The sequence below is a fragment of the Pinus tabuliformis genome, chromosome 4_2, assembly GCF_031772625.1.
Source record: "Pinus tabuliformis cultivar Carrire ecotype Pingquan chromosome 4_2, CPIR1, whole genome shotgun sequence".
Classification (NCBI taxonomy): Eukaryota; Viridiplantae; Streptophyta; class Pinopsida; order Pinales; family Pinaceae; genus Pinus; species Pinus tabuliformis.
This window is the reverse complement of record NC_142304.1, coordinates 800174294-800246382: the sequence shown is the minus strand read 5'-3', so window position 1 is coordinate 800246382 and position 72089 is coordinate 800174294. Positions and strand designations below refer to the sequence as shown.

Below are 72089 nucleotides of genomic sequence, written 5' to 3'. Positions count from 1 at the left end.
CCAAATATTGGACCTAACTCATGCCAAAGGTGCATTTCTCCAAGTTGGCACATAGTTTGTGCTACTGTAGGGTTTGAATGACCTAACAAATGTGTTGCAAGTGCTCTTCCCAACTCTTGCTGAAGATTTGGATGTCGTCCAGATAAACAACCATGAACTAGTTGGTGAATGGCCACAAGATGTCATCCATCAACCTCATAAAAGTAGCAGGGTCATTTGTCAACCTGAAGGGCATGATCAATCATTTAAAAAGGCATCCCTTAGATTTGAAGGTGGTATTCCATACATATGTAGGTTCTATTGGAACCTCGTGATAGCCAAAATTCAAATTGATCTTGCTGAAATACTTGCCCCCCTTGAGTTGGTCCAAAAGGTCATCAATATGTGGGATTGGATACATGTTCTTGACAATTCTTTTGTTTAGTTATCGATAATCAATGTAGATCTTGTAGGTCCCATACTTCTTTTATAGAAGTACAATCAAGCTCCCACAGGGTGAGGAACTTGGTTAGATATTGTCCCTTTTTTGCAGCAACTCTTGGTTTTGCCACTTGATCTCTTCATTTTCCATAATGGAGTGGTGGTGTATTGGCCCATTAGGTAGAGGTGCTATGGGAGTTAGATCGATCGAATGCTTGACCTGATAGTGCAAGGGTGCCCCTATGGGTGAGGAGAAGATGTCCCTGTATTCTTCTATGAACTTATCCATCTGCTTCTACTACGTGGAGGAACCCTTCCCAGGCCATGGATGTGGCCAGGATCTTCCCCTTACTTTGAGAGTGAATTAGAAACAAAACGAATTTCCTGTTCTCGGAGATGATCTTACTACATTGCTTAGTAGAGATCAAAGAGATGGCGGTAGGCAGGGCTACCTTTGGTATCATGTATAATTTATTGCCCAAAGCAAAAATAAAAATGTAAGGCCTAGAATCATTGTTTCCGAGAAAACTAGTGTCTATTTGATCTGCTAGTCCCACTAAGGCAGGTAGCTATCTTAGAAACAAACAATTCAAAGTAACTTGTGTTTTCCTTTATGGATGACAAATAAGAGAGAAGCAGAGAGCACCAACCTTAATCTTTCGCTTGGCTCCTTTCTTGTTTCCTCTCTCCTTTGATAGAGCTTGCTGCTCCTTTTTCACTTGTCCCACTTCAAAGAACACCTATAGAGGCAAAGCAACAAAACACCATCAAAGCATAGAGATCTATAATACCATAAATAATGTAGAATCAGAAGTACATTAACCATACAATTGTATACACAAATACAAGATTCATAAACACACAAGTATATGGTGGAAAACACAGATAACTTTATTGATAGTAGAAGTAGAAGAGAGGATTACAACCCAGCTGTCTGATCCGGTATCATCCTCCCAGCATGAAAGCCCTCTTCACCTCATGAAAAGCAAGATCACCCAACAATACAATGTCTCAAAGAGAAACCAATAGCACTTCCTTACAAATTACAAAATTCCAGCCTCTGGATCTCTATGATGAAGGATCCATATATAGATATTTGCAAGGGGGTGAGTCAGCTTCTGGGTTTTTGATTAGTGTCATTTCATTGATAGTTCTTGGTTCCACTTAGAGATTTCATGATCTCTTACTCATCCCTGGGCGAATTCAGAGAGGCAAGTGTCATATGAGAAGTTTCTAGAAGATTCTCTGGGTTTCCACTTAGCAAACTATCTCTGCCATTTGTCTGCTCTCACCCATCGCACCCTACAGAAGGCCTTTTCAGTATGCATCGCACCCCCCGTGTGTAATAGGTGAGATGCATCGCACCTTGACCAAGGAGCAGTCTGTATGGGTCAGTTTTGACCAGTTCTGAGTAGTTTTTCAGGTGGAACTTCTGGGAAATGATGTAATCAGTTGACCTTGATCCTTTAGGGTGTGAAACAACACTTTTAGGGGTTTGAGAGCCCTTGGTTTATCGACATATGTGATTGGGGTTGTAGTGCCCAAATATGTCTATAACAATCATACACAACATGATGCTTCCATAAGTACGGTTGGCCTAATAATACATCACAAACTTCAAGACGAGCAACATCACATAGTACCTCATCTGTGAAAGGCTTGATGCTATCGGGAAGGCGACACTGTTGGCTGAAACGAAGATCTTGTCCTTAGTGAAGCCCACCCAATGGTGTATGTTACGGGTGTGGTGTGGTCGGTAGGCCCAACTGCTTCATGACCTCTGCTGAAATGAGGTTCTTTTGGATCTCGTTGTCAATAATGAACTACAATGGAGAACCCTTCACCCACATTTGTGAGTGGAAGAGACACTCCCCCTCCTCTAGATATTTTTGCTCAATCTTCTAGACCTTGGTGGTGGCAATGATGGCACTCAGATTTGTGTTAATTATCTGCTTCCCCTTGTTGGTTTCTGGCTCAAAACCAGAACATGCATCGGATTCTAAAGCTTTCAGCTCGACCACCAATGACTACTTGGCGCAACACTCATGTGTGTTGTGAGTGGGGCTCTTGTGGAACTCACACCACTTTCTTGTGTCCTTCTTCATCTTCATGGTGTCATTCCTTACTTGTGGCTTCGATGGTTTGTCATGGGTCGCTCCACCTTGGTTCTATCCTTTGTTCTGCAGTTTGGGTGCGCTCTTGCCCGGTTTTTGATTCGCAGATCCAAAGTTGCGGTACTTTTCTTAATTTTTTGTTCAATCTTGGCAACATATCGATATGTTGCACCAACCGAGGAGATGTCAAGGAACTCCATATCTTTCCGAATGTGTTTTTGCAGATAGTTTCAGTACTTGAGAACCAAATGTCACTCAAAGTATTTAATACCAAACTTTGTGTGTAGAGTATGAAAAATATTTGTGAGATCATGACATCTTGGTCCCTTTGTTGTCTTAGTGTGGTCCATTGTATGTACTTGTCCTCATAGCTCACCATGGCATTATAGACATATTTGGGCACTTCAACCCAAAACTTATATGTCGATAAACTAGGGTTCTTCAACCCCTAAAAGAATTTTTTTATACCCTAAAAGAACATGTCATCTGATTACATCATTCCCCAGAAGTTCCATCTAAAAAACCATCCAGAAATGGCCTAAACTAAACCATACTGACTGCTTCACTGGCAAGGTGCGATGCATACTGAGTATTACACTGGCCAGGTGCGATGCATACTGTTTGGGCCTTCTATAGGGTGCGATGGGCGAGGATGGACAAATGTCCGAGACAGTTTGCTAGGTGGTTGCTCATGGAATCTTCTAGAAACTTCTCCTATGACACTTGCCTCTTTGAATTCGCCCAGGGATGAGTAAGAGATCCAAGAAATCTCCAAGTGGAACCAATTGTAACAAGTGGAATGACACTAATCAAAACCCCAGAGATGACTCACACCCTTGCACACATCTATAAATGGATCCCTCATCTAAGAGATCCAGAGGCTGGAATATTGTGAATTGCAAGGAAGTGCTGATAGTTTGTATTTGAAGAAAAGAGCATTGTATTGTTGGTGTGATCTTGCTATTTCATGAGGTGAAGAGGGATTGATGTTGGGAGGATGATGTTGGATCAGACAACTGGGTTGTAATTCTCCCTTCTATTTAATAAAGTTCTTCAAGTTTTCTTCCATATGATTGTGCAATTGTGAATGTTATCATTTGTGAATGCTATTGTATGTTAATTATATATCTGATTCTGTAGTGTTTATGCACAATAGATAAGAGAAAGATGAGGGGACCAACCTGGAACTTCCGCTCGATCCCTTACTTGATCTCTCTCCCCCTTGACGGAACTTGCAACTCCTCTCCGTACTTATCCCACTTGGAGAGTACCTGTAGAAACACAGTAACAAAGAACCATTAAAGCATCTTGATCTATTATTGCACCCAATTTCATCGAAATCTAAAGGAGTTAATTCACCCATTTATCTGGTACCACCTCCAAGTAGTCTAGTCACTTCCTTTGATTGGAATCAACTAGCAGGATCTCGCCTTCCTTCTCATGTACCTTTCTGGATCATAGTACAAGTTTACAAAATGATCGTGTCTGGCACTATCATAGATGAGGGTGCATCAATGAGTATCCTTTCCTCAACTGCTTGGAAAGTGCTTGGTTCGCCATCGCTTATGCCTATTACGCAAAATCTGTTAGGCTTTAACAAAGGAACCAGTCGACCATTATGGATCCTTCCTAAGTTACCGATCACTTTAGGAAGGAAAATCATTCATCTGAACGTGACGGTAGTCCCAAGACCGTTAAATTACAATCTACTCCTTGGACGTGACTATGTTTATAACATGGAAGCTATTGTTTCGACACTCTTCTGAGTGATGTGTTTCCCACATGAAGGAAAAATTGTCACCATTGACCAGCTTTCATTTCCCAGTCCAAGCATAGCTCCAAGTCAATCATCATCCCTAAATGGTCCTTTTACATCAGCGATATCTCTTGAACCTTCATTCCATCCACCTAATTGCCATGAGTAGTCTGGTGAATGTAACGAAGCTTAGGGGGCATGCACCCTTGTCTATTCTGCGGACGAACCTAGTTGAAAAGATAAGTTTCCCTATAGGTTATGTGATTGGTCTAACACACCATTCACCTTTGTCTATTCTGTGGACGAAGCCAAGGAAGTGTTTTGTCTTCTGGATGAAACCATCCTACCTAACCTCAGTAGTTTCCATATGGTTACAGGAGACTCTCCTTTTCATCATGCTAGGGGCATGCAAACCTTTTTTTTTGTTTTTTATTTTCAATTTTTAGTTTTGTCGTTTCTAGATTTTTTGTTTTGTCTTTTCTAGCTTTTTAGTTTTGTCGTTTCTAGCTTACGTAAAAAAAAAAAAAAAAAAAAACCGAGCATAGTTCCCCCATGGTTCAAGCTCGTTAAAAAATGAACCCACCTTCAGTAAATAACCTTTGTGATTGCCATTCCATCAGCCTTTTGAGCCTTGGTTGTGTACCTCTCATCACCTCCATCTCTTGGCCGATCATATGCTTCCACTTGGTTGTTTACCCTTTTTGAGGAACAACTGCGACGAGTGGTCTTACTACCCAACCTCTTCACAGAAACCACCATGTTTTGCGAAGTTCCAAGCTTACCCTAAACCGGTTGCTACCCTAAACACTACTCGTTCCTCAAATCGAGCCTCCTTTAAACCCTTTTCAAACTCGTTAAATATGAAAATATTGTCGAGCACCGGCCTTTCCAGCTCGTTAAAGTGATTGGAAATGTCATCCCTCCTGTATATTTTAATTTTTTCAGACCTGAGGTATTATCTCACGAAAAATTTCGAGCGCTTGTATTTTTCGACTCGTTAAAATGATTGGAAAAGTCATCCCTTTTGTATTATTTTATCCTTTTTCAGACTTAAGAGATTATTCTACGAAAAAGAACTTCTAGAGTTTTCTTTTCGTCCCTTTTTAAACTCTTTAAACATGAAAAGGACTGAGTTATCCTTGTCATTAAACTCGTTAAAACAATAGTAACAAACTTGTCCATTCTAGACAAGACCGAGTTTCATTGTCTATAGACTCGTTAAAACATAGCAACAGGTTTGCCCGAAGGGTAAATTATAGAACAAGCATATGTTATCCTCCTCAAGCTTGACAAAAATAAAGAGGTACGGGTCAGCAATTATTGGGGAAAAAGGGAAGAAACTTGAAGAAATTTATGGTAGCAGGTCGCTCTTGAACATGACACTTTCACTCCATCACCATTATTGAGTCGGGTTGGGTTATTCCGTTCATCGGTCATCTCACCATTGGTCTTTTACACCATCCATATTTTGGGGTTAACGCTACCAATCCATCTCAATGTCGTCGACATGTTCAAGAGAAGTCATTCAGTTGAGAAACCACAATCCAGTTAATGCCTCATCCATTGCAATACCTTCAACCTTCATTTTTTCCATGACTGCCATTCCTGAACCTTGTGTCGTCGATCTTTTTCACCTCCAGAAATCATTTGCTTCGTTTCGTGTCGTAGATGTGGGATACATCAAGGCCCTCCTATGACGAGTCACTTCTTGTCAACATCAGCTCATTATCCAAGAAATTGACTTAGAAACACCCCTTTTAGTGCTTTGAAATTTGCATGCCTCAATGGCAAGTTTCTCACTTTTGGCGACAGGTTGACATCAATGGCCTTCGATCAAAAGATTTTGCGTGGTGTTCAACATCGGATCATATATTCACACCACGTGAATTGTACTGTAGTACCTTGAGGGTCATTATCATTATCGGTGATTCCTCTCGCGCCTGTTAACAGCTCACATTATTGGCTAGTAATCAGGCGATGTCTTTCCATGTTCGACTTCAGAACATCTCTTCACATGGATTGACTTGTACATCGGGTGAAGATTGAACGAGTTTGAAGACCCTGGATCTAGTTTCATCCATCCGGGCTGCGATATATTTAGGGATATAAAAACATCAAATGTACAAAGGCGCTACACAGATGGTCATCCGAACCAAGGATGATGACTCTACATCTGAAGAATCACCAGTCTACATCTACAGACGACCATTTGATCTATGTACATGAAATTAATTTATAAAGTTGAGCATGGGAATGCCCGCCTCAGCTAGATCATGAAAATTATATTATGATGATGTATTGTATTGTAACTTATGTAGGTCACCTTCCAGTTCGAAACCTTGGATCCTCATGATAAAGCATTTCACCCGACATTAAGATTTACGACTTCATGCTTTAGGGGGAAACTATTATAGACATATTTGGGCACTTCAACCCCAAACTTATATGTCAATAAACTAGGGCTCTTCAACCCCTAAAAGAGTTTTTTTTTATACCCTAAAGAACATGGTCATCTAATTACATCATTCCCCAGAAGTTCCACCTAAGAAACCATCCAGAAATGGCCTAAACTGAACCATACTGACTACTCCACTGGCAAGGTGCGATGCATACTGAGTATTACACTGGCCAGGTGTGATGCATACTGTTTGGGCCTTCTATAGGGTGCGATGGGCGAGGATGGACAAATGTCCGAGACAATTTGCTAGGTGGTTGCTCATGGAATCTTCTAGAAACTTCTCCTATGACACTTAACTCTCTGAATTCGCCCAAGGATGAGTAAGAGATCCAAGAAATATCCAAGTGGAACCAATTGTAAAAAGTGGAATGACACTAATCAAAACCCCAGAGATGACTCACACCCTTGCACACATTTATAAATGGATCCCTCATCTAAGAGATCCAGAGGCTAGAATATTGTGAATTGCAATGAAGTGTTGATTGTTTGAATTTGAAGAAAAGAGCATTGTATTGTTGGTGTGATCTTGCTATTTCATGAGGTGAAGAGGGATTGATGTTGGGAGGATGATGCTGGATCAGACAACTGGGTTGTAATTCTCCCTTCTATTTAAAAAAGTTCTTCAAGTTTTCTTCCATATGATTGTGCAATTGTGAATTTTATCATATATGAATGCTATTGTATGTTCATTATATATCTGATTCTGTAGTGTTTATGTTATAATATATCAAGATGCTTTGATGGTTCTTTGTTACTGTGTTTCTACAGGGACTCTCCAAGCGAGATAAGTACGGAGAGGAGTTGCAAGCTCTGTCAAGGGGGTGAGAGATCAAGTAAGGGATCAAGCAGAAGTTCCAGATTGGTCCCCTCATCTTTCTCTTATCTATTGTGCATAGAAGAAATCGTTGAATTACTTTAAACTGTTGTTTCTAGGGTAGTTGCCAAACCTAGAGGGTTATTCGATCGAAAAGACACTAGTTTTCCCAGAAACACATGGGGTAATATTGTTCCTTGAAAACATCTCGAAAAGAGTTCCAAGAGTGGGGGGCGGGGGGGGGACTGTAAACAGAGAGGGTTCCTCGACCCTTTTCTCATAGTTAGTTTCTCACCTATCCTTGACATGGGGGATAGCCTTGAGTAATGCAAAATTAATCTTCTCCCTATTAGAGAAACTATAGACATGAAAATAACCTTTCAATAGATTCAACCATTTATCTACAACATTTGCATCAATTTGACCTTTAAATATAGGGATATCGAAGTTCACTTGTAACTTGAAGGGGGCGGCGCCTCCGAAGATGCATCATCGGTGGGCATCCGTCGAAGGATCTAGGCAAAGTTGTCCATCATCTCATTCATTTACCACTTGAGGGCTTCTTCGAACAATAGTTTGATAGGATCTCGTGCTCCCTCATCCTTCTTTTCTTCTGCCATGGGAAGTTGTCGGTGTTGGCGGGGACGATCTTGCAAAGGTTCAACTAGTTCAAGTCCCAACTCCTTATACCCTGACCTCGTTGGGGACATGCACAGAAAAATAGAGAAAGAGCATACTACTTTTAAACCACTGATCTAGATTTATGAAGGAAGGAAATGAAATACAAATATAAACAAAAACAAAAACACAGAGATATAATGAAAACAAAACTTCAATTCACTAATAACAAAGTACTGAAAATAGTTTAAATGTAGAATGGAAATAAACTAGCTCAGGCGATGGTAGCTTATCTCTAAGAAGAGATGTGGCGGCTACATGCCTTTTGAACTGTGTTGAAATGAGGCTTGAAGGCCTATTTATTATTGAGAAACAATTAAAAACCCTAAACATCTGAAAAGCTAACTGTAGGAGATGAAGCGCCAAAAGTATACGGGCCCCTTTGGGGTAAATTGGTACATCAACTTCCCGGGGTTGTAACTTTGGCATACAATCTCCATTTGACGCATATTATACCTCATTGGAAAGATATATCTAAGGAAAATTAGAAATAAGATTTCCATAAATTAGAAAATTATTTTTTAATTTACAGAAAAAATATAAATATTCAACATTTTCCTGAAACTTTGGTTAAAGTTACTAAAAAATCACAAAAACTTGGCAAACTAATCAAGAGTCAAGGGACTTTGACCACAAGGCAAGTGTTATAGTCCCTAGCAAAAGCAGAGACTAAGAAGAATGAAAACAATAACACATAGAATTTACTCAACAATCATAGAAAATTCATATACAATGACACCATATTTACCTTAAAAGCCCAAGTAGAAAATCCAACTTCTAATAATAACTCAATTATACATTTCTACCATCTTTAATTAGAATATAACACATGGCTATTCCTTTATACATACTTTTTTTGTGTAATATTCGTCCCTTGATTTCTATTAATAGTCTAAATAAGGAAAAATTACATTCGTTGTTCTTTATAGTGCAATGTTGACTTGGTCAGAAGATCAATAACTTACTTACAAAAGAGCAACCACATATTTAAACAAGTTGACATGGTGGTTGACTTTACAACACAGGAAAAACCATAGATAATAGTAGACAACAAATTACACAATGAGAACGGAAACCTTACAAATGTTGGACAGTTGGCATTGCCTGGATGGCTAGTGGCCTAGTGAACGCATTTGCAAGTGTGTTTGCATTGATGTCAACAATCATGCTAGGGAAATGCGTTGGGTAGTTGGCATTGCCTATTGGTTGGATGGAGTGTTGGCATTGATGTCAGCCAGACTAGCTTGGATGCTTGTCACAGCAAATGTTGGCAGTGATGACCCAGGAGGAAACCCATGGTTGTTCATGGATCAGAAGGATTCCTATGATAACTACAAGCTTTAAGTAGACAATCATCGTAGTAGCAGACTTAGTGGAAAATCCATAAAATGATGATTATAGTGATGAGCCAAATAGAAGTCCATGGTAGCTGCATGCTTCTTGTAGAAAATCATCACAGTAGCAGGCTTATTGGAGAAGCCATATAATGATGATTACATTGATGGACCAGATGGAAATCCATGGTAGCTGCAAGCTTCATACAAAGGATCACCTTGGTGGTTGTGAGTTCAGTTGTCTGGAGACTCAAGGAGCAGAATAATGGTAGATAGTTTGGAGCCAACTTAGAGGTAGAAGATAGACTCAAAGCCTACATCGAACCCTCCCCATTGGATAGTGATCTGAACAGGCTTTCGAACGATATGTGGAAGTCCAATAACGGACTCTTGGATCAAAATACATGGTTTGCTGAAATTCAAGGATTAAAGCATTAGGAAGGAATATCAAAGGTTCGATTTATCGGAGATTGCATACCGAAGGTCCAAAGATATCGACAATCACAACATCATAGCATCAACCATATCGATGATCGCAACCGCGGAGATCATCCATATCGGCAATCGCATATCAAAGGTCGGGCATACTAGCGCATCGCAACATCTCAGATTAGTGTATCAGCAATCAGAGATCGGCACATTGGTGTATCAACAATCAGAGGTCTATAGACATCGGAGATTGGCGGATCAACTCATTGGAATGTCGGAGATCTGTGTATCGCAATATCGGAACTTTTCAAGTGAAGAACCTTTTAAAAGTTCCAACATGGTTAAAACGTCCAATGTTAAAAGCAGCGGGGAATGCTAAAAGAGAATTAACAAAGGATTTCATCGAAAAACGAAAGGTGTGAAAGCCCTTTTCTCTCTCCTTTAGCAGGACACATGATGATATATGATTGGTCCCGATAAGGACACATAGCAAAGACTGGTTGGCTCCGATAAGGACACATGGAAACATCTTATTGGCTCTGGTAAGGTACAGTGGTAGCTAACGTTAGCATGACTTGGCGGTATGACAAGTCACGTGGCAAGAAGTTTTAGCGTTTTGAGGGGGCCTAATGGGCCATATATGGGTGACATGTGTCACCACTCAGGAGTTGCCATGTGGTAGTGATGATGTCATATAAGAAGTTGGTGATTGAAGGATTGAGGATATTAGAACTTTATAACAGTTGGTTATTAAAAAGTTCTGACGAGAGGGGCTCTAATATGTGGCTAGCGCAGGGTCAAGAGGAGACTAAGAAAACCAAGGGAACAAAGTAATAACACGAGGAGAAAGGACCTCAGCAAGATGCTAAAGGACTTAGCACCTAAGTGTTATACCAACGGTCATAGACAATGGTCCTATGGTGGAGATTTGATAAGGAGCTAAGTAGAAGGAGCTAGGACAAAATTAGAACTTCGCGTTAAGTTACAATACAGAAGAGGCTCTGATGTGGTATTAAGTTGATAGTCACTGGCCCAGTCATATAATAAAATGAATGCCAAAGGATAAAAGCGCAAGGGACTAAGGAGTATCGGTGAAGCATGAGGTGGAATTTCTCCGATAAGCACGGTACAGGGAGTTAAAGGCGTATGGGTCGGCAAATGCAATATTGAATGAAGGCATAGAGGAGTTGGTCGCTGGAATAAATGGCGACTGTCATGGATCAACAAAAAAACTATGAGACAAGGCAACAAGGACAATGATCCACAAAAAAGCCATGCTGAAGTACTGTGAAACCATGAATAAGCATGGAAAAGCCTCGGTGATAGGAGATCTGTTCACAGAGAGGACTGTGTCTGGTGGAGTGTCTAGGTGGATTGATAATTCATTCTCAGTATGGATAAACAATTAGATACCCATTCTCATAGTGAATACAGTGGCAGAGACCAATACACACGCAACAACAACATGGAAGAGCCATGTCAAGGTACAATGCATAGTGTGAACACAGGACAATGTGGCAGCATTGATCGGGGGGCAGTAGAGGAACAAAACCCAGGAGCTCAGATCAACAATGTAGGGGAAGCAACATAGTTTCTAGTGAGATCTAAGTGGAAAAATCTATGTGTGAGTGCATTGTTGTGTAAGGATGAGAGAGAGTCTGTTCTGCAAAAAAAGGTTGAGAGTGCCTATGCAGAGGTAAGAGACCTTGAGAGTAGCGCTGTGTGAGAAAGGTCGATGATGCATGTGCTTTGTGTGTGAGGCTGAAATGCATGTGCGCTGTGAGAAAGGTCGAAGGTGCATGTGCTATGAGAAAGGTCGAAGGTGCATGTGCTGTGAGAAAGGTCGAAAGTGCCTGTGCAAAGAAAGGAGGCCGAGAGTTGTGTGTGCGTGTTGTGGAGAGCAAGAGGTCGAGAGTTGAGTGCATTCCAATGAAGAGCAGAGAATATAGAGTTGCCTGGATGGTGATGAGTGACTGTTGTTGAGTAGGTCAGTGGGTTGTTGCAGTGTGTAGAGTGAGAAAAGAATAAAGTGTTCGAAATAATACTGAGAGGGGGGCTGAATCAGTATTATCAAGTCAATTACTTTCTTTTCACACTCATATCATATACGCTACTTCAGTTAGTAAAAGTCGCGTATATACGCAACTACAGATAAGGCAACCAGTGTATACCATGCAGACTTATAATTTAATTTATTCTACAGATGTTGATCATTAATCTATGCATCAGAACCATATAAACAATAACCAGGAACAGTAAAACAGAGCAGAAGACAATCACACACAAGAACACAAGATATAAGGTGGAAACCCAATGTGGGTGAAAACCACCTGCTGCAATTCGTCTCTATCTTCTTTTAATTAGAAACTTCTTTTTACAATGTTTCTATACTGGTGCAGACTTATACCAGTACGCAGGCTTCTACCTGCAGAAGGCTACAACCTTCTCTCGTTCTCCAGCCTCTCCTGGAAGGGAGCTACAACCCCCTTAGCTCTTGTACTAGCTGAGGTACTAGTACGTAGGTGCTGACCTACAGAAGGCTACAACCTTCTCTTTCTTCCAGGGACCTCATTTCATAAATTTTCAGACTGGATCCATGAATAACATCAATCAAACATCAAGAATTTTTGCATCAAACAATCTCCTTTTCACCAATCAAAACTAAATCAAATAGACACTTCCCTGACAGCTGTACCCAGAACACAATAACAGTAACCATACACCAATTTTGATCCCAGAACATTGCAGCAATAAACAGAAGCGGCTAGAATATATTTCAAGAGATGTACGCTACTTCAATATTCGGAAACCTGTGTGCATACGCTTCTGTGTTAAGACCAACCTGCGTATATGCTGTTTTGATTCACAGAACCAGCGTGTAAACGCGCCTTTGCTTCACTGAACCTGCGTACATATCTATAAAAGATAATTCATCCTTTCAAATATTCAGACATCAGTTATACCCAGATTATCAGATTTATAGATCAAGTCATGCGCCTATTTTAACATATCAAAATCACATAAAGATACTATTATTCAAGCCTTAAGATTTTGACCCATTAATAGAACTTATCCTTCTCCTTGCACTTAAGTTCCTCCTTTATTCAGATCCAGCTCTGCCCCATAACCCAATATTCCAGATCTAACTCTTTATCAGATATTCAATCATTCAGATGGTGTCTTGCCTAATGATCTCCTTCCTCTTTTATAGTCTTAGGCCTTATTCAATACCATGATCCAAAACCATTGAGAACCAATACTAGGGACCCAATACTTGGGTTCAACACTTCGGATGCAATACCAAGGACCAAAACCATAAGTTCAAATACCAAGGACTAAATACCATGGACCAAAAATAAGATCTCCCACATGTACGCGCTTTTCCTTGCGTGAAAGTGCGTGTATATGCATACGTGTCTTTTGAACGTCTAACCCACGTGTATACGCGGTTTGGTCAAGGCGAACCTGCGTATATCTATTTTCCTTCATTCTGAGAACCTGAACTGTGATCTGTCACCAGAGTGAGTTGCCATCAAGGACAATACCTATGCCATAGCGCCAAACCTGTGTCATAATGCCAACATAAAGTTGTTATCAGGCAGTGTGGCTGCCAAGAATATTCAGTTCTCATTTGAGTGTGTGTTGGTGCCTGCATATAAGAAGTTGGTGCTTGCAACAAATCTGTGAAGTTGGTGCTTCACACGGTGCTTCTGGTAAGCTGGATAGGTGTCTACAAAAAGAGGGAGTCGGTGCTTCTTGCTAGTCGGTGCTAGCAAACAACCAAAGGGAGTTGGTACTTCCTGTGACTGGGTGCTCACAAAACATATTGATGTAATAGGGTAGGTGCTCTTATTTTACATCAATAACAACAACAACAAGCTTAGTGGTTTTTTCCCAAAAGGGTTTCCACGTGAAAAACCTTGTGTCTCATGTGTATGATACTCATGGTGTGTATGCTTGTATGTTGATTTCATGTTGTTGCCATATTACATATTGTTGTTGGTTATATGGATGGGTGCCAAGCTTGAATAAGAAAAGTAAATAGGGATAAAAGTTTAAAATTAGCCTTAATACTGATTCACCCCCCCCCAGTATTATCATTCAACAACAAAGAGCACGATGACAAACAGAGATATAAAATCGTATCTTACTATGACGCCGTGAGAATGAGAGACCAACACTTGGAAAACAACAGAAACCAATATGGATTCATTCATCCAATATAATCACCGAGAGATTTGGAGAGGGAGATGCAGTGACCATGTTGAGTGGAGGAGCATTAATAACCATCTCCCCATTCTAAGGTGCCTCTGAATCAGTGTCAAAATATGAGATTATATAATGTTCCATTTTGTTTAGATGAACCACCATGTCGCCCATATCATAACGAATATCCCTTAGTATCCTTTTCAGTTCCTCCTGACCGGTGAATAACTTGTAATTATCTACTTGTTACGCCGTAAGACGTTTCCCTCTGAAATAAACTTCCCTAAAATCTACCTGTCATTCCTGTGCGCCGTCAGATCATGTGTTAGACGATTATAGTATTGTTAGTCGTTCGATTAAGAGAAGGTAGTTAAATGGTTGCTCACGTCATCGAAACCGTCGCGGGGTTTGGATGCGCTGGGAAGCTGAAGCGAACAAAGTTATTTCACAGAGCAATGATATGAATGAGAACTGTTCTTGCTTGCTTCAGCTATCCTCCACACGATCCACAGAACTTGTTTCTAGGGCTCTGGCCTGGTATCACTGAACATTGTTTCTTCCCCGTTATTTCATCACGGCAGAACTCGGGTAATCTCACCCTGGAAGCTCTTACCTTCTGAGTTATAATGTTTAATTTGAAACCAGGGTTTTACTTGTTTTCATGGGTTGTTTTTGCAGGCCAGCAACAAACCCCAACAAACTCCAAGTGGGGTTGGTGTTATCGGCTATCAAGAACTCCGGAAGTGCAGGAACAACTTCTCTCACTCAGGTTGGCGAGCTCAGCCTAAGGCTTGTCTTACGATTTCCTTTGAAGCTATGTAGGCTTTATTACTGTGGAACATGTTTGGTTATTCCTCTTCCAGCAGAGGGTTTGATAGTGAAATGAGTTATTGTACAACCGGAACTTGCCTGCGGTATCCTAGGGCTTCCTGAAGCTATCACCTCACCCCTATGAATGTTTGGAAGAAAATTAGCCTTAATCTCTGGTTTGAGGATCCTCGGCCCAGAATATAGTTTAATGGTTCACAACCGACAGCACGGTTGTTGCCTTAATTACAAATTCTCTGTATAAGATCTACTATGACTATTTATTTTCTGCAATGTAATTTAAACGGTTTGACACATTCAAATTTGGTTTAGGCTGATGATACTCTGTATTCGTTATGACTGTTGCATTTCAGCGACCAAGAGGTATGCGGAAATTATTTCTGTCCCTCAAGATCACTCCCAGCATAGTAATAATATTCATTCAGTTCTATGCCTAATTAAGTTCTGGAGCATCTTTTCGCCCTTTCAGCGATTGTATTAGTCTTTTAAAAAAATGTATTTATGTCTGGAAGAAATGGGGTAGTCATGCTGTTACATCTCCTCGGTGTTTCACAGGTTTACTCATTTCTAGTTAATGAATAATATTGCTAATATCTCTCTTTAAAATTCATTCTATAAATAAACAGGGTTATGGGTTTCATTCTTATCGTTTTGACGAATACTGTTATTTGCATTTGCTCGTTGTATATCATTTCTACAACGGAGATTTCCCAGTTTCCCCATTGGAGCTCTTTCTTTGAAATTGGGGTTTCTTCCCCAAGAGGGTCAATCTACCTGAATAGGTTACCCTGGCTGGAGGATAGGTATTTTAATACCTCACTTACCCTCAGACCAGTGTATTGGCACTATGAACATGGTTCATTTACTCCCTTTACTTTAGTTTATCAGTCACAGTGTCTCTGTTGATTATGGGTTGAATAACATTACCATTTCAATCCTGTTAGACATGTATATCTCACAGTATGCTCTATCAATTTGTACAATTTATTTGTCCAAGAATGCATACTCAAATAAGTACTGTGTAATTCTTACATATACCACTTGTTGTCCCAGTTACATGTTTAATTCATAGGTACATAATAAAAGCAGTCTTTTCTTACTTAAGCTGTATTCTTTACTTATCTATTGCACAATTTATTTGTCCAAGAATGCATACTCAAATAAGTACTGTGTAAGTCTTACATATACCACTTGTTGTCCCAGTTACATGTTTAATTCATAAGTACATAACAAAAGCAGTCTTTTCTTACTTAAGTTGTATTCTTTACTTATCTATTGCGCTCTCAGCAACATATCATAAGCAGTATTATTTGGCTTATCTAATGCATTCTCATAACATAAATAGAACTACTTTTTCTTATCTGATGCATTCTCAGAAGCATAACCTAAACGGAATTACTTATTCTTATCTGTTGGATTCTCAGAAGCATATCATAAACATAATTACTTATCTGATGCGTTCACAGTTTTCCAAGAAAGTGAATTTGGGACAGGACCACACCTCCCAGCCTATGGAACTGGCAATGGCAATCACGTCCAAGTTCCCCCCGAGCTTCCTCCTTCCGTTACAGTTGTTGAGAGTAAACTCTCACAGGTTACTTCTCAGGGCTCAAAACTGTAGTCCAGCCTGGAAAAGTCAGATTTTCTCTCTGGCAGGGAGGTTTCCACTGGCACCAAGCCAGCTCCAGATAACCTTCCCCAAGGTAGCCCCAGATAACCTTCCCCAAGGCAACACAGTATTCACACTCTGTTTCTCTAGGTGGTCACCTCTCTCCTTACGAACCCCTCCTCATGCCCTCTGAACTCTTTTTGTCTCCAGGACTTCGAAACTGCCCGGTAGTGCTAATTCTGCCATGGCAAACTCAATTCCAGTTTGTGCCCATATGGAATACTGTCCAGCGTGTTTCTTTGCAAAATAACATTTGGTTTTCTGCAGTATGAAGGAGCTACAGCAGAAGATGGCCGGAAGCGAAGCATCTTTGACACTTTCACTCACAGGGAAGGTCTGTTTCATCACATATCTTCATTCATCCCTTCATTTGCATTCTACCCAGTTCCTTACTTTACTTTGGGACTTTCAAGGCCAAGGCTGGAAGTGAGCTGTTGTTTGTTTTAACTGTATTGTCAGGGATTACTGTGGATGGAGGTAATGGAGATGTAGCTGTTGATCAATACCATCGTTACAAGGTATTATTATCTACAAATCTAAGAACAATAAATGTCACTAGGACAACCTATATGCAGTGGCTACTTGTAAGCCATCCTCAAGCTTTATGTGCATGTCCAACCCCATTATTGTTGTTTTCATACTAATGTATCAATAGTTAAACTCCTAGATGATTTGGGTATCAACCTGATGCAAAATTTCATGTGGGTTTTGAAGGAGGATATTGATCTAATGTCTGCGATGGGAGTAGATGCCTATAGATTTTCAATCTCATGGCCCAGGCTTATTCCTGGTATATTTCTGTTTGAGCTCTGAGCACATGTTTAATCCTGAGAATTTAGTAAACACTCAATGGACAATGATGGTAGGAAATAACTATTTCACATATATTGATGCAGATGGCAAAGGACCCATCAACCCAAAAGACGTTGAGTAGTATAATAACCTCATAAATGAGCTTTTGTCCCATGGTAGTATTTATTGACAAACCTGTCTCTCTACTTTGTTTTTATTCCTGTGACTATCATCCTTAAAACTGTTAATCATTTCACAATGCATGTCTCAGGCATTCAACCACATGTGACATTATACCACTTTGATCTGCCCCGAGCTCTGTAAGATTCCTATGGATGTTTCTTGAATCCACAGATTGTGTAAACATCTTATGTCATCTCCTGTTCTTGTTTTTCTTCCCATGTGGGTTGAAACACAAGTCAAAGCATCAATTTATGGTGCATTAATAACCTTATGGTTAGAGAAGCAGAGTTCTCTAATCTACTTCGATCTTATGCAGGGAGGATTTTAAAGGTTATGCAGATGTGTGTTTCAGAGAGTTTGGTGATCGAGTGAAATATTGGTCCACTTTCAATGAGCCCAATGTTTTTGGCACTGCAGGAGACGGCGTTTTCCCACATTAAAGATGTTCCCAACCATTTGGAAATTGTACTGCTGGAAACTCAACTGTTGAGCCATATATTGTTGGTCACCATGTTTTGCTATCACATATAGCTGCTGTGGAGTTGTACAGGAAAACCTATCGGGTTCTTTTCCTCTCTGATCTATGTTCATCTCCATTCACTCTATGAGATTTTATAAATTTCTCGATGAATGCAGGAAAAGCAAAAGGGCTGGATTGCATTAGTAATTTTGGTACATTGGATGATACCTCTTACCAATAAATCCACAGATGTGGTTGCTACTCAAAGAGAAAATGATTTTATGGTGGGCCGGTGAGCGATTTCTACTTTCATTCTGATAATTTTGATATTTTGAATCCGTTATTCGATCCGATTACAACACATTCTATTTTCAATCCATTATATGATATTGTTGCTCCACATCCTGAATTGGTTTTACAGCTATACAATCCCCTCTCTAAAGATCAGCTCAAAACTCTGCCAAGGATAAATTTGTTAATGACAATCTCTCTTAGAGCATCTCGGATTGGTTTTCCAGCTATACAATCCCCCCTTCTCTAAAGAACAGCTCAAAACTCTTCTAAGGATAACTTTGTTAAGGACAATCTCTCTCAAGTTCAAAACTCTGCTAAGGATAACTTTGTTAAGGACAATCTCTCTCAAGCCTACTATTGAGACAAGGGGCTCCTTCAAAATGCTAACTAATTTGGGATAGGCAACCTCAATTTATTAGATTTTTCTACTACAACAATCTGTTGAGCTTTTTAGCTTTTGCTTTCTGGCTGTTTCCAATTGTCAATATATTCCTCTCAGAAAATGGAATACCTCAAAGGCTCTCTTGGGGTTCATAATTTAATTTTTATTTCAGCTTTAGATCCTTATACACAAATGTTTGACGTTTTATTTGCTTTTGCTTTTGCCCGTTTCCAAAGGTCAGTACTCTAATTCAACTTTTATTTTTGGGACTCAAATAGTTGTTGAGGCAAAAAATGATTCAATTATGGTGTTGCAGGGTTTTGATGTTATCAAAGCACACAGCCATCGACAAATCTTTCCTTGTTCCACTGTTGGCCCTAGAGGCACCTGGAGATGTCATTTCTTGGATCAGGTGACCAGGTTCTTCCCAGTTGCAAAATTAGACAAATTCCAGTGAAGTGAACTGAGAGTTTAAACTTCACCCCACATTTGGATTTGTTTGTCTACATTATTACAGAGGTGATTATGGTTTGTGGACTGCCTTTTTGGTCTTCCTTGTTAGACTATTTTACTACATTCCTGGTGAGTCACAAGAACTCAAATGCCATCCTATTTTACTTACTTGGTCGTTCTTTCCTGCACAGTATATTGAGTTGAATTGCATGACAGAACTGTAGTGTTTGACAAACTTAATTTGTTGGGAACAGGGGAATTGGAACTGCCATTTTTATTTGTGTTACTGGTGATTATTGCTCCTTATCAAGCCATGAACCTGATGCAAGTTGTTGTTTTCCTTAACAAATGATTGAATTGGTGTTTGGAAATGTGGATGGTAGTTTATGGGATGTTGTTTATTTGCAAAGGAACCCAAGCTGGAATGGTCATTTCCATAGCGGCTTCTGCATACTTGATCTATCAACACGTCACCAGGACAGGGGGTATTAAAAAGGCTTTTGATCAGGGAGTTGTTGTACCCACCATTGCTGCTGCGTGCCTTATCTGTGTGCCATTCCTATTCCCCGTTAAAGGGTATATATTTTAATTTAACCAGGTGTCAGGCCTAAACAGTGCCATATTTGTAAAGCCATCTTGACTCCCTACTTAAAATTTTCAAATTATTATTGTGGAAAATAGTACATGCAAGGTGGTGTGTAATAAAGATCTAGTATATAAATAAGTCCAACAAGCTGCATGATTGACTCCTTGGGAGCTTTGTCTTCTTTGCAAATCATGTCAATTTGGATTGCATGAGAGATTGGTTGAGAAAATTAGATCGGCTCTTTCTGGATATGTTTGAACCTCCTTTGTCCTTTGCAAGGGTAGCTGGTTGGCTGACTTGTTGAAAGCACTATTTTTGTCCATGGAGACAAAAACTGTATGAATAATATTTTAAAGAACGCAAGGTTCTTTTCAGTGGTCAAACCATGCCTTTTATTCAAAGTTGCAGATACCATACATGCAATGATATTCCTCTGATTTAAAAAATAAAGGATCCTCTATAGTATGAGAGTATACTGAGTTGGAGGGTTTTAAAATTTATGTTAAATAGCTTATTTCTTTGCCTTTTATGCATGTGAGGCATGATCACACAAAGTTATCCATTATTCACAGTTCTGAAATATTGTGGAGCTCCTGTGCACAATATTTATTTTCAATTTTTTGATATTTTCTATCTGTTTTCTGTCATTTTTTTATGTCGCTTAATCTGGCATCCTTTCTATTTTGATGCCAAATTTTTTACTGGATACAGAATCTACTTTCATTCTGCTAATTTTGATATTTTCAATCCATTATTCGATCTGATTGCAACACATTCTATTTTCAATCCATTATATGATATTGTTGCTCCAGTACACCTTCTGTCTTCTTAAAACAAGATAATACCATGGATTATACAACTCGCAATAAGTCGAGATATGCAGGCTGTTTTAGGCAATATCCCATTTTTGTTTCTGAGACTTCTGTCTTCTTAAAACAAGATAATACCATGGATTATATAACTCATAATTGTCAAGATATGCAGGCTGTTTTAGGCAATATCCCATTTTTGTTTCTAAGCCTCTGTGACTTCAATTCTAAATGATTTTCCATATAAAACAAGTAATTTTTTATTTCTTTATTGAGAAAGAACATATATTAAGTTTATATATAATATTATGGTGAAGTTAAATATTGAATTGGTATAAAGATAATTTGTTTATGATATAAGGATCTATTTTCTTATAGTAATTGGATTATTATTAGTTTTTACTGAGGTAGGACTTTACAATATAAAAAGCTTATTGAATTATTGAACAATGTAATTATGTAATGTTTAATTTTCAAAAACAAATATTTATTATTAGTTTTTACTGAGATAGGATACAGTTTAAAGTTTAGTTATAATGTAGTGGTGTTTCTTACTGGATAACAGAGTGGTATTGTCAATGAAGTGGTGTCTCCTACTAACTTAATGGTTGATCGGTTAAGTGAGTATGATTTCTTTCTCGGTCATCTTATTTTTGTGCAAAATTTGTGTAAAACAATGATTAGATAAGCCTTTCTTAGAGCATCCTGGATTGGTTTTACAGCTATACAATCCCCTCTCTAAAGATCAGCATAAAACTCTGCCAAGGATAAATTTGTTAATGACAATCTCTCTTAGAGCATCTCGGATTGGTTTTCCAGCTATACAATCCCCCCCCTCTAAAGATCAGCTCAAAACTCTACTAAGGATAACTTTGTTAAGGACAATCTCTCTCAAGCCTACTGTTGAGACAAGGGGCTCCTTCAGAATGCTAACTAATTTGGGATAGGAAACCTCAATTTACTAGATTTTTATACTACAGCAATCTGTTGAGCTTTTTAGCTTTTTCTTTCTGGTTGTTTCCAATTGTCAATATATTCCTCTCAGAAAATGGAATACCTCAAAGGCTCTCTTGGGGTTCATAATTTAATTTTTATTTCAGCTTTAGATCTTTATACACAAATGTCTCAAGTTTTATTTGCTTTTGCTTTTGCCCGTTTCCAAAGGTCAGTACTCTAAAAAAGGCATTAGGCTTTTTTGAGTCATAATTCAACTTTTATTTTTGGGACTCAAGTAGTTGTTGAGGCAAAAAATGATTCAATTATGGTGTTGCAGGGTTTTGATGTTATCAAAGCACACAACCATCGACAAATCTTTCCTTGTTCCATTGTTGGCCCTAGAGGCACCTGGAGATGTCATTTCTCAGATCGGGTGACCAGGTTCTTCCCAGTTGCAAAATTAGACAAATTCCAGTGAAGTGAACTGAGAGTTTAAACTTCACCCCACATTTGGATTTGTTTGTCTACATTATTACAGAGGTGATTATGGTTTGTGGACTGCCTTTTTGGTCTTCCTTGTTAGACTATTTTACTACATTCCTGGTGAGTCACAAGAACTCAAATGCCATCCTATTTTACTTGGTCGTTCTTTCCTGCACAGTATATTGAGTTGAATTGCATGACAGAACTGTAGTGTTTGACAAACTTAATTTGTTGGGAACAGGGGAATTGGAATTGCCATTTTTATTTGTGTTACTGGTGATTATTGCTCCTTATCAAGCCATGAACCTGAGGCAAGTTGTTGTTTTCCTTAACAAATGATTGAATTGGTGTTTGGAAATGTGGATGGTTGTTTATGGGATGTTGTTGATTTGCAGAGGAACCCAAGCTGGAATAGTCATTTCCATAGCGGCTTCTGCATACTTGATCTATCATCACGTCACCAGGACAGGGGGTATTAAAAAGGCTTTTGATCAGGGAGTTGTTGTACCCACCATTGCTGCTGCATGCCTTATCTGTGTGCCGTTTATATTCCCCGTTAAAGGGTATATATTTTAAGTTAACCAGGTGTCAGGCCTAAACAGTGCCATATTTGTAAAGCCATCTTGACTCCCTACTTAAAACTTTCAAATTATCATTGTGGAAAATAGTTTATGTAAGGTGGTGTGTAATAAAGATCTAGTATATAAATAAGTCCAACAAGCTGCATGATTGACTCCTTGGGAGCCTTGTCTTCTTGGCAAATCATGTCAATTTGGATTGCATGAGAGATTGGTTGAGAAAATTAGATCGGCTCTTTCTGGATATGTTTGAACCTCCTATGTCCTTTGCAAGGGTAGCTGGTTGGTTGACTTGTAGAAAGCACTATTTTTGTCCATGGAGACAAAAACTGTATGAATAATATTTTAAAGAACACAAGGTTTTTTTCAGTGGTCAAACCATGCCTTTTATTCAAAGTTGCAGATACCATACATGCATTGATATTCCTCTGCTTTTAAAAAATAAAGGATCCTCTATATTATGAGTTGGAGGGTTTTAAAATTCAGGTTAAATAACTTATTTCTTTGCCTTTTATGCATGCGAGGCATTATCACACAAGGCTATCCATTATTCACAGTTCTGAAATATTGTGGAGCTCTTGTGCACAGTATTTATTTTCAACTTTTTGATATTTTCTATCTGTTTTCTGTTCCCACCAACACGCAATGCTGCATCTCCATCACTCTAGAATAGAAACTTGACATCTGGAATTGCAGAAAAATGATATCAATTGGAAGGCCTTGCTGCAAAGCATTTATGGGGTGTGTAAAGAAATTTTAACAAAAAACGTCTAGCAGTGGGAAACATTCTAGGGTACTTGATGTTTTACTAGCTTAAAATTATAATTAAATTAAATCAAAACTTTATTCTGAAATAATATAAAATTAGTATAAACCTGACTTACAATGATGGGGGCTTACATAAACAATGTCGTGTCGTTCCAAAGTTGGGATTCCTCAATGTTTGACATTAATCAACATGCCATTTGTTCCCTTCCATTCAAAAGTTCAAGTTGGTTTCCTGATCAAGAAAGATTGATTGCATCCCTCCTTCTGAGCAACTCAATAATGATAAATGATCGAATTAGCACTTCAACATATAAAAAGAAGAATTGTGAAAAAACATATGTTTTGTAATGTTGCTTCTCGCCCATGCTTTTGTTCTCTTTAGAAAGTGATGTTCCTAACATTTCTCCAAAGGGAAATTTTGACAATTTGCCAAACTGGTGCAGCTATAAAGACAGCCAAAAATGTTAAAAATGAGTACTATAAAAGAAAGTGTCTTATGTGTCATGCAACAAGATCAGAACCGTCTTGTCAATAATCAAGCTTAACATACTAAACTTTTAATGCATCCATTCATGCTATCAAAGCAATACAAAATATTGTATGAAACTTACCAGAGGTGAGCCTGCTCCACATGAAGAAGCTACGAGACAACTGACATATCCTCAACATGTTTCTCCTTATTTCCGCGTGTCACAAGAGGCGACTTCTAGACCAATAGAGGATAACATAGAGAATCATTCAAGCCACTCCCAAATAGTGCTCAAACTTCATCTTGTATTACCAATAATCCTGACAAGAGCACGTTCCATCCTAAAATGGTGAAAACGTATAATGTCCCTTACTACAATTTCACGTCCAAAAATCTTAGAAATAAACTTGACAGCATTGTGACAGTCACTACATACATGAAGGTTCTTTATTATTCGAATAGGGGCCCCAGGAGGTGTGCTCATAAGCCCAAATGCAATGGCGAGCTTCTCACTGTGATGGTAGAGGACATGTTCCTTATGTTCATCCTCCATATCATGGAGGACAAAGTTTGTGTTCGGTACATAACTTGCCTCCTTGATTTTTCCCGGCCAATGTATTCAACATTGTATGAACTTCTTCTATTTGTGGGTGTGTTCTATCTTCTGACATGAATGCATGTACTCTATTCTTGACCTCAATCCAGCGGAACCCTAGCTTCTTTTTTGCGTCTTTGTCCTTCATCATTTTTCTAACCTTGGCTGCGTCATCCCACCTACCAGCTGCAAAATAGATATTTGAAAGCAGCACATATGCAAAAGTATTTTGTGGCTCCAAATCGAAAAGCAATTGTGTGACACACTTTCCTATATCTATATTGTCGTGAACTCTGCAAGCACTGAGCAGTGCCACCCAAATACTGACATCAGGTTCAAATGGCATCTTATTGATGAAATCTTCTGCCTCGTATAGATGACCAACACGACCAAGAAGGTCAATCATGCAGGCATGATGATCCATTCTTGGTGTGATGTTATGTTCATGCCTCATGGAATGACAGTAGTAATGTAGCATTTGGCCTAATGCTTGTCAGTAGCATTTGCTCAAAAAGTCTCAAGGTTTCCACCCCATCCCCATGCTGAGCATGACCAACAATCATTGCATTCCATGAGACAACATCACACTCAATCATCTTCTTGAAAACTTTCCGTGCATCTTTTATGCCTCCACATTTGGCATACATAGTAACCAGGGCGTTGACCACAGACATGGGTGACTCAAACCCCATACAAAAAATGTGGGCATGGATGTGTCTTCCATGCTCAAGAACTGCTAAGTTGGCACACACACTAACAATGCTAGCAAAAGTTTCCTCATTTGGCTTCAAACCAGTGTGTTGCATTTGACAAAAGAGTTTTAGAGCCTCTTCACTATGCCCATGTTGCACATACCTTTCAATCATTGCATTACAGGAGATCACATCTTGTTGAGGCATTTTGTCTAACACTTGACGGGCATATTGTAGGCTGCCAGATTTAGCATACATGTCTACAAGAGCACTTCCAACGAACATATTTGAGTCAAAACCAGTCTGGATAATGTGGCTGTGAAGTTGTTTACCTTCTTCAAAAGCAGGTAAGCTGGAACTTACACTGAGAATGCTTGCATAAGTGAATTGATTCAGTTTCACACTTATCTGTTTCATTTGGAAACTAAGCTTTAAGGCCTCCTAATAATGGCCATTATGTGCATATCCTGCAATAATTGCATTCCATGAGATTAAGTCTCGTTCCTGCATTTTATCAAACACACATAGTGCATCTTCTATGGTTTGAGTTTTGGCATACATTGTAACAATAGCATTGCACACGGAAAATTGGGACTGGAATCCACTTCTGATAATGTATACATGGACCTGTCTGCCAAACCTCAAATCAATGAGAATAACACACGCATTGACGACACTGACAAATGTCAACTCATTTGGCTTCAAACCGGTCTGGTGAATTTGATTAAAAAACCTTGTGGCCTCGTCCGCTTGCCCATTTTGGGCATAACCTGCAACCATGGCAATCCAAGAAACAATATTTCGAATTGGCATTAAATAAAACATTTGGCATGCACCATCTACTCTCCCACATTTGGCATACATATCAACAAGAGCAGTCCCAACAAATACATTTGACTCAAATCCAAGCTTAACAACCGGTCCATGAATTTTCCTCCCATATGTTATAGACATTTTTGTGCCTTGCATCATTGAGCATGAAATGTCAATAATCTAAGGGATCCAAAGTCCCTAAACATGTTGTTCCTACCCCTAGAGGAACAAGACTAGAAAACCACAGCAATTCACAGAAGTTCTCCACCTGAAACTGCTCAAAAACAAGCCAATTCTGGATCATGTCAACTGCTCCACTGAGCATCTGCGCTGAATGTCAACTGCTCCACTGTCTACCTGCGTTGAATGTCAACTGCAACAAAGGCTACCTGCGTTGAGCGAGTTTGGACAAGTGGCAGGTTCATTCCTCAATGTGTCAATGCTCAGGAAGCTTCCAAAATGACACTTGCATCAGGGAATTCGACTGGTGATGAGTAAGAGGTTCCAAATCTCCAAGTGGAAGCAAGAACCTCCAAGTGGACTCAAGAACTGAGAGAGGGAGAGGACACCAGTCATATCTCAAGTTGACTCATCCTCTCTCCAAAATAACTATATATAGATCTCTCCTCCATGGGATCTAGAGGCTGGAATTTTTTTATTGCAAAGAATTATTGTTGGTTTGAGACTGGATCAATGGGTGCTTAATGCTTTGAGGGGAGCTGAAGAAGGAATTCCATTCTGTTGGGAAGGAGATGCTGGATTGGAGCCCTCTAGGTTGTGTCTCTTCCTGAACCTTGTTATCAATCAATAAAGCTATCTTGGTTCTCTCCTATATACTGGTGTATTTGTATGATTGCATTAGTGTATTTGATTTGCTTCTAATCCTGAATCATTTATGAATATGAATATATGCCTTTGTGTTGTGTTCTTCTCTTGTCGCAAGTAGCTGTTCTCTTGTCACAGGTAGTTGTTCTCTTGTGATCTCGTGGGAATCAAGTAGTTGTTCTCTTGGACGAGCGAGGAGGCAAGTAGCTATGAACACCCAAAGAGAAGAGGATCTAGATCGAGGGACAAACGGAAGACAATGGTAAGTCTATCGATCTCCCCTCTTTCACATTTCATAAAGGAAGAAACCAAAGTAGTTGTATCTGTTTGTTGCTAAGGCACTGTCACACCTTAAGTGGATAGGATCGTCCTGCATAGGCATTTTTCCCCACAACAAATTGGCGACTCCGCTGGGGAGATTTGTTTTAGTCATATTATTTGTGTTTGCATCATTGTTTGCTTCATAGACTCAACAGCAATAATCGAACTGCTTCTGCAAAGTAGACTGTTGCTGCCTTGATCCTTCACTGGGTTTTTGTCTATGATCTGAACAATGGACTCACAAATGATTTGATGATCCTTTGTGATAGTCTTTAGTACCCTCTCAAAGCATCCCTTTGATTATACCTTGCTTGTGTTTCTGATTTGGCCTGAAACAGTTGATTTTTGAGCACTTTATGACCCGGAAACCAAGAGAAACGAGAGTTTCTCCTTCAGCGCAGACACTGTGAAGGCAGTCTGCATCTCAACGCAGGTCCCGTGAAGGCTACCTGCGCTGAATGTCAAACCCACAGCGTTGGACTTGCGCTGAACCAGTTTAGCCTTGTGCAGCTGGGGTTCTCTGTTGTTTGTTGCCCTGTTTTGATCTCTGTTTTTTTGCAGCCTTTAACCAGCATAGGTACCAGTCTGATAACCCCTTTTCTTTGCTTAGATTTCGCCTCCTTTTGTACAAAAAGACTGTAAGTGTTTTTATGTGTTTGTGGCGTCATTTACAGTTCTCCTTTGCATGAGCAAAATAATCATCCTGTAGCCCTTGATTCAGATCTCATTGATTGTGATCTTAGGAGAGAGTTCATTGGCTGTTTACACTTGATTATCATTTGCTTTTGCTTATTGGTTTGGATTTGTCTCTTTTAAGTGTCGAAACAAGTATTCATTTCGAAGATCGCAAAGTGATTGTAATCTCTTCTACCCTTGTTGATTTTGGAAAAAGTAAACTTGTTTGTATCTGTCATTTAAAAGCAAATTCAAAGTTGTACAAAAAGCTTTCTTTGTAGGCATCTATACTAAAAAAGCGAAAAACAAACACCTGCATTGTGCATTTGCATTTTGATAAGTTTGCATGCTTGATTTAGGAAAGAGTGCATTAGAGTGTGCTGATTGCTTTTTGAGAAAAGATGGTGTCTTTCTTTTCCCTTAGTAGCTAGGATTTTCAAAGTTGAAAAGATAATAAAGCTTGCTTATCATCTTAGACTGCATTTAGGAATTGTACCATACATCTCGTGGTGATCCTGAAAGGCAAACTTCTAAAAAGATCAACTTAAAATAAACTGAATGAACCTAACAACGCTTTGCAATATAACGCACAACATAGAGGTCTAGGTAGAGACGTGTTCCGGTGTCGTTAAACCTAGTGACTGTCGATCTCGGGGAAGGTGGGTGATTCCTCCTGAGGGACGATAGCGCTAGTACGGACTTGTGCTCCCACGTACCGTCGCGTATATATTGGGAGACCCCTATAGGCATATATCCTTTATCCTTAGGAAGCCGTGTCGGCCGCCCTACTGATCGCAATGCAGTGAACACAGCATTCACGAAGATCGACCGCCCGTACCTTAAAAAGTATTCTACGGTTTTGCGAAAAGTTTGGCACACCCTCTGCCTAGATCTCCAGAGCAGTTTCTTTTAGCCTTTTTCAGACTCTATAACAGAAAAAGTCCATCCGAGCATTTGTCACTTCAGGCTCGTTAAAACATCGAAGGAGACTAGAGTCATCTTTAGCTTTTTCTCGACTCTTTAAAAGTGAAAAAGCAAGTTGTGTCTAAAGCGTCGTTAACAATTTATTTTAAACGGAACAATCACCCTTTATTCCCGCGTTGATCTTTAGGTTGAAAAGATGGAGCACACCAACCAAGGAATTCCCCTTGGTGGAAATCCTAATCCCTCCTCCTCTTGGGGAGATGTTGGTGCGCCCCACATGGCCACATTGTCGCTTCCAAGACTGACAATTGGCCTACCAGTCTGGCTCTTTTCAACCAATGTCGTTCAGAATACCACCATTCCTGAACAGTCGAGTCAATAGTTAGATCAAACAAGAGTTGCCCACCAGCCTTCAACTTCATCTTCCTCTCCTCCTTCCTCTTCGCTTGACGGAACTGGTAAGTCAAAAAACCGAGTTCCTAAGGAGAAGAAGGAGAAGAAGAAGAAAGAAAAGAAGAAGAAGGAGCCTAAGGCGATTGGGGGCAAACAAGTGTCATCTGACAAAAATCCACACACATCACTCGTAAGGCCTAAATCGCCATGCGTCATATGCAGGGGAGACCACTTCCATAGAGATTGTCCCTGTATCCCTCGGATACTAAGGGACTGGTCCCCCCGTTTGCACAATTCGGTAACATCGACCTCTGATAGCCATGTCGACTGCTCACCGTCAACTAGTGGGAGTGAAGCCCCAGGACAGAGCGGGAAAGCTAAATTTCCCTGCAGACTGTGTGAAGGCGATCACGCCATCCACCGTTATCCCTTCTTAGACGAGGCAAAAAGAGCTCTGGAAGATCGCCCGATTTTACGAGCGCAACTTCCTCCTGGATATCAAAAACTCTTGCCAAGTCCCTCGCTAGTTGAGAACCCGGCTGACCCGCCCAGGTGGTCAGCCGAAGCACCTGTCATTGAAGATGAACCGTCTGAATCCATACCTGATGAAAGTCTAAAGGTTGAAACAGCAATTGACCCGGTTTTTCCTTCAGAGGCTCTATCTTCGAATGACACCATCACAGAGGAGAATAAAGACGACACCGTCCAAATTCTCTTCATCAGCACTGACTCTAATGATCAAGGGGGCAATGCCACCATTCCTTTATCGCAGGAAGGAAGTTCATCAGAGCGATATCCGGCCGTCTACTCGGTCCCACCACCAAGCAACCTGGTTGTGTCCTTCGACTGGAACCAACTAGGCAGACCCCGCTTGCCAGCTAGCATACCATTCAGAATTATTGTCCAAATATACAGAATGGTAATGGTTGGCACAGTTATTGATGAAGGGGCATCTGTGAGTATCCTTTCCTCTATTGCTTGGAAAGTGCTTGGTTCGCCTGCGCTTTTGCCTGAAATGAGAAATCTATCAGGCTTTGATAAGGGAACCATTCGACCTTTAGGGATCCTCCCCAATGTGCCCATAACATTGAAAGGGAAGACCGTTCAAATGAACGTGATGGTCGTTCAAGGACCCTTGGATTATAACCTACTCCTTGGACGAGACTATATATATTGCATGAGAGCCATCGTCTCATCACTCTTTAGAGTAATGTGTTTTCCACATGAAGGAAGAATGGTCAAGCTCGTGGACCAACTTTCATTCCCCGGATCACGCATCGCAAATAGTCATATACCATCCCTAAATGGTCTATTCACGCAAGAAGTGTCTCAACCCACGGTCCATCTTCCTGATGAGCGCGAGTAATCCGGGAGGATATGACTGGAACCCAGGGGGCATGCGTCCTGGTCTGCTTCGGCAGGAAAACTTTGGGTATAAGGTAGGTTTCCGCGGGAGAATATGACTAGTCTGTACCCCGTCCATCTAGGAAGAGGGTTATTCTAGAATAAGATTCTTTTGTCAAAGTTATGTGAGTGAAATAAACTATTTTTCACTCACCTTTGTCTATTTCGGTAGACATTGCCGAGGAAGTGTTTTGTTTAAACTACTAACGAGACAATCTTTGGGTAACCTGAAAGAGGTAAGCCTCTCTCGTTAAAACAAATGTTTTGGCGGAAGTGAAGTAGAGGTAACCTTGAAATCGTACTTTATGCCTGGGGGCATGCAAACCTTTTGGAGTGCTAGCAAGGGGCGACTATTTATTTTTTAAATTTTTAGGACCTCTAACCCTTTAAACTCGTAGGATTAGTCGTTTCCGAACTTACATAAAGAAAGGATGCGGAGCAAAGCTTAGTGAGATGAAGCTCCATAAAAAATAGAATCTTGATGAGACACTCTTATCATATGACTGGTATAAACGAGCAATTTTAGCATAAAGTTCATGCTCGTTAAAAAATAAACGCAAGATCCGAGCAGTTTTGGCACATAGTTCATGCTCGTTAAAAAATAAACATAAGTTTGAGCAGTGTTTTGGCGCATTCAAGCTCATTAAAAAATGAACCTATTCCGGTAAATAACCATTGTGTATGTAACCTTATCAGCCATTAAAAGCCTTGGTCGTGTTTGCACCATCACCTCCACTTTTCATTTGGCCGATCGTTCACCTCCATATGATTGTTTACCCATTTTGAGGAATACTTGCGAAGAGTGATTTCACCTAGCCATCCTTGTGACACTGCCGTGATTGGAAAATTCCAACCTGTACCTGGAATCAGCTGCTAACCCTGTTTATCACTCGTTCCTCGAAAGACGAGTCTTCTTTAAGCTCTTTTCAACTGACTCGTAAAATATGAAAAGATTGCCGAGTTTTGGCCTTCCAGCTCGTTAAAACGACCGGAAGTGCTATCCCTCCTCTAGATTTTAATCTTTTTGGACCTGAGGGATTATTGCAAAAAAAGATCGACCGCTTGTTTTGTTCGGCTCGTTAAAACTTTCGAAAAGTCATCCCTTCTGTATTGTTTTATACTTTTTCGGACTTAAGGGATTAGATGACGCAAAAGGAATTTTGGAGTTAACTTTATGTACCTTTTAAGACTCTCTAAAAATGAAAAGGACTGAGTTATCCTTGTCGTTAGACTCGTTAAAATCACTAAATAGCGACAAACTTGTCTTTAGACGAGAACGAGTTTCACTATCGCTAGGCTCGTTAAAACATAGCGATGGGCTTGCCCGAAGGGCAGGTTATAGAACAAGCATATGTTATCCTCCTCAAGCTTGACAAAAATAAAGAGGTACTGGTCAGCAATGACTGGGGAAAAATTGGGAGAAAATCAAGAAAACTTTGATGGTAGCAGGTCGCTCTTGAACATGACACTTTTCCTCCGTACCACAATCGGGTTGGGTTGTTTCATTCACCGGTCACATCACCATGGTCTCGTCATACCATCCATATTTGGGGTAATGCTACCGATCCATCGCATCAGTGTCGCCATATGTTCAAGAGAAGTCATTCAGAAAGAGTCAACCGGGTCCCATCCACTACCATACATTACCCTTCATCCATTCATGACCGCCACCCTGAATCATATGTCACAGATCGTTTTCACCTCCATTAAAATCATTAGCTCCGTTCCGTGTCACTGATGTGGGATTCATTAAGGCCCTCCTTTGACGGATCGCTTCTTGTCGACATCAGCTCATTATCCAAGAAGTTGATCTAGGAACAACCCCGTCAGTACTTTGAAGCTTGCAAGCCTCAATGGCAAGTTTCTCACTTCCGGCGACAGGTATACATCAATGACGTTCGACCAGAAGATTTTGCATGGTGTTCGACGCCAAGTCCTTTATTCACACCACGTGAATTGTACTGTAGTACCTTGAGGGTCATTATCATTATCGGTGATTCCTCTCGCGCTTGTTAACGGTTTACCTCATTGACCAGTAATCAAGCGATGTCTTTCCATGTTCGACTTCAGCGCAATTCTCACATGGATCGACTTGTACTTAGAGTAAAGATCGAACGAGTTTGAAGACCCCGGATCTAGTTTCATCCATCCGGGCTGCGATATATATTCAGGAAATATAAAGACATTTGACATGTACATCATTGCAGCAGATGATCATCCTCCTCAAAGGATGATAATTTCACCAAAATTATCAGTCTACCATCAGACGATTGTCTGTGCTATGTACAAAAATGAATTTATAAAGCTGAGCATGGGAATGCCCGCCTCAGCTAGATCATGAAAGCAGTATGAATCATAATGTATTGTATTGTATCTTATTACAGGTCTCCTCCCAGCAAATGGATGAACTTCGGACCCTCCTGGATAAAGCATTTCACCCGATAAACGGCCTCATACTTTAGGGGGAAACTGTTATAGACATTTTTGTGCCTTGCAGCATTGAGCATGAAATGTCAATAATCTAAGGGATCCAAAGTCCCTAAACATGTTGTTCCTACCCCTAGAGGAACAAGGCTAGAAAACCACAGCAATTCACAGAAGTTCTCCACCTGAAACTGCTCAAAAACAAGCCAATTCTGGATCATGTCAACTGCTCCACTGAGCATCTGCGCTGAATGTCAACTGCTCCACTGTCTACCTGCGTTGAATGTCAACTGCAACAAAGGCTACCTGCGTTGAGCGAGTTTGGACAAGTGGCAGGTTCATTCCTCAATGTGTCAATGCTCAGGAAGCTTCCAAAATGACACTTGCATCAGGGAATTCGACTGGTGATGAGTAAGAGGTTCCAAATCTCCAAGTGGAAGCAAGAACCTCCAAGTGGACTCAAGAACTGAGAGAGGGAGAGGACACTAGTCAGATCTCAAGCTGACTCATCCTCTCTCCAAAATAACTATATATAGATCTCTCCTCCATGGGATCTAGAGGCTGGAATTTTGTTATTGCAAAGAATTGTTGTTGGTTTGAGACTGGATCATTGGGTGCTTAATGCTTTGAAGGGAGCTGAAGAAGGAATTCCATTCTGTTGGGAAGGAGATGCCGGATTGGAGCCCTCTGGGTTGTATCTCTTCCTGAACCTTGTTATCAATCAATAAAGCTATCTTGGTTCTCTCCTATATACTGGTGTATTTGTATGATTGCATTAGTGTATTTGATTTGCCTCTAATCCTTAATCATTTATGAATATGAATATATGCCTTTGTGTTGTGTTCTTCTCTTGTCGCAAGTAGCTGTTCTCTTGTCACAGGTAGCTGTTCTCTTGTGATCTCGTGGGAATCAAGTAGCTATTCTCTTGGACGAGCGAGGAGGCGAGTAGCTGTGAACACCCAAAGAGAAGAGGATCTAGATCGAGGGACAAACGGAAGACAACGGTAAGTCTATCGATCTCCCCTCTTTCACATTTCATAAAGGAAGAAACCAAAGTAGTTGTATCTGTTTGTTGCTAAGGCACTGTCACACCTTAGGTGGATAGGATCGTCCTGCATAGGCATTTTTCCCCACAACAAATTAGCGACTCCGCTGGGGAGATTTGTTTTAGTCATTTTATTTGTGTTTGCATCATTGTTTGCTTCATAGACTCAACAACAACAATCGAACTGCTTCTGCAAAGTAGACTGTTGCTGCCTTGATCCTTCACTGGGTTTTGGTCTATGATCTGAACAATGGACTCACAAATGATTTGATGATCCTTTGTGATAGTCTTTAGTACCCTCTCAAAGCATCCCTTTGATTATACCTTGCTTGTGTTTCTGATTTGGCCTGAAACAGTTGATTTTTGAGCACTTTATGACCCGGAACCCAAGAGAAACGAGAGTTTCTCCTTCAGCGCAGACACTGTGAAGGCAGTCTGCATTTCAATGCAGTTCCCGTGAAGGCTACCTACGCTGAATTTCAAACCCACAGTGTTGGACTTGCGCTGAACCAGTTTAGCCTTGTGCAGCTGGGGTTCTCTGCTGTCTGTTGCCCTGTTTTGATCTCTGTTTTTTTGCAGCCTTTAACCAGCATAGGTACCAGTCTGATAACCCCTTTTCTTTGCTTAGATTCCGCCTCCTTTTGTACAAAAAGAGTGTAAATGTTTTTATGTGTTTGTGGCGTCATTTACAATTTTCCTTTGCATGAGCAAAATAATCATCCTGTAGCCCTTGATTCAGATCTGATTGATTGTGATCTTAGGAGAGAGTTCATTGGCTGTTTACACTTGATTATCATTTGCTTTTGCTTATTGGTTTGGATTTGTCTCTTTTAAGTGTCAAAACAAGTATTCATTTCGAAGATCGCAAAGTGATTGTAATCTCTTCTACCCTTGTTGATTTTGGAAAAAGTAAACTTGTTTGTATCTATCATTTAAAAGCAAATTCAAAGTTGTACAAAAAGCTTTCTTTGTAGGCATCTATACTAAGAAAGCGGAAAACAAACACCTACATTGTGCATTTGCATTTTGATAAGTTTGCATGCTTGATTTAGGAAAGAGTGCATTAGAGTGTGCTGATTGCTTTTTGAGAAAAGATGGTGTCTTTCTTTTCCCTTAGTAGCTAGGATTTTCAAAGTTGAAAAGATAATAAAGCTTGCTTATCATCTTAGACTGCATTTAGGAATTGTACCATACATCTCGTGGTGATCCTGAAAGGCAAACTTCTAAAAATATCAACGTAAAATAAACTGAATGAACCTAACAACGCTTTGCAATATAACGCACAACATAGAGGTCTAGGTAGAGACGTGTTCCGGCGTCGTTAAACCTAGTGACTGTCGATCTCGGGGAAGGTGGGTGATTCCTCCTGAGGGACGATAGCGCTAGTACGGACTTGTGCTCCCACGTACCGTCGCGTATATATTGGGAGACCCCTATAGGCATATATCCTTTATCCTTAGGAAGCCGTGTCGGCCGCCCTACTGATCGCAATGCAGTGAACACAGCATTCACGAAGATCGACCGCCCGTACCTTAAAAAGTATTTTGCGGTTTTGCGAAAAGTTTGGCACACCCTCTGCCTAGATCTCCAGAGCAGTTACTTTTGGCCTTTTTTAGACTCTATAACAGAAAAAGTCCATCCGAGCATTTGTCACTTCGGTCTCGTTAAAACATAGAAGGAGACTAGAGTCATCTTTAGCTTTTTCTCGACTCTTTAAAAGTGAAAAAGCAAGTTGTGTCTAAAGCGTCATTAACAATTTATTTTAAACGGAACAATCACCCTTTATTCCCGCGTTGATCTCTAGGTTGAAAAGATGGAGCATACCAACCAAGGAATTCCCCTTGGTGGAAATCCTAATCCCTCCTCCTATTGGGGAGATGTTGGTGCGCCCCACATGGCCACATTGTCGCTTCCAAGACTGACAATTGGCCTACCAGTCTGGCTCTTTTCAACCAATGTCGTTCAGAATACCACCATTCCTGAACAATCGAGTCAACAGTTAGATCAGACAAGAGTTGCCCACCAGCCTTCAACTTCATCTTCCTCTCCTCCTTCCTCTTCGCTTGACGGAACTGGTAAGTCAAAAAACCGAGTTCCTAAGGAGAAGAAGGAGAAGAAGAAGAAAGAAAAGAAGAAGAAGGAGCCTAAGGCGACTGGGGGCAAACAAGTGTCATCTGACAAAAATCCACACACAGCACTCGTAAGGCCTAAATCGCCATGCGTCATATGCAGGGGAGACCACTTCCATAGAGATTGTCCCTGTATCCCTCGGATATTAAGGGACTGGTCCCCCCGTTTGCACAATTCGGTAGCATCGACCTCTGATAGCCATGTCGACTGCTCACCGTCAACTAGTGGGAGTGAAGCCCCAGGACAGAGCGGGAAAGCTAAATTTCCCTGCAAACTGTGTGAAGGCGATCACGCCATCCACCGTTGTCCCTTCTTAGACGAGGCAAAAAGAGTTCTAGAAGATCGCCCGATTTTACGAGCGCAACTTCCTCCTGGATATCAAAAACTCTTGCCAAGTCCCTCGCTAGTTGAGAACCCGGCTAACCCGCCCAGGTGGTCAGCCGAAGCACCTGTCATTGAAGATGAACCGTCTGAATCCATACCTGACGAAATTCTAAAGGTTGAAACGGCAGTTGACTCGGTTTTGCCTTCAGAGGCTCTATCTTCGAATGACACCATCACAGAGGAGAATAAAGACGACACCGTCCAAATTCTCTTCATCAGCACTGACTCTAATGATCAAGGGGGCAATGCCACCATTCCTTTATCGCAGGAAGGAAGTTCATCAGAGCGATATCCGGCCGTCTACTCGGTCCCACCACCAAGCAACCTGGTTGTGTCCTTCGACTGGAACCAACTAGGCAGACCCCGCTTGCCAGCTAGCATACCATTCAGAATTATTGTCCAAATATACAGAATGGTAATGGCTGGCACAGTTATTGATGAAGGGGCATCTGTGAGTATCCTTTCCTCTATTGCTTGGAAAGCACTTGGTTCGCCTGCGCTTTTGCCTGAAATGAGAAATCTATCAGGCTTTGATAAGGGAACCAGTCGACCTTTAGGGATCCTCCCCAATGTGCCCATAACATTGAAAGGGAAGACCGTTCAAATGAATGTGATGGTCGTTCAAGGACCCTTGGATTATAACCTACTCCTTGGACGAGACTATATATATTGCATGAGAGCCATCGTCTCATCACTCTTTAGAGTAATGTGTTTTCCACATGAAGGAAGAATGGTCAAGCTCGTGGACCAACTTTCATTCCCCGGATCACGCATCGCAAATAGTCATATACCATCCCTAAATGGTCTATTCACGCAAGAAGTGTCTCAACCCACGGTCCGTCTTCCTGATGAGCGCGAGTAATCCGGGAGGATATGACTGGAACCCAGGGGGCATGCGTCCTGGTCTGCTTTGGCAGGAAAACTTTGGGTATAGGGTAGGTTTCCGCGGGAGAATATGACTAGTCTGTACCCCGTCCGTCTAGGAAGAGGGTTATTCTAGAATAAGATTCTTTTGTCAAAGTTATGTGAGTGAAATAAACTATTTTTCACTCACCTTTGTCTATTTCGGTAGACATTGCCGAGGAAGTGTTTTGTTTAAACTACTAACGAGACAATCTTTGGGTAACCTGAAAGAGGTAAGCCTCTCTCGTTAAAACAAATGTTTTGGCGGAAGTGAAGTAGAGGTAACTTTGAAATCTTACTTTATGCCTAGGGGAATGCAAACCTTTTGGAGTGCTAGCAAGGGGCGACTATTTATTTTTTAAATTTTTAGGACCTCTAACCCTTTAAACTCGTAGGATTAGTCGTTTCCGAACTTACATAAAGAAAGGATGCGGAGCAAAGCTTAGTGAGATGAAGCTCCATAAAAAATAGAATCTTGATGAGACACTCTTATCATATGACTGGTATAAACGAGCAGTTTTAGCATAAAGTTCATGCTCGTTAAAAAATAAACGCAAGATCCGAGCAATTTTAGCACATAGTTCATGCTTGTTAAAAAATAAACATAAGTTTGAGCAGTTTTTTGGCGCATTCAAGCTCATTAAAAAATGAACCTATTCCGGTAAATAACCATTGTGTATGTAACCTTATCAGCCATTAAAAGCCTTGGTCGTGTTTGCACCATCACCTCCACTTTTCATTTGGCCGATCGTTCACCTCCATATGATTGTTTACCCATTTTGAGGAACAGCTGCGAAGAGTGATTTCACCTAGCCATCCTTGTGACATTGCCGTGATTGGAAAATTCCAACCTGTACCTGGAATCAGCTGCTAACCCTGTTTATCACTCGTTCCTCGAAAGACGAGTCTTCTTTAAGCTCTTTTCAACTGACTCGTAAAATATGAAAAGATTGCCGAGTTTTGGCCTTCCAGCTCGTTAAAACGACCGGAAGTGCTATCCCTCCTCTAGATTTTAATCTTTTTGGACCTGAGGGATTATTGCACAAAAAGATCGAGCGTTTTTTTTGTTCGGCTCGTTAAAACTATTGAAAATTCATCCCTTCTGTATTGTTTTATACTTTTTCGGACTTAAGGGATTAGATGACGAAAAAGGAATTTTGGAGTTAACTTTATGTACCTTTTCAGACTCTCTAAAAATGAAAAGGACCGAGTTATCCTTGTCATTAGACTCGTTAAAATCACTAAATAGCGACAAACTTGTCTTTAGACGAGAACGAGTTTCACTATCGCTAGGCTCGTTAAAACATAGCGATGGGCTTGCCCGAAGGGCAGGTTATAGAACAAGCATATGTTATCCTCCTCAAGCTTGACAAAAATAAAGAGGTATTGGTCAGCAATGACTGGGGAAAATTGGGAGAAAATAAAGAAAACTTTGATGGTAGCAGGTCGCTCTTGAACATGACACTTTTCCTCCGTACCAAAATCGGGTTGGGTTGTTTCATTCACCGGTCACATCACCATGGTCTCACCATACCATCCATATTTGGGGTAATGCTACCGATCCATCGCATCAGTGTCGCCATATGTTCAAGAGAAGTCATTAAGAAAGAGTCAACTGTCCACTACCATACATTATCCTTCATCCATTCATGACCGCCACCCTGAATCATATGTCACAGATCGTTTTCACCTCCATTAAAATCAGTAGCTCCGTTCCGTGTCACTGATGTGGGATTCATTAAGGCCCTCCTTTGACGGATCGCTTCTTGTCGACATCAGCTCATTATCCAAGAAGTTGATCTAGGAACAACCCCGTCAGTACTTTGAAGCTTGCATGCCTCAATGGCAAGTTTCTCACTTCCGACGACAGGTATACATCAATGACCTTCGACCAGAAGATTTTGCGTGGTGTTCGACGCCAAGTCCTTTATTCACACCACGTGAATTGTACTGTAGTACCTTGAGGGTCATTATCATTATCGGTGATTCCTCTCGCGCTTGTTAACGGTTTACCTCATTGACCGGTAATCAAGCGATGTCTTTCCATGTTCGACTTCAGCGCAATTCTCACATGGATCGACTTGTACTTAGAGTAAAGATCGAACGAGTTTGAAGACCACGGATCTAGTTTCATCCATCTGGGCTGCGATATATATTCAGGAAATATAAAGACATTTGACATGTACATCATTGCAGAAGATGATCATCCTCCTCAAAGGATGATAATTTCACCAAAATTATCAGTCTACCATCAGACGATTGTCTGTGCTATGTACAAAAATGAATTTATAAAGCTGAGCATGGGAATGCCCGCCTCAGCTAGATCATGAAAGCAGTATGAATCATAATGTATTGTATTGTATCTTATTACAGGTCTCCTCCCAGCAAATGGATGAACTTCGGACCCTCCTGGATAAAGCATTTTACCCGATAAACGGCCTCATACTTTAGGGGGCAACTGTTATAGACATTTTTGTGCCTTGCAGCATTGAGCATGAAATGTCAATAATCTAAGGGATCCAAAGTCCCTAAACATGTTGTTCCTACCCCTAGAGGAACAAGACTAGAAAGCCACAGCAATTCACAGAAGTTCTCCACCTGAAACTGCTCAAAAACAAGCCAATTATGGATCATGCCAACTGCTCCACTGAGCATCTGCGCTGAATGTCAACTGCTCCACTGTCTACCTGCGTTGAATGTCAACTGCTCCACTGTCTACCTGCGTTGAATGTCAACTGCAACAAAGGCTACCTGCGCTGAGCGAGTTTGGACAAGTGGCAGGTTCATTCCTCAATGTGTCAATGCTCAGGAAGCTTCCAAAATGACACTTGCATCAGGGAATTCGACTGGTGATGAGTAAGAGGTTCCAAATCTCCAAGTGGAAGCAAGAACCTCCAAGTGGACTCAAGAACTGAGAGAGGGAGAGGACACTAGTCAGATCTCAAGCTGACTCATCCTCTCTCCAAAATAACTATATATAGATCTCTCCTCCATGGGATCTAGAGGCTGGAATTTTGTTATTGCAAAGAATTGTTGTTGGTTTGAGATTGGATCATTGGGTGCTTAATGCTTTGAAGGGAGCTGAAGAAGGAATTCCATTATGCTGGGAAGGAGATGCCGGATTGGAGCCCTCTAGGTTGTATCTCTTCCTGAACCTTGTTATCAATCAATAAAGCTATCTTGGTTCTCTCCTATATACTGGTGTATTTGTATGATTGCATTAGTGTATTTGATTTGCTTCTAATCCTTAATCATTTATGAATATGAATATATGCCTTTGTGTTGTGTTCTTCTCTTGTCGCAAGTAGTTGTTCTCTTGTCACAGGTAGTTGTTCTCTTGGACGAGCGAGGAGGCAAGTAGCTGTGAACACCCAAAGAGAAGAGGATCTAGATCGAGGGACAACGGAAGACAACGGTAAGTCTATCGATCTCCCCTCTTTCACATTTCATAAAGGAAGAAACCAAAGTAGCTGTATCTGTTTGTTGCTAAGGCACTGTCACACCTTAGGTGGATAGGATCGTCCTCCATAGGCATTTTTCCCCACAACACCATATCCTAAATCCACCATGCATGCACTTACAACACTGGCTAAGGTGAACTCATTAGGTTTCATGGCCATCCATTGCATCTGGCCATATAAATCCATGGCTTCAACCTGATCACCACATCGGGCATATGCCACAATCATTGCGTTCCAAGAAACTATGCTACGTTCATGCATTTTTTCAAACAGAGACTGTGCATTTTCCACATACCCACATTTTGCATAACCTGTAAGAACCGTAGTCCATGAACAGGCATCTCGTTTAGGTATTGTGTCAAATGCTTGGCATGCATCCTTAATTCTCCCACACTTCACATACATGTCAATCATACAATTCCACAAATAGATGCTTGGCTCAAAGTCGGTTTTAACCATATGGCCATGAATCGTCTTGCCCTCTGCTAGGGCTCTGCTATTTCCGCACTCCAGCAAGCGACGAATATAAATATTAGGATCCACCTGAACAAACCTGCAATATGTAGAATTCAGAACACCTATATCATGGCTACTTCCTTGTTCTTCTTTGGGATAATCTTTGAGAGCATAACCAAACTCTCTTCGCTTATTCACCCAGTACCTACACTCTAGATGAAACACCATTATATTCAAAATGCTTCTCTGAGTATGATGATGGTGTCCGAGCTGTTTTAAACAGGTGAAATTCATAGCACTCAGTGCCATTCATCTTATCAGAATTTCACCTATTTAAAACAGCTCGGACACCATCATCATACTCAGAGAAGCATTTTGAATACATTGGTGTTTCATCTAGAGTGTAGGTACTCGATACAAGTAAAGTTAGCTTCAAGGAATTTGTGCATCCTTGTATCTACGAAAATTTCACCGAGAGTTGAATTGGGATATTAAAAACACATTTGAGGTTTTATCCAAAAGAAAGTTCATGACATCTCATATGAAGTTAGTAGTGAAAAATGTCATTTTAATAGAGTTCTGGCACGTTAAGGAATTTGTGCATCCCTATATTTACGAAAAGTTCACCAGAAAGTTTGATTTCAGCAAGGAGTTTGATGGCTTTCACTTGTATTTTTCGAAACACCTAGTTGACAGAACCATGTAGTAGGAAAAGGACATTTATTTTTTACTCTCACGATGGTTTGTGATAGCTAGAAACCTTGTGTGCCCTCTTTAAAAGTGACAATTCATTCTTAAATATGTAACATATGGAAAAACAAAATCTCCAAATACAAAAAAAACTTAAAATAATGTACAAAAATATGTTCACATAAACAACACTGCAACATGAATAATGGATAACCTCTATATGACATTAACTATAACTCATTATCATCCACCCTTGCTTTCAAGAATGTCCATTCACATGTTGCTATTATTCCACACACTACTATTACTTATCCATATTCAAAACACACATAACTAATAGTTTCAAGTGTAACTCAATATCATCCACCCTTGCGTTCAACAATGTCCATTCACATGTCACTATTCTTCTACACACTATTATTTATAAAATATCTATATTCAGCATACACATAACTAACAATTTCAATTGCAACTATTTATCATCGACCCTTGCTTTCAACAATGGCCATTCACATCTCCATATTCTTCCACACTCTATGCCTTACGGCGTTTCTTTTGCAACATCAGGTGCAAATGCTAGTTTATCTCCAAGCACCATGTGACGAAGAGTCTCCATCTACCTATGTGTTGAAATTAAGTGCAGAAAATATAATGTTCTCTTCCTTAGTTTTCCTATATCAGGTACCCATTTGGTGTTGCCACTACAGACTTCTGAATCTGAATAATACAAGCGATCTCCAAATTCCTTTGCTTCAAGGGTGCGAATTTCCTTCTGCACTTCCAAAGGAACAATATCGAAGAAGTTTACAACCGACTCCCAACCAAAAAGATGATGATGCCTGGAGGAAGATGCCCCTGGTGTGCCTCCCCTTCGACTGAGCAGATATTGACGCGGTGCCATATGAAACCAATACATGCAAGAAATATTGACAAGGAAAAATTGGAACAACCCACTAAACTGATGATAGTTCACGACAAGCCATAATAGGACGATTATGACCCTAAAGACCAAGTAATAAATGATGGATGGGTTGGAGTGAGCAACTGGAAATTCAAGGTTGATATCGTCGAGGAACCCACGACCAATTGTGACTAGACTAAAGTGGGTACTACAACGTTGAGAAAGTAAGCCATTTGAGGGATTAACATCTTGTGACTTTTGAATTGTCCCTTGGAGCGTGCAATTGGAGTGATAATTAAAACCAATCAGAAAAGGAACCACTATATCAGATGCCAACAACCAAGATGAGAGAATTAAACGAGATTCTCGATGGCTTGAGAGATTGAAATTTTGTGGAGGGTAGAACAACAACCAACTCAAAGGAGGGACCAAATGAGGAGTTATGCAGGAAACACACAAAGAACATTGGTGATTGACGCTTGGCCCTGTGAAACCCACTGTAATATAACTTTCCACAAGACTACAATGGAATAGTGACTAACTAAGATAACACACACCAATAATTGTTCATGTTAGTGTCTATCAATCCTACCAGTCACCGGTGATCAAATATGCTCTTACAAGGTTTTTATTAGGGTCTCAAGTCAAAATTTTATCATTTCATTAGGTTTTCAAAATAAATATTTGGTCACTGACTAGTGTGTCTAGGTCTATTACTGCTCCTTTCAAAAAAATTCATGTTCCAGTCATTACCATCACTGAAAGGTCATCATCATATTCTTAGTCATATCATCATGGTCCTCATTCAACTCAGTGTCACCATTACATCATCAAGGTCAGAGTCATCAAAATTTGTCATTTCATTCATAAATCTAGCAAATGGAGTAGTAATAGGGAATTTGCTCAAAAAGTTTTTGTTTCAAAGTGTAATTTATTTCAAATATGATGTAATAAGTTCTAATGTTCCAAAGCTGCATTGAATGTTCCAAAGCTACATAGTTTTCAAAGCAAAAGTGAAAAACATATGGTGGGCCACCCCACCACTATGAAGAAATTGACTTCCACAAGCTATAAAAGACCATCACAATTCGTTTTTCTCACTCATTTCATTAACAAAGAGCTCTCACTCACTAGCAAGCACTTCCTTTGCATTTTTAGGGCCAAAGGATACTCCAAAAAGTGATTTCAAGCAGCTATGTTGTGTTTTCACTCCAAAAGCCATAAAACTTGTTTTCAAGGGTTCTCAAAGGAAATTGAAGTCTTCATCAGCAGTCTACAAGTAAGTTAAGGTCCCTTGATACCTCCTATCAACTTTATTTCCTTGTTTTTATGGTGCATAGCCTCCATTTATCCCCACACTGCGTTTTTGGCAGTTTTCATAGCTGGGACTGTATAAAAATTCCCTAGGCTAAATCCTACACTCATTTCAACCCTTTCGACTTCCCAAAATTCCCTAAACCCTTCATCCTATCCCCTCACTTACTTCCATAGGGTTTTCTCTTGCAAACTATCAACATGGAGGAAGAAAAAAAATCTTATAACAAGGGAGGTCAAGTATCAAGGTATGAACCACTCAACACCCATGAGATGATGTCCTCCTCATTATCCAAGCAATGTTTTCAAAATGTAGGGTGTTTACAATTTTGTGAGCAAGTTCAACCAGTCAAGTATCATGCCAAGTTGACCAGCTTGTTTGCCACTAACCTTAGGAGAGATAAGGTCACTATTGCAGGGGTCAGCTTCATAATTTCAACTGAAGCCATAGCAACAACCACAGGGATACCAAACAGTGGAGAAAAGTGGTTTAAGAGCCTAGACTTGGATGTGCAAAACTACAAACCCTTCATCAAAGGTCACTACAAAGACACCATTAAGAAAGTTTTTCCTTTTGGACAACTCTTTGAGAAGTTTGCTCCATTGATGAGGGTCATTATGAAGTATTTTACATGTGAGGGCAGATTTTCGAGATTGTACAAGTATCATGTCAGATTTCTCATGCATTTCACAGGGGTAAAACCACTTAACCTATCCTACTACCTCTACAAGAGCTTGGCTAAAATGGCAGAGAAGGTGCAACATAGACAAAGTGATCATCAAACCAGCCTTTTTCACCATTCCCTCATCAAAATCATTGTATTGCATCAACTTGCACAAATGAACATCACTTGGGAGACATTCATTCAGTCAAATGTCTTTTGTCTTCTGCTAGTCAGTCTACTAGCCAAAGTACACCATCAGCACCATCCAAGCACATGGAGATTGGCTCATCTAGCAGAATTTCAGTCAAGAGGACACCTAGGGCTGAGGTGACTCAAACATATCAGAGAGGAAGGAGGCTTGTGTTTTCTCCAAACATTGTGGAAGGGGCCAAGCCTACATCAGCAGAACAAGGATCACCATCACAGCATGAGGCACCTTTGCAAGATGAGGAGCCATTCCATCTTGACACTAATATAGTAGAATTGGAGGTTAATGAAGAGCATAGGACAGTAGATCAGGTCATCATGGAGAAATATGTTGAGATAAAAGAGCTTAAGGACAACTTTTCTAAGGCCAATTTCATGATTTCATTCCTAGAGCAGGAGAATAAGCAATTGAAGGTAAATCAACTACTCTTGAATAAGCATAAGGTTGATGTTAGCAAAGAAGATGTAAAGGGAAAAGCAGTAGTTGACACAGATGATTCATATGAGCATCAAGAGCAGGTGACAAGGAAGAGGCCAAGGACTAGAGGCCTCCAAAGGGCACTTCAGCAACAAAGAGAACAATCTCCACCAAAAGAGAAAATGTCTTCAGATGACCTAATTGCAGCTGAAATCAATCAAAATAGGGAGTTTTGGCTTGACAAAGTAAATTTCCATTTGGAAAAGCTCCTTAAGAGGGCCAACAGAGACAACAAATTGCAAATACACATGGTTTCTCATTACTATACAAGGAATCAAGTCTCCAAAGTCAAGATCAAGCAGTTGAAGGAAAAACTCAAGGAAACCCTAATCAAGCAAAAAGAGAAGGTTAAGTTGGATTTGCTTGCTGATGCTTCCCTCATAGCATATCATACCATCTCAGGTCTTCATGGAGCAACTCTGGACCAATTTTGAAGAAATTTGAAGAAATTTTGGGAAATTGTGAATTTTTGGCAATTTTTGAAACAATCACTAGGTCAAAAATGTAGTGTGCCCCACGTTGCGCTTTTGATGGGGAGCTCCAAATGACAATTTGCTTGCATATTTGGATTTTTTATCAATTGTACATCACTTTTATCCCCTGGGAGAAAAATTTTAGCTACTTATGGCAGGTGAAAAAAGCCAAAAACCACTCAAAAATCACCTCTCTGCCCTCTTTTTGAAGAGCTTGTTGCGTTTTTGGAGTACCTCTAGGAGAATGAAGTTTTGGAGGGCTAGGAGCAGCCTTTTTTAGTTCTTGAGGATTCTATCATGTAGAAGACATCCAGAGCTATCTCCAACATTTTTCAGATTAGGATTTGGACCTCAGGAAGGCCTCCAAAAGTCACTTCTACCAATTTCGTTGCGTTTTCTCCTAACACGCTACACTTTTGCCTGAATTCGCTACGTTTTTGCCTAAAACTCTTGTTTCTCAGTTCTATCAACTAGTTTCGAGTTTTCATGATGTAATTACTAGTCTTTGATGTAATTATGATGTAATGAGAGGTAAATAAGCTTGTTAGGGTTGTTTTCATGTAAATTTAGGCCTCATTTATGAGGAGCAGTTCAGTCAAAGTTCAAAAGGAGGATTTGTTTTAACCTCCCTAGACATTAGGGTTTTGTTGAGCACTTCATGTAATCAGTTCCTAAACTGAAGGATTTGACCCTGAGAGAGGGGAAGATGTTTTTTTAGTCTATATGTATCTATTTTTTAGTCATATAATAGGTTGGACATCAGAGAGTGAAAGGCTTGGAGCTTGTATTCATCATCTTTTTACAAGAAATTAACAAGCCAGTTGCAGCTATTATTTAGGAATTCTTGTGGTATGATTTTGTGACATTGTTTTTCTTCTGTAAATCACTTAAATGAATGATTAGTTATCCTTCTTTCCATATCTTTTCTTTCAGTGATCTTCCTATGAGTTTTTAAACAAAATTCTTAAGCTTAAGCTCTGTTTTGTTAGGAATTTCATGTTTATGTTATCTATCTTCTGATAAATGAATTCATGATATTCATGCTCATTTTGAACCTTTTCTTTTTCAACCCTACACTACATCAACAAACCTCAAAGTGTCATTGAAACATACCTACCTTTCTCCTCTATATCCCTTGCAACTGAATCTTTTGAAACCTGACCTAGTTCCCTAACCTCTACCCCTGATCCAGCAAAACCCTAAAATCTTCAAAACCTAGTGCTGTAATAACTAGCCTAACATCTTTTCCCACTCCAATCATCATTGGTTGTGAGCTCATAGAGAGATCCCTACTTGGATTAACAGGGCTAGCTGTCGAACCCTAAGTGGTTTGAGGTTATCTCCTTCGATCTCCTTTCTCAGCCTTGGGATATTGTGGAGGATAACAGTTCCTATATTGTCTATGGTGAGGGTCAAAGACAATATAGTGATTATTGTAGACCAGCAACAAGAATGCTCCCGTAATAATGACCCACAAAGGTTCTTAAGACAAAATGAGTGACTAAGAGTAGAGGGAAAGGGACAAGTTACTAGAGCATACCCTAAATGGAATAGAAATGATAATCACCATCCTAGGATTTCAGACCAACTAATATACAAAGCTACAAACCAAACATTGTATGTAGAAGACATGAAACAATGGTGAGAGAAGATGCCAAAAAAATGCCAAGTGTGATTCTTCTCCTTGGGTTCCTCCATCCCAATACCATGTATTATGATGAAGACATTAATGTATCGTGATCGACTATCAGATAACATATTAGCCACATCCAATCACCCAAACGTTTGCAACACCTCCATACCTATAGTGATTAAGCAGATGGAATGTCGAGACAGTTTGGCAAACCTAGATACACCGTCCCCCATTGTTGTGAATTTAATGTGATAACCCTCACATCATACAACAGTAATGCGTGAATTAATTCCCCACCACGTGTAATTAGTCTTAGGCCAAGTGGAGGCCATGGCTCACTCTCCAAGGGCCACCTCCAACTTGGCCAAACAATCCCATTGCATGTTACTCGTTGCTGAGATGAAGGACCCACTAGCGGAAACCATTGGATTTTCCAAATCCGGTGACTGAAGTCCGATGAAACACCCCATCAGGGAATTTTTTTTATACATACTTTCCTCTTTAACAAAAAGGCACTTATAGTTAAATTACAATGCAACCTAGGAAAGAACTAATGCATAATGGAAAGATTGAAAATCTACCTTTTAATTTCCATTCCTCTCCTAATTACGCTAAAATGGGTTTTCTCTATGAAGTTGGTTGGGTAAACACCATTTAGCCCAGCCAATCCCCTCACTCCATTTTCATTGCTCTCTCCCATAACACGTGTAAACCTTTTATCAAGCCAAAGTACAACTAAGTTAATGCATGTTTTTTAGTACAACCTTCCTCAACTCACATTTTCCCTACACAGAGCGTTTCCTAGAGCTCCACGCATTACAGAAGCCATCTCTTCTCCTCCTCTGGTGTTCAAACCTTGTAAACACACCACTCCCTGTCACCTGCAAATCACAATTTTAATAGAATCTCCCATCTATGCTCAGAATAATAGTAAGGATGAAATGGGTTGGTGATCTGAATTAGAATATTACTTTGTAGTGCTAAGATCTTCCTCATATTATTAACAAAATGATTTCATTGTGCCTAAGGATTCATCAATTTTTGCAAGTAAAATGAAGAGTTTTTATGTTAATTTTATGAGCAATTTAACATAAACTAGAAACTAAACAACAACATAAACATGTATAGAACATAAACATGATAAAGGAGTTCACCCCTCCTGGGCTACGTCTCCTTGGTCTAGCTTCCAATGGCTTGGGCCTCTCTATTATGCTGAAAAGTGTAAAAAATTGTGTTTAGAATGCTCAAATGCTTCTAAAACCTGCTCCAATCAGTTTAGAATATTCAAAAATGGCTATCTAGCCTCTTTTTGCATCCAATTTGTCTTAGAGAATTTAGGGCAAAGTTGTGTTGTGACGATTCTTTATGACTTTATAACAATTTGTGAAGTCTTTTTACTTTCCTTATTAGCTTATACTTCTTCTTATTATTATTAGTGCATATGTGTGTGATTCATCAAACTGCTACCAAAACAAAATAACAAGAACACAGAATTTGGCTCTTTGCTAGGGACAAACCCTCTCCACTCTTGAGAGGAAAACCCTTTGTAAGATTTCTCTTATTGAAGCTTCTTATTTGAACAACTTCCAAACCCTAGACCCTTGACTAGGATATCCTCCAAGCATAAGTCAAATCCTTCCTCTTTCTGCATTATCACTTCCGGCACATGGACCTTTGTCTTCTGACACTTCTGCTCCTTAGTACTTCGTCCTTTTTTGTTGCTTGTCTAAGTTAGGACACCCTAGAACATCAGGGCTCCTCTACTTTACTATAAGGAGAATCTTCTTCGTTTTACTTTTGATACCTTGTAGACCCAACTGCACATCTGAATGAGGCTGCTTATGTTGCTGCCCTCAACTGTTGTTGAATCCACAAAATTTACTTGCTGAAGTGTGTGGACAGAAACCCTAGAACAATCCTCTTTTCCTCACTTTCTTTTCTTCCTTCTTCGTTGCATGGGAAGGCTTTATAGGAATTTTTTATTACCTAAAACAGAGATAGATAACTTCCTGTTGTATTGACCACAAACAACTCCTTTTTTCCTCACATGTGTGGTTGTTGATGCCCTAGAACACGTCTTTTCACCTTCGTTAGTTTGTCTCCTTATTTCGCTACTCTTTTAGACTTTCTTCCTTAGCTTCTTGCGTCCTTCTAGTCCTCTTCTCGCTTGCGGGTTTTAGAGAGAGTTATGTGTCCAAATGAGGAGTGGACAACCTCTATAAATAGAGGTTTGTCCCTCCTCCTTTAGGCCGACTTGACTGTCTTCTAGGCCGACTTGACAGTTACATTATTTTCATCTTTTATTTATCATTTTGTTGCTTGTAGACTTCGTTGCTGCTAGGAGAGGATTTGACCATGCTTGGAGGTGTTCCCATGACCTTGTATGATGACTTACATGATGTAACATGCCCTCAAAGGGTCTTATCATAATTAAATTTTGACTTTGACTCTCTAGAAGCACTTCAAAATGTGCTTGACCTATTTTCAACGAGCAAGAAACTCATTAACAAATAATACAAAAATAATTTCTCTTTTTTTGAATATGTACAAATATCAAAATTACATTTATGAAGATCTAGCTTAATTACTTTTCCTCCAACAATTTGGTGGAAAACTGAAGAAGTTATGACTTCACGTTGTTTTCCCACTATTCGTTCCACAAATTGCTCCACATCCGACACGAACCCACAATTTCACTCCAAAAATCCGCTAACCAAGCGAGAATTTTGTCGTGCGGTGGGCCATAATCCATTGGCACCAACTATCCATCGCAAATCGCACCAACTATCTATCGTAAATCATAATCGGCAGAGTCCCGCGGTCTTATGGACTGTGAACCAGGTGGGGGATATGCAATTGCGATTCGGTGGACCTGACTGATCTAGGAGGATCTTGTCAGATCAGTTGCACAGGTTCAGTTTCGTCGTCAACATTCAGTGTCCAGTATCTTCAGCTTCAATAGTGATTTTTATGGTTCAGGTTGTCCGATGTTGGTTTCAGTTCCCCGGTGATGTCAATAGTTGATATGGTTGTGTACCTGGTTGTTGACAAGTGGTTGTCGTCAGTTCCGCCAGGATTTGGTTGTCGACATGGGTTTGTCGTCCATCTCGCGGGATTTGGTCATCAACATGGGTTTGTTGTCCATCTCACAGGATTTGGTCGTCGACATGGGTTGTCATCTGCCTTGCTGAGTTTGGTTGTCGACAAGGGTTTGTCGTCATGTGACGTTTGTCGCAAATGTCGCTTTGTGACAAAGAAGTGTGCATAGGTTTATTGATCTAAATCATAAAAAATAATCTAAACCTAAAGCCTACATGCAAACCCTAACACCTAAACCCATTAACCTAAACCTAGAACCTAATCCATGTAATGAAATGCAATAAAAGCCTAATCTAAACCCTCTCGGGCCATGTTACATTAACAACTATGTAATAAAACCATTAAAAACAATACAAAACTCATATATTAGTCCTAACAACGGGGTTTAGACCGCGTCGAAACCGCAGCCATGTGAGTAATTGCGGTGGCAGTTAACTCGTTGTCAAGTTAACTGTAGTCCCTAAACTGCAAGACTTAACCCTAACCGCATCGGCAATGAGGCATGTGAACAGCTCTATGGGTAGACCGCAGCGGAAATGTCATCGGGACCGCCGATATGTGAACGAGCCGGATTAACCGCTAACCGTCATCGTTTCGGCTAGCAGGCAGCGGAACTGCTGGGCTATAACCGCGGGTTAGTTAATGACGCTCACATGCGCTGTCACCCTCCTCCGCTTGGTTAGCTAACTGCTAATGGATTCGGGCTTAACCAAAGTTCTAAATTGGGTTTTTTATTGTATTTTTGGATATCAATTAATTCCTAAACGATAAACTTAACCATAAACCCTAAATTTAACCCTAAGGAGTAGTTGGTTCATTCTTAAACTTGGCATGAAGGAGTTTGAATGCATTTGTAGGGTTATAAAGTCATTTTTTCTCATTGAAGATGAAAAGGGTGTTTTTTTTTAGTTTTGTATGCAGATTCTGAAGGATATAGGCGATTTTGTTTTCAGTGTAACAGGAGCATTGGGAGTCAGAATTGGGAACCGAGATAGGCATTGGAAAGCTAATTCAGAGAGCTTTCTTATAAAGTGACCATAAGTGCCTGCATGCATGATCAGTCTGGTCAATTTGCTGTGTAATCGACCTCCTTGGATTCAATCCTAATAAAGCAGTCACCCATCTTGAAAGCAGACCCAGAGACGTAGTCCATCAGGGACGAATTCCGTAATCAATCTTGTTGTATGGTATCACTGTGTTTTTGTTGTTTTCACTATTGATTACATCTTGCTTATGTTTTAATTATGTCATCAATTCATTCTTTTCCAAGCAGTCCTCACGATAAAAGCACTTTTAGTTAACACTCAGTTCACTAATGGCATTAATCAATTCTACATCAGTTTGACATATGATCATTTGAGATCACCGACGAAAAATTAAACTGCAACCTAACCTTATCACATCTAGGATATCGCAATCAGCGAAAAACTAGTGGTCCTATACATATGCGGGACTTGTCCTGTTGCAATATGCGATTGTGATATCACATTGCAACCGGAACCTACCGAGGCCAATTATGTAGCACCTCCCTTCATCGATGTGTGATTGTGATCCATCGAATCATACCTCTGACCAATTCTTGAATGCCTTCCAGCCTGCCTTATCGCATTACAACCCTTCCCTGCTCGGGGGCCAATTTTTAACACCGACTTGCCTGCGATTGCGATTTGCAACATGTGGGGGCCAATGGAGGCTTGCCACTTGGCACCTCCTCATTTGTTGAAGGACCTTGCCACATCATCCAATCCTGCCATGTGAGCAAGTCAAACCTGAACTTTGACTTGCTATAACTTTTGCATACGAGCTCGGATTTGAGTGTCATTCACACCGTTGGAATCAGAATGACGAGCTCTTTGATATGAAGCTAAGTTTATCAAGATTCTAACACTTTGATTTTTGAGCCTAATTTTGAGCACCTGATCACTCCTCCCCATTAGAAGCCTTTTGGACCCCAAAAGGATCACTTTCAATTGTTCAGCAGGTGAGGGTATAGTTCCCTCACCTTTCCAACCTCTATCCATTTGGATTTTGAAGGAATTGTACCCTTGATACCCCTTGAAGATAACCAATGCTTCCTCTTTTTTTATGTCTTTGTTTTTCTATTCAGTATAGTATCTCACTGTAGCACATCAAGGAATTATGGAGAAAAGTCTTCAATAGATGGAATTTGAATATTCTCTCCTTGATCTTCAATCAAAGGAGGCTCATACAACCTTAAATTCTCAACATTAACAACAACATAAATTTGCATATATGAAGGCAAATCCAACCTGAAGGCATTGTTACCAATCTTTTCCAAAATTCTGAATGGACCATATCTAATTGGTTTGAGCTTTTTACCTTCTCCTTGGAGCCTCTCTTTGTTAATGTGAAGCCAAACTTCATCACCAACTTGGAACTTGTGATCTTAACGATGCTTGTTGTGCCTTGCTTTGTACTTGCCTTGGCTTTTCTCAAGCTGTTCTTGAACCTTTTGGTGTACTAATTGTATTTGTTTAGTGAACTTTCTTGATTTGTCTATGTCGCTATGACCTTCAATAGAAACAACTTTGCCAAAAATAAAATCCAAAGGAGATTTAGGAAAGTATCCCATGCATGCCTCAAATGACAAAGTTTGAGTGAAAGAGTGCTTGGCTCGATCGTAAGCATGTTGAATATAGTGCAACCATTCATCCCATAACTTAGGATGCTTGCTGCAATACCCACATAGAAGATGTATCACTGTTATGTTCACTATCTTTGTTTGACCATCTATTTGTAGATGAAAGGTGGTACTCTTTTTCAATTTGGTGTCCATAAATCCCCACGAGTTTGACCAAAAATTCCCCACAAAGTGAGAATCCCGATCACTAACAGTGGATGTGGGCAATCCAAAATGCACCCAAACATTCTGAAAGAATAATTGAGCAGTTTGCTCAGTTGTAACATGCTTTTTACATGGCATCAAAATACACATTTTGTTGAACCTATCCACAACTACATACAAATAATCATGACCTCTTTTTTACAATGGAAGACCTCCTACAAAATCCATAGAAACATTCTCCCACGGTTGTGAAGGAACCGGAAGTGGTGTGTACAATCCCAACTTCCTATTGCTAGGCTTACTGATTGCACATAATGAACATCCTTTAATAAAACGAGACACACTTTCAAGCATACAAGGCCAATAACAATACCTTTGTAGATGTGCCACCGTATTACTTACACCAAAATGACCAGCAATAAGAAAAGTATGTGCCTCTCTTATGATGTTAACTCTTTCTCCCTACAGACAGGATAGTACAACAAGTTATCATGCAAATGATAATCCAATTCCTCTACTTGGTTATCTTGACTCAAGCTTGCATAAACATCTTGAAATTCATTATCTAATGCATATTGCTCAATATAAATTTCATGTAAAACATAATTATGCTTGAGCAAAGTAATTGCACTAACAATTGGCCTAGAAATCATATCAACAACTTTATTGTAGATACCTTTCTTATACCTGATTACCAAGTGGAATTGTCGAAGGAAACCCATCCATCGGAAGTTCCTTGATTGCTGCAACTTTGATTGATATTGCAAGTATTGCAATGGTTGATTATCAATGTGAATGATTGTTTCCTTACCCTTTAGGTAGTGTTTCCATTTTTTCACACTTTGCTCCAATGCATACAATTCCTTGTCATATGTAAGATAGTTAATCACTACACTATTAAAAGTTTTTGAATGAAAACAGATAGGCTTACCATGCTGCATGATGACTACACCCATAACGTAGTCACTAACATTTGTCTAAATCTCAAATGATTGTCTCAAGTCTGGAAGCGCGAGTACGGGAGTTGTACTGGTCTTTTCCTTCAATGCATCAAAGGCCTTTTGTTGTTCCCCCCCCCCCCACTGAAAAACCTTTTTCACGTTGGTCAACGCATGCAAAGGAGCTGCTATAAGAGAAAAAATAGCAATGAATTTCCTCCAATATTGGGCTGCTCCCAGAAAACTTCTTACCTTCGTAATTGTCTTGGGCCTTGGCCAATTTAAAATGACATCAACCTTGGGAGGATCTATTTTCAACTCACCTCCTCCAATATGACCCAAGTAAACTAAAGAAGTCTTTCCAAACTTGCACTTTGACATCTTAAGATACAACTGTTATTTTTTCAAGACATCAAGTACTTTTCTTACATGCATGACATTTTCAACACGAGATTTACTGAGAATTAAGATGTCATCTAAGTAGACTATGACAAATTCATCAAGAAATGGCCTCGGTACATCATTCATCACACGCATGAATGTAGCAAGAGCATTACATAAACCAAACGACATAACTAACCATTCAAACAAACCCTATTTTGTTTTGAACATTGTTTTCCAAATGTCTCCTTCAACTATTATAATTTGATGGTAGCCACTTCTTAAGTCCAACTTAGTAAAATACTTTGCATCTTTCAATTGATCCCATAAATCATCTATTTGAGGTAGTGGGTAACAGTTCTTTACCATAATTTTGTTCAATGCACGGAAGTCCATGCACATGCGCCATGTTCCATCCTTCTTTGGCACTAATACAATAGGTGAACCACAAGGCGAGGAAGATGGTTTGATGATCCCTTTATTCAACAACTCTTGAATTTGTTTCTTAATTTCTGCGCTTTCCATCACTAACATCTTGTACATGCCAATGTCAGGAAGAGGACAATATTGCTACAACTATATCTCTTGTTGTATTCCTCTCTTGGGAGGTAATCCATTTGGTTCCTGAAACATTTCGTCATATTGGTTAACTACGTCAACCAATTCACATTTCAAATTCGAATCACAACCTTTAAACACTTCATTGTCAACATCATTTTTGGGTTTGATCATGAGAAGCACAAAATTCTTGCTTGAATTCACCAGTGTTTTCATTTGCCCTGCATTAACAAGTGAAATATTTGTTTTCTTGTTGTGAGCTCTCACAATACATTCTACTCGATTTTTTATTAAATGATATTTATTTTCATGTCGATGGAAGATAATTTTTTTGTCATAAAGGTATGGGCTGCCCAAAACAATGCCATAGATATCTAATGACATGACGTCAAGCTCCACTTCATCTATGAAATTTGTAGTAATAACGAATCTCAGTTTACACTTTCTAGTAACCTGCAATTGTGCATTATCACATACCCATCCAAGTGGATACGGTTTATGATGTGGAACAGTTTCCAGATTTAAACTCTTGACAATGTTTTCATAGATAAGATTGGCTTGAGAGCCACTATCAAAAAGTGTATCAATCTTGTTATGTTTTGAGATCACCCTTATGTGAAATAGTTATATTCTCCTCTTTTCATTTGGAGTTTCATTTTGCAAGTCTGAAGAACTAGTGTTGGCAATGGATTCTTTTCCTTTTAACCCCATGGCTGTGATTTTAGTTTCATCATCTGAATCGGATCCCAAATCCTATTGAGTGGTTGCAGTTGTCTTCTATTTTCCCTTGTTGTTGTTTTTTTTAGGTCTCATTTCAGGATGACACTTCCAATAGTGAGCTTCATCGTGACCCTCTCTGGAATAATGTTTGCATGTAATTTTCTCTCCTTCTTTTTTGATATACACATTTTTCTTTGCCTTTCCTTTGAAAGCCTTTTCTTTTCCCTTACTCTTAAATGGCTTTTTACTACCTTCTTCTGGGGTATTTTTCCCTCTTGCCTCAAGATGAGTGGCTTGCACACACACATCATCTAGATTATTGGGATTAAACATTAAGATAGTAGGCATAAGGTAACTGTGTAAACCCCCTATATACTTCAATAATGTGTCCTGTGATTGCAAATATACACCTAACATCAAAAACCTTTTTTTGAGTTCTTGGGTGTAATCTTGCACATTTTGACCTTTAAGTTGTCTAAAGTTTTGCCAATTCATGATGGATTTTTGCATATAAGCTAAAGGGTAGAATTGTTTTTTGATTGCAGCAATGAAATCATTCTAAGAAATAGAGATCTTACTGTGCTTTTTAATCTCCTCTTGGGCCTTTGATTCCCACCATACTAGTGTTGCACCCTCCATTCTCAAGGAAGCTAACTGAATCTTTATGTCATCCTCTTGAAGGTTTTGAATCCTGCAATAGACCTCCAACTGATAAATCCAATTATCTAGATTCTTCATTCACTTCACCATTATACATGGGCAACTCAAATTTAAAATCAAGTTTAAAAAAAGATGATTTACCAATTCCTTTTGAAGAATGATGATGAGTATGAGTAAGGGTTGTATTAGTGGAAGAGTGTGAAGATGCTTGTGAAGAAGAAGATGAAGAAGATGGTGGAGAGGGTGGAGGTTTGTCTCCATTTCCATTACCTCCTCCTGAAGATCCTTCTCCTTTGGGAGGTTTGAAACTTTCTCCTTGCAACCTGCTATTCCTCTCTTCATAGAGGACCTTCACCATCTCTATCATATCAAAGAAATCCTTTCTGAAGGTCTTCTCATCTTCTGTCATGTTTGTAGGTTCTCCTTCATGAGACATGATCTCTGGAGTCTCAACTACAACTTGAGGCTGAACTGGTGTTGGAGATTGTGGCAACCTTTCTCTCCTTCCCCTTGACCCAGCTTCAGGGCTTCCAACCAGCTTTCCTTCACCTCTTTTGAGTTTTAACCTTATAAGCATGACATAAACTTGCAAACAATTAAACCCTTCTTTCACAAAGCAAACATAGTGCTCTGATACCAAATTGATCTGATTTAGAATATTAGTTTGTGGTGCTAAGATCTTCCTTAGATTATTAACAAAATGCTTTCATTGTGCTTAAGGATTCATCAATTTTTGCAAGTAAAATGAAGATTTTTTATGTTAATTTTAAGAGCAATTCAACATAAACCAGAAACTAAACATCAACATAAACATGTACAAAACATCATCAAAAACAAATTACAACAAGCACATGATAAAGGAGTTCACCCCTCCTGGGCTACGTCTCTTTGGTCCAACTTCCAATGGCTTGGGTCTCTCTATTATGCTCTAAAGTGTAAAAATTTGTGTTTACAATGATCAAATGCTTCTGAAACTTGCTCCAGCTAGTCCAGAATATTTAAAAATGGCTATCTAGCCTCTTTTTGCATCCAATTTGGTGGAAAACTGAAGAAGTTATGACTTCCCCTTGTTTTCACATTATTCGTTCCACATATTGCTCCACATCCGACAAGAACCCACAATTTCGCTCCAAAAATATGCTAACTGACGGAGAATTTTTCCGCACAATGGGCCATAATCCGTTGCCACCAGTTGTCCATTGCAAATCGCAATTAGCAGAAAACAAGTGGTTCTATACATATGCGGGAACTGCCCTATTGCGATATCACATCGCAACTCGAACCTGCCAAGGCCAATTCTGTAACACCTCCCTTCGCCGATGTACGATTGTGATCCATCGCATCGTGCCTCCGATTAATCCTTGAATGCCTTCCCGCCTGCCTTATCGCATTGCAACCCTTCCATGCTCGGGGGTCGATTTGTAATGCCGACTTGCTTGCAATTGTAATTTGCGACATGCGGGGGCCAATGGCATCTTGTTACTTGGCGCCTCCTCATTCGCTGAAGGACCTTGCCACATCATCCAATCTTGCCATGTGGGCAAGTCAAACCTGAACTTTGACTTGCTATAATTTCTGCATACGAGCTCGGATTTGAGTGTCATTTGCACCGTTGGAATCAACATGACGAGCTCTTCGATATGAAGCTAAGTTTATCAAGATTCTGGCACTTTGATTTCTGAGCCTAATTTTAAGCACCTGATCAGTTGGCAAGGGATGAGGAGGATTTTCTGCACGTGAGAGGAATCCGTGGTCGTGAGCGTTATCAAATGTCGAGATTCCCAACTAAAATCCTCCACACATATGAGAAAACTGGTGTCGCTTCAGACGCTGTCATGGTCGGAAATGAATTTGAACAACAACCCTTCGACACCCTGGGAAGTGGAGGAATTCTTGCAGACTTATTTTATATATCAAAAGATGATACATCAAATTCACTTGCAAATACTAGGATGTCCTACAAAATAAATTGTGATCAACGTACTAAATTAAGCATATGTAAATAATGTATAGTGTTTTTGACTTATTATCAATGTCACCAGGCAATAACATTGGACGTGTATCCAAGTTTGGAAGAAACACCCAACTCAATAGAGCCTCATTTGATCATATTTCAAATGTCTATTTTGGGCATATTCCATCCGCCCTATTTTTATATGGCCTTTATTTTTAATAATTCAATTTCATCCCCTCTGCCATTCTTGTGTTCTGCTGATTCCTGTCCATCCCCAATTTAGAGACTTCAATGGATCATAAGGATTCATTTCGAATTTTATTTTGGACACTTTGTCAATGGAACTCTCCCCGTTTTTTACCCCACAGGCTTCAAAATATGTGTCATCATTTTTGGAGGTGAGCTTCACATCCACCTACTATTAGTTGAATTAATTGATATTTTTTTCATTAATTAGGGTTTCTTTATGTCTACCCTTGCAACGTATTGAATTCAAGTGGGGTATTGGGCTCTGGGCTGAAGCATGCAATTACAAGGTGTTGATATCATGCTTATTAATATTTCTATGTTTATTCAATGTTATTCATTGTCACTGAAGCATGTGTTGTTCACTTCCATATAATTGAAACTTTATTTCATAGGTTTTTGTTTTGTTCATTTTTAGCCTCATCTAGCTAGTTGTTTTATCGTATCAAAACGGGTAACACCGAATCAATGACCTTATGTTATTTATGTTGCAGATATTGATTAGATTAAATTTTTTTAAAACCGTGTGCTTCAAGAATCCATCCAAGGCCAGTTAATAGGACACGCTGCATTTGATAGAGCTTGCTATGTTCTGTCTTTGTAATTATGCCAAAAAATATTTGACACCCGAAACCTACTGACTTGAATTATGTTTTAATATAATGTGAGACAAGCAAGCAATATAATAAATTTCCTTGCACATAATTCTATCAAAAATGTATAATTTTTCCAGAAAAATCAAGAAACATTTTGACGACAAGATTTCAAAATCATGGAATGAAACCCGCTTTTAAGCTATTGTTTTGATGAGGGAGTTGACCTTGAAAAATCATGAATATGAACCTTGAAACATGGTAGCCATGGTGTTTGTTGTAATTTCATTTTGAATCAATTGGTTTCTTGTCAAAATCCCCCTCTCCAGTTCAAGTGGTTGAATCTTAATTGATTGATTTTGTGCTCAATTATATCTGTATATGTATGCATGAGTCCCTATCCATTATTAATCAATTCAAAAAAGTTTAGATTGATAGCAAAGCACCTAATCTGGAATGGTTAGATCATAACCATACCAAATTCAAAGTCTCTTTAGGGCAAATGAAATGGGGATCAAACCAAGAAATGGGCATGCTCCAAGAAATCCAGATGTCTTAATAAGACATGAAAAAATAAAAAATGTAATCTCGAGCAATGAAGATGCTTCCTTAGATCTTTTAAATTCCGAGCACCCAGAACTACCGTCTTGCACAATTATGGTTAATTCCATACTCAACCCCACTTGATAGTCACTGCAACCTGCTATTCCATAAGACAAAACATACCCCACCCACGCAAAAATTGAGCCCTGTGAAAAAATCTACTATTTCATAGACGAAACATGTCACACTCGTGGGAAAATTGAACCCTCGCAGAGGAATATCATGAAACAATGGAGCATTTTGAATTCAGGGTTTGATGGCCAAGCTTTGGGTTAGGGGCCAAATTTGACTAGCGGGTTTCTGCTTCAAGCTTTAGGGAATGCAATTTATCGAACTGGGGTTTGATAACAGTGCTCTCCTTCAGAGTAGTTGAGGTTTTATCAAAGCGAATTAGTCGTATTTTGATGTAATCGTTCGGTCATGGAACTCCAATGCTTCATTGATCATAGTTAAAAGTGATGACAATCTCATTCGTTTGAGCCATTCGTGTGTGCAAAGTGATAGATTCTACAAGATGTCTGTAGCCTCTAGAAGTGCAGTGTCATTGAATAAGATATATAGATGTATTGATGATACAAAGATAATTGTCAATGATATTGTTGTAGGTAAGGCTAATTTTTTAGTGATGACATATTATCTTCTGGATCTCCGATCATTTCTGGAAGAGCTACCACAGGAAGAATATTTCATTAATGCCATATCTTTGGAGGCGCTGCTCCAACGCCTAACTGACACTGTGGAATCCATCTATGCTTTTACAAAGCATTACAAGAGTAGCATCTGTATTCTGCTTTTGTATCAATGTAATGAACTCGTTGGTGAAATAACTAAACTATTTTCAGAACTAGTACAGTGTTTGAGTTTGATGTTGCAGGGGGATACCGAGTTTGTTCCAAGGATTGAAGGGCAAATAAATGATATACAAAGTAATTTGATTAGGTATCTTTTTATGTGGAGCCAAAAAATTAAAATCTAGCAAAAAATATATCCTATGGCCTTATGAATGGTCAGGAAGATAAGGATTTCACAACAGATAAAGACTGATTATAAGTGCAAAGAGGTTTGTATTGAAGTTTTTTTATTCCTCAGGCTACTTAATAGTGGAAGATAGGAAAAAGAAAACTGATAATATATATATACACTGGATCTTTTATACGTGGAGAGATTTGTACTCAATTATTTAATTTCGTTGCATTTAATAAATCAAGGGCATATATATAGGTTTGTACTCAATTATTTATTTTGATCGGCTTGGACACTTAATAGATCCAGGGTTGCTATGAATCTATGTGAATAATTTCATTAGCTAACCATAGGTGATTTTTAAGTATGTTATGGAGTTATCCAACGAGTACATTTCTTTAATTTGTTTAACTTTATGTATAATCATATATTTAAGTTTTTGTTTTCCACTATTTACTTTCCATTGAAGCAAATTGCTTTCCATGTATTGTTTATATTTGTTTGATATGATAGTTTCAAAAAAAAACAAACTACCTATCTGCAAAGCATTTCTTGTGATCTTTTTCATTCTCCAACCAAACCTTCAAAGCAAACAATCAAAGATTAATTGATATACTCAGTTTGTATGTTTTGTCGGTCATAACTCGTGTATTTATCTTTCAAGGCATGAACTTTTATGAGATTAAAGTTGATTGAATGTTTTGGAATTGATAATTTTTGGGACTTTTTGTAATTGAATTTTGTCGAGTAAGGATAGCTCTACTACTTTCATAGTTTTTGACCTTTGTTTCTCTAGTTTCTCCAAATTCCACATTAGCAAAATTGGGGAGAAAAGATGGGTTCTTTGGCTCTGTCTGATGCCAAGCCCTTTGCTACTCCAATGATATTTTCAACTCTGACATTTGCAGCTACCTTGGTGGACAAAGATGACTCATGCTTTTCTGCTATTTTTCCTTCTCATTTTTTCCAGATTTCAAGAACGACCATACTTGAGCACTGCAACAACAAGAATTTCAAATGTGTTTGCCATGTCTATGTATTGGAGCATTATTGTATCCATGTCCTGTTGAGAAATCTAGGGCATGAGTATTAGGTGATTTCTCTTGCAACAATAACTATTCGTGAATGCTTTTTCTTGTTTAGATTAGGATATTATTAGTGTTCTTCTTCATCAAGCAGTAACCAAAGCATGAAGATAAATACACAAGAGACACAACATGTAGGCTACGATCTAGGGCCAAAACCTCTCACTCTTTGAGAGCAAAAACCCACACAAATTCTTCTTATAGAAATTCCAATTGACGAATACCAAGACCAAGACCCTTGACATATTAGCCACTCCGATGCCAAACTACTAGTTCTATGTTCTTCTTCTTGACTCCTCTTCTTATTCTACCTTCTTTGCTCTTAAATCACCTCTTCAATGAACTGTAGATATACTAGCTATGGCATCGAAACTTATCAATGTATTGTCACCAAAATATGACCTCTGCAGTAGCACCAAAACACAGTGATACATCACTGAATAATAGCTCCAAAGCTTTGTTGTTCCTTCATCACTTCTTGTTGTCCCTTGACCCATCCGAACTGTTCTCCCTTTTCATATCATTGCTCATTCGAGATTCAAAGATAATAGCTCCAAAGCTTTGTTATTCCTTCATCACTTCTTGTTGTCCCTTGGCCCATTCGAACTGTTCTCCCTTTTCATATCATTGCCCATCCGAGACTCAGAGAGGCATCCGAACAATCTTTTATAGTTCCTTCTTGTTGTAACTTTGTTGTCCTTTCATCATAACAGACCCTCGCTATCCCTTGAAACATCTCTCTAGGCTTCATCTGAATTACCTTTTGTTCTGAGATCTGAATCCGAGCTTGATAACCATTCGAAAATTCAAAGTAATTCGAACTCTGTTTTCTGTGTTTTACAAAGAGTCTACATGCATACATATAGTAGTCTCCCATATATATAAGCTGACATATATACAACAAAGGGATGTGTCTCTAATTTGAAGCCGACATGAAATTCCTTTATGTTTTGAGGCCGACATCAAGAGCAGGACTAGTGCTTGTCATTGGAGGGCTTTTAGACATTTTCATAGACTCATATACATTGACTCATGCTCAAGAAGAGCTCTTCATACATGACATTGACTCTTTGACTTAATGATAAATCCTAAGGCTCTCAATGGGAGCCACTAACAAATAAAATCTCTTGCTCATGAAACCCATGAAGCAAGGCATTACAAAAATAATTTTATTCCTTTCTTTTCATCATTTACAAAGATCATGATTACATGTCATTATGAAGACTGAACCTAGTTACTTTTAACAACACTCCCTCTTAACTAGGGAGGTATTCATAATGGTACTTGGTCATTCTCAATCTGAAGAATTTCTCATAGGAAGAATTCGGATTTGTAACTCATTTGTATATCATCATATCAACCATCATTGTTATATAGCAAGGCCTTGACTAACAACTCTATCTCTCCACAAGATAAGAGCACAATGCTGGTGAGACCAATGATTTATAGACATACTCATCATTGTCTCTCTAGGAACATACCCCACCCAGGTTCACTCAGGATATGCTCCATAAGGACTATTCTTTTCTTGGACTCCCCAGTCCCACAAATAATATCGATCCTCCACAACTACTCTTACTGTTGGACGCCCTATCTCATCCTCAAAGAGCATCAGATGCCAAATGATTACACAATCCTCCATTCTGTCTTCTCAGGTGAAGACCAGAATGACATGTCTATCTCTCCTTTCCAAACTAGGAGGACATATTCAATTAAAGTAATGTATTGATTCCTATCACAGAGGAATATACCTAATCTCCCTACTTAGGATTTTTCCAAGTTTCTTCCAAGTAAGAAACTTCTTTTCAAGCTCCCTCTTAATTAGGGACCTATCGCAGCTCCTCACGTGGAGATCCTGAAACAACCAATTGCTTAAAGATATCCTTCCTTTGATGTCATGAATTTCTTCTTCGTCAAGGAGTCTTCATCTTTGGGAACTTCTACATAGGGCACAGATCATCCATTACTTTTATCCATGAGTTAGTCATGTTCTTAACTCATCAGAAAGTGATCCATCAGATTTTCCATCTGGATTTGCTTCATGTAATTATGCTTTCATGCCATATTTTTTGGAAGGACATTACATCATTCTATATGGTTTGTTTAGAGGTCATTCACAGATCTTCCCTTTGACAGTCCTACATAAGCCCAACTAGATGTTAGTTAAAAAATAATCAATGAACACTTCAAATCAAAATTACCTTTGTGATGATCTTTCACCATGACATCTTCCTGTAAGTATCAACATCCTGCATGCAAATTGACACATCTCCCACCAATATTTAGTGTTAAGGGTCTCTATCTTTTTCTGACTTCCATCAAAGTCTTCACATTTTTTCCGGGAGATATTCTAGTCACATCTTCTTGGATTTCAAATGTTGAATTCCTTCTACCATAATTGCATATTATCATGATCTCTTACTGTCTCTTCACACACTTCATTCTCACAAGTGTCCAATCAAAGTTCCTCAATCGTAGTCAACCACCTCATACTTCATATGAGGACATATTATGTTGATTTCATCTAGTGTGACTCATGCCTTTTGACATTCTTTCATAGGAGGAGATTCCTTTCCTTTGATCATGCTTCAAAATAGAAGTAATGATCCTTTGTTACATACAACCATACGACATGACTTTATAATATTAAATACAAGCATACATACCTTATTTACCTTTAGGTCATCTAGGTTTCTTTCGGTAGCTTCCTTGATTGAAAAAATCTTCAACACCTTGATTTGCTTCATCTCTCATGCCATCATACCATCATCCCATGAAATCCACAAATTGGAGTTTCTAATGAAACACTTGATTTCTCTCTAGATCGGTGAATCCTCTAATGCAGATTCCATCTCACATATCCTTATTCAGTAGATGTTTCCCTTTTAAATAGATGTATGATGAGACTTGTCCTGGATGACTTCTTCCTTTGATTTTTCAATGAGGTCAGTGAGAGCTATATCCTTTGACTATCAGACATCCTTCATGTTTCCTATGGTGACGTCACGAGCTCTTGTTTCTAATGCTTCCACGATGCCACAATGCAACTTATTATTTATGATAGCCATGTCCTATAAGGTTTAGGAGCTATGACAATAACTTTTGTGAGGAAGACCATCTCAGTAGAGATCTCTTACTTCCTCTTTTCTTGGACATCCTTTCTTCAGCTTCCTCCACTTCTTCGGTGATATGGCCTTCTTTTCTTTCTTTTGATATCGTCCCTTTAGGAAAATCTATCCTATAAATTCCATAGGCTTTATTCCATAGAATTGAATCTCAGCTATGCTCTTCTTTCTTTTTATGAGGAACAATTTTTCCAAACTTCCCTTTCCTTCATGCAGATGTTTTGTAGAAATTTTGAATAATATAACACTTATTCACAGAGATTATCCTGATTATACACTATTTGCGGAATGCATGCATAATACATAACCTCCTCTACGTTGATCAATTCAATTTGCGGAATTAGAAACAATCGCATGCGCACATTGAAACATCAATCACACATATCAACACAGTATGTACCCGGGGAAAGCATACAGCTGAAAACCCCCAACTATCTGTATATTATATTGATTGAGAACATGTAAAATACACAGTACAATACTCCTCACAAGTACTTAGCACTATCTCCACCTGTTACACACAAACTAGCTCAGATCTGAATCAATCACAGGTTCAAATCTCCTTCGCTGCTTGCCTGCCTCCACTGCGCAATCCTGCATGAGAATAGATGAGAATGGCTGATCCAAACTCGTATTTCCTTGGTTTGTACTGCGCAATCCTCATTGACAGCTGTCTTGCCCTTTCACTCACCTCTAACACTTGTCTCCACTGAACTGTCCATGCACTGAGTTAACTGATGTATTCCTCAATTGATTTATGAGTTACTAATTAGTGAATTAATTAATAATTGATTCACACCACTCATCACTAGTGTATTTGTTTGTTAGACTAAATACAACTAGTTCAACTAAGTCAAACAACCCTCAATGACTCCGTTGAGGAACGCAGTCTTCACATCCATCTGATGGATGTGCCACCCCATCTGCGCTGAGAGAGCAAGAATCATCTATATGGAAGAATACCTTGCGACAGGTGTAAAGGTCTCCTCATAATCGATCCCCTCTATATGTGAGAAGCCTCGGGCAACAAATCTTGCCTTGTACTTCTCCACACTCCCGTCAACTGCCTGCTTCACTTTGTAGGTCCATCTCGAACCCACCACTGATTTCCCCTCCGGTCTTGGGACAATCTCCCATGCACTGTTTCTGACAATCGAATTATACTCTTCCACCATGGCATCTACCCATGCAGGATCCTCCACAGCTTCCTTGAAAGAGGATGGCTCAGTCACAACACATTTGCTCACAAGAGCCATGTATCCAGTGTACCGATTAGGTGACTGTTTCTTTCTGTGTTGTGCTATAGGTGGTCCTCCAACCTTCTCTGCACCTTGAGCCAGTCGCTCAGCTTCTGTAGTGCGCTTTCGCCCTCTGATGGTTGGCACTGCATGAGTGGTCTCTTCCACTCCATGAACTTCATCTTGTGGCTGATCCACATCCTGAAGCTCATCCTTAGGAACTAATAGCTCCTCATCTGCATGCAAGTGTGGCTCCCTCTCAAGCGAACACTTCATGGCTTTCTCCTCCTGAAATTTGATATCCCGTCACACAACAGTCTTGCGACTGTCTGGCAAATACACACGATAGTTGTGGGGCGTATCAGTGTACCCCATAAATATCCCAACCTCTGCGGTCGGCTCCAACTTCTTCCTGGCATCCTTCGTCACATGCATGTAAACAGGAGAACCAAAAATCCTCAAATGGGAAATATCAGTCCTCTTACCAGAATAAGCCTCCTTGGGTGTACTCATGCCAATTATCTTGTGAGGACAACAGTTCTGCACATATACTGCAGTATTGCATGCCTCCGCCCACAAGTGAAGGGGTAGGCTCTGATCATGCAACATCGCCCGTGCAGCACCCACGATCGTTCTTTTCTTCCGCTCAGCAACCCCGTTCTGCTGTGGGTTATGGGGAGCTATGAGCTCTCTTCAAATCCCTTCTGCGCTACAGAAGTCCTTGAACTCTCCAGAGATGAATTCACCACCATTGTCGCTCCTAAGAGCCTTCACCTTCTTCCCCGATTCCTTCTCGACCAGTGCTTTGAACTCACAGAACTTTGAGTATGTCTCGCTCTTCTTCTGCATGAAGAAGATCCAGCACTTTCGAGAGAAATCATCAACAAAGATCACATAGTACTTGTGCTTTGTTGTCGAAGCTACTGAGAAAGGTCCACACACGTCTGTGTGAATTCTCTCAAGGATCGTCGTGGCACGACTATCCTTCTCGTGAAAGGTAGCTTTCACAAATTTTCCCAAAATACACCCCTTGCACTGATCTGATTGCGCAATAGTGCCTTTAGGAAGCCCAGTAGAAATCTGCTGCAGTATCTTCAAGGCTCCATGGTGAAGGTGGCCCAATCTCCGGTGCCACAGCTTGCCATCATCCTGGCTCACCAATCCTTCTGCCTTGCATGCCATTGTTGCGCAATCATCTACATGCAATTGATAAAGGTTCTTGAATCGAACCCCTATCTTCCAGGTTTCTCCAATTGTCTTACTGCGCAGGAAAGCCTTTCCCTCGCTGAAAACAACATCATATCCCTTGTCTTCTAACATCACCACAAAGATAAGATTCTTCTTCAATCCTGGAACATCCATCACTTCCTTCAATATGAAGGGTTTACCAGACTCCCTCTCAAAGGAAATGGTACCGATACCGGTCGCACTATATCTACCATCATCGCCCATCTCGATGTGCACTCCAAGATCTTTCTCATCCAGATCAAAAAACAAATCTCGATCTCCTGTCATGTGAAAAGACACACCACTGTCCAAGAACCATACCGATCCCATCACACTTGATACCAAGCATGCGATCAGCAAAAAATCCAGCTCAAACTCCGAGGTTAAGGCCTCTCCCGCTGCAGATCTAGCAACTTGCTTATTTTTCTTCTTCTACGGACAATTTGTGGCATAATGTCCATGCTGGTGACAGTGAAAGCACTTCACCTTGGACATGTCCTGCTTCTTGCCTTTCGCACCAGAATGAGAAGATTTCTTGTTCTTCCCCTTCTTTGCTTTGGCAGCCAAAGCGCAATTTTCTTCATCAGATGCCTTTGATGAAGATCCGTCCCTAGTATTCTGCCTGATCTCCTCTTGCATAAGATCCAACCAAAGTCTCTCCCATCCTGGCAATTTCTCCCAACCATGACAGAGTCCTGATAGGAATGGCAACTCTTCGGAAGACCAAGGAGAGCCAAGCTCACCAAGTCCTCATCATCGACAATCACCCCCACACTTCCCAGCTCATCCCGGCATTGGGTGAACTTCGTGAGATACTTGGGTATATTGTCTCCTTTCTCACACTTAATGTTTCTGAGTTTATCCTTGAGTGCCAACTTCCTCTAGTCACTCTTGCTTTGGAATAATTCTGTCAACGCTTTCCACATCAAGTATGGAGAAGCCTTTCCATGCAGGCTGGATACAATGTGATCCTTCACGCCCTCCAACAGAATCCTTCGACACTTTGCTATCTTCTTTTGCCAAGCCTCAGCTTGAGCAGCATCAGTAGGCTTTGGGACTTCAACATCTATGAACTCCTTCAACCCATTGTCATTTAACACCGCCTCCATCCTGTCTTTCCATGCAATATAATTCGAGTTGCCTTCAAGGGCATACTCCAATCGAAATCCATTGAAAGACATTTCAACTTCAACACCAAGAAAACACTGCTGCAAATTCGAATTCCACCAACTCAGAACTAAACCGCTTCTGATCTAAAATTCGTGAGAACAAAGTATTTCTCATACAGAGATTGACTCTATGGGCATTCACAGAATATCTCACCTTCCAAAAGAAGGATGAATCCAGAGGCTACCTGGCCCGATTACAGACTCTGCCTGAAGAAATAAAATGTAATCACTTCTGAATAATAGATCTGATGATCAACTGCTCTGATACCATGTAGAAATTTTGAATAATATAACACTTATTCACAGAGATTATCCTGATTATACACTATTTGCAGAATGCATGCATAATACATAACCTCCTCTACGTTGATCAATTCAATTTGCGGAATTAGAAACAATCGCATGCGCACATTGAAACATCAATCACACATATCAACACAGTATGTACCCGAGGAAAGCATACAGCTGAAAACCCCCAACTATCTGTATATTATATTGATTGAGAACATGTAACAATACATAGTACAATACTCCTCACAAGTACTCAACACTATCTCCACATGTTACACACAAACTAGCTCAGATCTGAATCAATCACAAGTTGAAATCTCCTCCGCTACTTGCCTGCCTCCACTACGCAATCCTGCATGAGAATAGATGAGAATGGCTGATCCAAACTCGTATTTCCTTGGTTTGTACTGCACAATCCTCATTGGCAATCTCCATCAATGCATGTGCAAATATCATGCACAACTATAGTCACAACTGACAGCTGTCTTGCCCTTTCACTCACCTCTAACACTTGTCTCCACTGAATTGTCCATGCACTGAGTTAACTGATGTATTCCTCAGTTGATTTATGAGTTAATAATTAGTGAATTAATTAATAATTGATTCACACCACTCATCACTAGTGTATTTGTTAGTTAGACTAAATACAACTAGTTCAACTAAGTCAAACTGAACACAACTCCATCAACTCCTTAATCAACTCCACCAAACTCAATCACTTGAGTTCTAACTGAAGTGCTGCATGCAATAGCTCAACTAACCCATAGGAAAAGCGTATTTCCTTCTGGCAGTTGCATGTGCCACATCCGTAGCTCGAACTGAAGTGCTGCAAGAGGATAAGATAATGTTTATAGTCCAAATATTATTTAGAGCTAATAATATTCGACTGTTCTATATTTAGACTTGGCAGTCTAAAAATAGACTCCGCCCATATGTCTAAAAATAGAAGTCCATCTATTTTTACCAACATGACCAATCATCCATAAATAGCATCCTGCAACTCATAAACCATGATCCATATGTCTAAAAATAGACATAGTCTAAAAATAGACTTTGCGCCAAAAATAGCCTGCGGGCCCACTTAGTGAAGGCGACTTCTTTTCACTAAGCTCCATCATCTTGTTGCATTTTCAACATGTTTGAGTCCTTTAACCTTAAACACTTTTGTCCTCAACTTGTCTGCATCCATCTTGCATAGAAACCACAAGTTGTCGAATGAGGTGACTTTCTTATCCTCATGGATATTTGTTACCTTGTTCGTCAGTTAGTGCATTTTAGAACAATGACGATTATTTTCTTACCATCTTTTCCAGATCTCGCAGTTAAGATCTTATGAAGATATCCCTTTATCCTTTTATACTTTCAAATTGTGTAGATTAGATTTAAGTGATGTGACCTTATTTATCGCATCTTCAGAGAATAACTCTACCAGCCTATCATATATATCTTTTTGATGTCTCCAATATTGCTATATAGGGATGGGGGATCTTTGACTGATTACATAAGAATCCCTTTAGCCCTTTGATCCCTTTCCATGTATTCAGAGGAGACCTTTCCATTGATATGTTTAATGACTTCACCTTTTTCAAGGACTATGTTTATCCTCTTTTTCTATGCAAGGAATTCCGATGACCCAACCAACTTATAGATCTCCTTGCAAACACGAAGTCATTTTAACAAATTGATTAAAGAATGAAAGAAACTTACTTGATAAGTGAAGATGAACTCTTCTACTTGATCACTTAAATGATGATTGAAGAAGATTTATTTGCTGCTTCCTTGGATGATCTTCTTCAAGGATAAGGATAAGATCTTTGCTTCAATAAGAGTGTAACGAATAAAATATATATAAATAATGTAAAATAATGTAAACAGTAATAATCATAAATAATGATCAGTTAAATTAGTAATTAGGCTGAAGAGGCATGTCTAAATGAAACATGACTCTTCGTGAAGAGACACTTGCCTGATATAAAAGCAAGCCTCTCGTTGTCATTGTAAAACATTATCATTCTCATTCTTATTCACATATTTAATATAATATTTATATCCTCATGGATATCTTGATATTCCAAGTCTTTTGGAGTAGTTAATTTATAGAAGGAACTTTGTTCGCTTCATTTGGTATGAGAGCAGTTCAGTCCTCTAGGTTGCTTAACCGGTGCACAAAGCTCGTTCTCTGATCCAGGTCCTTGGCTATCGAAATTTGTCAACCTTGTTGCCGTACAATTGAAGCATTTTGCTTAGAATTTGGGAGTTTCTCCTTTTCTCCATTTTTCTAGGCCTTTGGCCATTAAAAAAAAAAAAAAAAAAAAAAAACAAAACAAAAACAAAAAAAACCATATATATATATATATATATATATATCTGTGTGTGTGTGTATATATATATATATATATAAGTAAATAAATTAAAAAAGAAGAAGAAAAAAAAGTAAAAGAAAAAACAAAACGGATACAAAATCTCATACCAAGTATATTTAAAACTTTTTACGTGGAGAAGCCCGTGATTTTAAAAACAACCCATGGTAATTGCCCATGGTATTTTAAAAAGTAAAAAAACAAAAACAAAAACAAAAACAAAAGGAATACATTTTACTTTTTACGTGGATAACATTTTAACGGAGGTTTTAAAAACAACCCATGGTAATAGCCCATGGTATTTTAACATCGTGACCATGTCATATGAAAAGACGTGACCTTTATATTTATTAAGTGGGGTGACATTA

General features: G+C 39.5%; 4 protein-coding genes and 2 pseudogenes across 13 annotated transcripts; 3 read left to right on the top strand and 3 right to left on the bottom strand.

Moving 5' to 3' along the window:
- The first annotated feature begins 14465 nt into the window (after positions 1-14465).
- LOC149172083 (beta-glucosidase 32-like) lies at positions 14466-19007 on the top strand. Of its 10 annotated transcripts, none has more exons than XR_016259060.1 (7): positions 14466-14797; positions 14888-14978; positions 15350-15400; positions 16974-17040; positions 17166-17224; positions 17421-17496; positions 17603-17662. XR_016259060.1 is itself a non-coding variant. In XM_089424204.1 (6 exons), exons 1-5 carry the CDS (start codon positions 14871-14873, stop codon positions 17638-17640), a joined length of 348 nt encoding a protein of 115 aa, XP_089280330.1. In that variant the 5' UTR covers positions 14804-14870; the 3' UTR covers positions 17641-17674; positions 17998-19007. The 10 variants fall into 10 exon arrangements, 3 of the variants coding, with proteins under 3 accessions (XP_089280330.1, XP_089280329.1, XP_089280328.1); XR_016259064.1 differs by lacking the exons at positions 14466-14797; positions 15350-15400 and adding exons at positions 17770-17818; positions 17998-19007 and having other exon boundaries at positions 14804-14978; positions 17603-17674; XR_016259062.1 differs by lacking the exons at positions 14466-14797; positions 15350-15400 and adding exons at positions 17770-17857; positions 17998-19007 and having other exon boundaries at positions 14804-14978; positions 17603-17674.
- A 68-nt stretch (positions 19008-19075) lies between these two features.
- LOC149172082 (cold-regulated 413 inner membrane protein 1, chloroplastic-like) lies at positions 19076-20311 on the top strand. Its single transcript, XM_089424205.1, has 3 exons — positions 19076-19229; positions 19335-19399; positions 19525-20311. The coding sequence occupies exons 1-3, from the start codon at positions 19111-19113 to the stop codon at positions 19620-19622; spliced, it is 282 nt and encodes a 93-aa protein (XP_089280331.1). The 5' UTR covers positions 19076-19110; the 3' UTR covers positions 19623-20311.
- Positions 20312-21713: 1402 nt separating this feature from the next.
- LOC149172081 (cold-regulated 413 inner membrane protein 2, chloroplastic-like) lies at positions 21714-23121 on the top strand. Its single transcript, XM_089426196.1, has 5 exons — positions 21714-21829; positions 21939-22005; positions 22093-22204; positions 22326-22395; positions 22480-23121. Exons 1-5 carry the CDS (start codon positions 21714-21716, stop codon positions 22658-22660), a joined length of 546 nt encoding a protein of 181 aa, XP_089282322.1. The 3' UTR covers positions 22661-23121.
- Positions 23122-24453: 1332 nt separating this feature from the next.
- On the bottom strand, positions 24454-24918 carry LOC149172080 (pentatricopeptide repeat-containing protein At2g22070 pseudogene; annotated as a pseudogene).
- A 19-nt stretch (positions 24919-24937) lies between these two features.
- Positions 24938-25603, bottom strand: LOC149172079 (putative pentatricopeptide repeat-containing protein At1g68930 pseudogene; annotated as a pseudogene).
- Positions 25604-25627: 24 nt separating this feature from the next.
- On the bottom strand, positions 25628-41572 carry LOC149172078 (pentatricopeptide repeat-containing protein At1g08070, chloroplastic-like). The gene is made up of 2 exons (XM_089426195.1): positions 40978-41572; positions 25628-25956 (listed from the first exon to the last, which is right to left on the bottom strand). Exons 1-2 carry the CDS (start codon positions 41570-41572, stop codon positions 25628-25630), a joined length of 924 nt encoding a protein of 307 aa, XP_089282321.1.
- Positions 41573-72089: the final 30517 nt, after the last annotated feature.

Coding starts and splice junctions, on each gene's coding strand:
- LOC149172083 (XM_089424204.1), top strand. CDS start 14,871: ATGGGTTGTTTTTGCAGGCCAGCAACAAACCCCAACAAACTCCAAGTG. Junction 14,979..16,973: donor GAACAACTTCTCTCACTCAG/GTTGGCGAGCTC, acceptor GGTTTTCTGCAG/TATGAAGGAGCTACAGCAGA. Junction 17,225..17,420: donor ATCAATACCATCGTTACAAG/GTATTATTATCT, acceptor TGGGTTTTGAAG/GAGGATATTGATCTAATGTC.
- LOC149172078 (XM_089426195.1), bottom strand. CDS start 41,572: ATGGTGTTTCATCTAGAGTGTAGGTACTGGGTGAATAAGCGAAGAGAG. Junction 25,957..40,977: donor CATGGTGGATTTAGGATATG/GTGTTGTGGGGA, acceptor CCATGGTTGCAG/GTTATGCCCAAAATGGGCAA.
- LOC149172081 (XM_089426196.1), top strand. CDS start 21,714: ATGGAATACCTCAAAGGCTCTCTTGGGGTTCATAATTTAATTTTTATT. Junction 22,006..22,092: donor TTCCATTGTTGGCCCTAGAG/GCACCTGGAGAT, acceptor GTGAACTGAGAG/TTTAAACTTCACCCCACATT. Junction 22,396..22,479: donor TATCAAGCCATGAACCTGAG/GCAAGTTGTTGT, acceptor GTTGATTTGCAG/AGGAACCCAAGCTGGAATAG.
- LOC149172082 (XM_089424205.1), top strand. CDS start 19,111: ATGATTCAATTATGGTGTTGCAGGGTTTTGATGTTATCAAAGCACACA. Junction 19,230..19,334: donor GATGTCATTTCTTGGATCAG/GTGACCAGGTTC, acceptor ACATTATTACAG/AGGTGATTATGGTTTGTGGA. Junction 19,400..19,524: donor ACTATTTTACTACATTCCTG/GTGAGTCACAAG, acceptor TGTTGGGAACAG/GGGAATTGGAACTGCCATTT.